At 36.1% G+C, this 72,089-nt stretch overlaps 2 protein-coding genes across 7 annotated transcripts; one reads left to right on the top strand and one right to left on the bottom strand.

The window, feature by feature from the left end:
* Positions 1–15,648: 15,648 nt before the first annotated feature.
* Positions 15,649–18,924, bottom strand: LOC132613892 (probable mediator of RNA polymerase II transcription subunit 26c). The gene is made up of 9 exons (XM_060328181.1): positions 18,240–18,924; positions 18,061–18,129; positions 17,616–17,698; positions 17,407–17,480; positions 17,228–17,289; positions 17,028–17,061; positions 16,790–16,920; positions 16,084–16,174; positions 15,649–15,930 (listed from the first exon to the last, which is right to left on the bottom strand). The coding sequence occupies exons 1-9, from the start codon at positions 18,651–18,653 to the stop codon at positions 15,821–15,823; spliced, it is 1,068 nt and encodes a 355-aa protein (XP_060184164.1). The 5' UTR covers positions 18,654–18,924; the 3' UTR covers positions 15,649–15,820.
* Positions 18,925–50,710: 31,786 nt separating this feature from the next.
* LOC132613732 (TOM1-like protein 5) lies at positions 50,711–62,242 on the top strand. 6 transcript variants are annotated; one of them, XM_060327931.1, is made up of 11 exons: positions 50,714–50,800; positions 50,906–50,957; positions 54,675–54,791; positions 55,461–55,539; positions 55,692–55,790; positions 56,043–56,156; positions 57,237–57,394; positions 58,340–58,415; positions 58,959–59,044; positions 60,898–61,059; positions 61,707–62,242. In XM_060327931.1, exons 3-11 carry the CDS (start codon positions 54,691–54,693, stop codon positions 62,032–62,034), a joined length of 1,203 nt encoding a protein of 400 aa, XP_060183914.1. In that variant the 5' UTR covers positions 50,714–50,800; positions 50,906–50,957; positions 54,675–54,690; the 3' UTR covers positions 62,035–62,242. The 6 variants fall into 6 exon arrangements, with proteins under 6 accessions (XP_060183916.1, XP_060183914.1, XP_060183913.1 ...); XM_060327933.1 differs by lacking the exon at positions 50,906–50,957 and having other exon boundaries at positions 50,711–50,800; XM_060327930.1 differs by lacking the exon at positions 50,714–50,800 and having other exon boundaries at positions 50,807–50,957.
* The last annotated feature ends 9,847 nt before the right edge of the window (positions 62,243–72,089 follow it).

Here is a 72,089-nt window from a genome sequence, read left to right as displayed (position 1 = left end):
TTAAGTTAATGTTCATGATTTGCTTTTAGAAAACTTACAAGCTACATTAAATGGGAATTGACAATAAGCTAAGGGAGAAAATTAGAAGTTTTTTAAAAATAAATATAAAAGACATGACTTTTATTATGGCATGCATGACTGCATTCTCTTGAACTTCAATTTTCATTTGCAGTATAAATAATTTAGTACATGATCAGTTGTTTTTATCTTTCTTAAAAAATATATATTATTTTTAAAATCAAGACAGGGACAAAAATTTAGAGAGACAAAAATAATGGGAGAATTCCTTCTGTCTTTCATTCATCATAATGACCTCCTTATATACAAGTAAGGTCCTCCTTGCCCTAGTCTAATAAGGTAACTCTATTCCAATAGAACTACAAATTCTATATTACCATAATTACAAATTCACTATAAATAATAACCAAACCTATTACAATTAGACTAGAATAGGGTTCCTACCGACCTAAGGTTTTACCGACTGACCAACGTTGGTCCGGTCACATTCGGTCTCAATACCCCCCCCCCCCCCCCAAGTTGGAGCATGAGGGTCTCGAATGCCCAACTTGCCAAGGAAATATTGATGCTACGATTTTTCCAAAGCCTTTGTAAACACATCGGTCAATTGCTCATTGGTAGACACATGACTGGGAAGTATGATCATTTTGGACTGCACTGCATTTATGATTCCGGACTACAGCGCGTCTCGACATAGTGACAAGCGACTTCAAGGTGTTTAGTCCATTCATGAAACACCAGATTTCATGCAATATACAACGTCGCTTGACTACCGCAGCAGGTTTTCACCGGAGATTTATGTTCAACGCCCAAATCCCATAAAGTACTTTAAAGGGCCCAAATCCTTCATGTGAAAGCATGCACGTAGGTAGTCTTTGAATCGTTCAATGACACTATAATCGTTGCTGGAGATAATCAAGTCATCCAAATAGACTAAAACATTAAGTTGCATACCTTTTCGGGTCATCGGGAATAAATATAGTCGGAGTATGACTGTGTGAACCCACATTTCATCAATGCACTTGACAATTTTGAAAACCAGCACCTTGGGGCTTGTTTCAAACCATACAAAGATTTTCGGAGTCTACATAGTTGGTCCAGACCAGGTACACAAAATCTCGGTGGCAATTTCATGTAAACTTTCTCTGTAAGATCGCCGTGCAAGAAGGCATTATGAACATCCACCTTATGCAACTCCCAACTACGCGCAGCCGCAACAGCCAGAAAGGTCCGAACGGTGACTAATCACTCCATAGTGCCTTCCTATCTGTGGTGGTATGTAATCCATAAAACCATATTGAACTCAAATGCAATTAATGAGTGTAGGATAGTTACCAGCCGATGACTAAATTGTTGGTGCTTCACCTTTGGGTTAAAATCAATCAAGTTCTGGTTCCAGAGAATTCAGATCCTTCCCCTGGTGCTTCATTGTAGTTTGCAACCCAATGCCAAGTACCAGCTACTTTAGGAATAATTTTTGAAGCACTACTCTCCTGTACTCTATTTTCTATAACAGCTATTAAAACTACATAACATTATTGGTATTGCAGAATTTCCTAAACTCCTTTTGTTTATACACCTTATTTATACCTGTAACATTCCAGGCAACAAATTTCATGATATTTTAAAAGGGGAAAACATATTGCCCTCATTATCCTTCACCTCAGTCATCCCTTTACCAACCGTAGGTTATGATGTAGACACCTGAAAGCCATTTGGATTTTCTAGCAATGCAATAAATGCGTTGGATAATAGTGTTTCTTGCTAAGGAGGCATCTTACAGTGATACTTTGCAACTTTCTTGCCATTATTTTAATCTTGTTCACCTTTTCTCAGTTCAGGAATAGTTATTAAATCTTCAGGGCAGTAATCCTCCAATGATCTACCTTGAGCATGAATGGAGTTAACAGTTGGATCTAGTTGCCTCTTGAATTTCCACACTTGTTTCTGTTTAGTAGCCTTCACCTTTTATTTCACCTCCTCTTCCACTTGTTTAGCCATTTGAGTAGCAGGACATGAATGCCCAATTTGACAGCAGACAGGGCAGTACACACGACTCCAATCATAGAAGACAGTCTGGTGCACCACTTTACCAGTTGGATCACACGTTAATACTTCCTGGTAGGGGCCTAGTTACATCTATTTCCACCAATAGTCTTGCATATGTGATTCTATCAGCTTGTGTAGTGCATTCATCAGCATACAATGGTCTTCCAAGAGCACTACCTATTCTACTCAAGGCATCCATACTCCAGCTGGTTAGACAAGTTAGGAAGCTTAACCCATAAGGGTATAGTTTTAAGTACTTCTTCATTGAAATTGAAGTCAAAAATCCAGGCTTTAGTGATAATAGGCCTGTTATTGATAGTATAAGGGCCTAATAACAACACTTTATCCCTTTCCTCAACACTATTCAATTTAACTACAAAGTTCTCATCATTATGATATAGCACCTTCAGTTTAGAAACAAAATTCGATTGACTAGCAATGTATCTTTCAATAGAACTAATGGATGGGGTGTTACCAACAACATAAAGAATTAAAGTTTTGCTATGCTTCTGAGTTTCTGCTTCAAATTCCTCCTTCAGTAGATGAATGACAATTTCGCCTCCTTCAATAACAAGGGGAACATACGTCAAGTTCATTCCCCTCCGATGGGGGTTGCTTAGCAACATCACTCGAGCTAGGGACATCAGTCGTACATACCTGAGTTGGGATCTATGCAGCATCCATAGCTGGGATTGTATTCAAATCAATAGCTTTATTGGATGCTACGGTAACACCAATTGGAATCTGACTTCGAGTACCCATTGAAGGTGGAGTCGAGTTCGCTGAAGCAGACCCACTAGCAATTGAGGATTCTCGTTGCATAATCTTCACTTGAGTTCCTCGGAGCCACTGGAGACTTAGATTTAGCACGAACAGTCGATAAATTAGGCCATTGAAGATCATCTCCTTCAGCAATCGCTGCAATGAAACCCTTTGGAATAGCTTTTCCTTTTGCCTTATTCCCACCCTTACCAGTACCTTGTGGTGGCAGCTCCCCAACCGTGTTGGCCGGAGCAAGAGATGTAAGCTTGATCTTTTCTTGGTCGTCCCCTTCCCATGGGGAAAAGCGCAGGTTAGCAGATTGCACCTAACGTGCCCCGAAAGAGAAAAATCTTACTGCTGCTTTTTTTTATATAACCGAATATTTTGGACTTATATTTTGAAATTTTCAGATTCAGGGTTGGATTTCGAATTTAATTTTTAAATTTATAATTTTTTAAAATTTTGGATCGGATTTCAGATTTGGAACTTTGGAATTTTTGATATCCGAAAATCGAATTTGTTATATCTAATGTCTAGCCTACCTAGCACTTTACCTATAATCTGAAATGTGCTAAACCCAATCCAATCCGACCGATGAAAAAGCCTAATTTTTGCAGGACATATAGAAAAGTTTGTCAAAATCTTATTATTAGATTGTTTCTATTTATTGCCAAGTTTTAAATATATTTTGCTCAAAGACCATATAAAGAGACCTTCTCGATCAGTAATGAGCTGATGTGGAACTCAACATCAGGTAAACAATGATTGGGACAAACTATCTCTGATACTAAGTTAAAGTTTGTGACCATCTCATCTAAAAGCTTAAGCCATTGGAGAAAGCACACTTATATTTATCGAATTATAATTTCAATAGATAATATTTGCTGATAAATAGTGTAAATATGTAGTAAAAGAATATTTTGTAAATCTTCTATTTTAGGTTAGTATAGTTTGTATCCTAATACGACATTGTAACTATGGTATATTTACCAACTCAATCAATGAGAATAATCACGGAATTAATCTCTTTCATGGTATCAGATACTAGGGTTTCTTTTCCTTCTCTTCCGCTGCCCTAATTCTCCGACGTCCTCTACCCACTTTTCCGACGTCTTCTTCTTCTTCTTCTTCTTCTTCTTCTTCTTCTTCTTCTTCTTCTTCTTCTTCTTCTTCGATTTCCGTCCATTTTTCTTCCCTTCCATCAATGGCAGACACCAAGTTCCATCCTGCTTTGGCTGTCTCCAACATCAAGAATCACATCCCAATCATTCTTGAGATGGAAACGGATCATTATTCGGCTTGGGCCGAATTATTCAAACTTCATGCCCGGTCTCACCGTGTCCTTTCCCAGATTCTGCCAACCGGAAAGGAGAAGGCTCCTACCACCGACGACGAAAAGGAGTCGTAGTCCACTTTGGATGCCACGGTACTTCAATGGGTATATGCAACCATCTCCACGGACTTATTGCATACAATCATCGAAGAAGACCTATCGGCAAAGGAAGCTTGGGATCGCCTCCGTAATCTTTTTCAAGACAACAAAAACTCCCGTGCCGTTGCTTTGGAACATGATTTCTCTCATGTCAAGATGCGAGATTTTCCAAATGCTTCGGCGTATTGCCAACGTCTCAAGACCTTGGCCGATCAACTTAAGAGTGTGGGGGCTCCGGTGACCGACAACCGCCTCGTTCTCCAACTGGTGGCTGGACTCCCAGAGGCATACAAGAATTTGGGTACCTACATCCGCCAAAGTAAGCCTTTTCCACCATTCTTCGAAGCTCGGTCAAGTTTGTGCCTTAAGGAAAAGGCGTTGGCTAAAATGCACGATGACTCGGCCGCGGCTATGGTGGCTAATTCCAAACGTTATTTTGATGACTCTTCTCATCTGGAAAATTCTGGTCGTTCTCACCATCATCGGGGCAAAAATAACAACAAAAATCGCGGCTCTAGCGGCGGGAATAATAACGGCGGTGGCCGTGGTTCGGGCGGCGGCAGTGGCAGCCGACGCCGTGGAGGACGCCCCTCAGGTGACCAGCAGCAGTGGCAACAGCCCTCCTCACCGTGGCAGTGGGGTTGGATGCCTCAGTGGGCTCCCTCTTGCCCGTATCCTACCACGCAGTGGGCTCGGCCACAGCAGCAGTGGCAGCCGCCATCTTCTTCGTCTGGCCCGAGGTCGCTGGCCCAGCCTGGCATTTTGGGCTCGCGACCACAGCAGCAGGCATATGCAGCCGCGGGCCCCCCGACGCAATGGACTCCGACGGATATTGAATCGGCCATGCACACGATGACGTTGAACCAACCCGATTCGAATTGGTATATGGATACCGGCGCCACGTCCCATATGATATCCACAAAAGGTACTCTCTCGTCTTATTTTAATTTGAGCAATCATAATACTGGCATTGTTGTTGTTAATGGTAATTCAATTCCAATTCGAGGTTGCGGTCATGCTAAATTGCCTCCCCCGAATCCTCCTTTATTGTTAAATAATGTCCTTCATGCGCCAAAACTCATAAAGAATTTGATATCGGTTCGTAAATTTACTACTGATAACTATGTGAGTGTTGAATTTGATCCTTATGGGTTTTCTGTGAAGGATTTCCGGACGGGGATGGCTCTCATGAGATGTAATAGTAGGGGTGCTCTCTATCCATTGTCCACCTTCAAATTTTCCACCAATTCACCGTCGAATTTTTCTGCCTTGTCTTCTACCCGTTGGCATGATCGTTTGGGCCACCCGGGAGCTTCTATTTTGGATTTTCTTAGGCGTAATAAAAGCATTGAATGTAATAGTTCTAGTTCATCTAGTATTTGTCATTCTTGCGTTCTTGGTAAACATGTTAAGTTGCCGTTTGCTAGTTATATTTCCGAAACTTTGTTTCCATTTGACATTATTCATAGTGATTTGTGGACTTCTCCAATTTTGAGTTCTATGGGGCATCGTTATTATGTTCTGTTTTTGGATGATTTTACCAACTATTTGTGGACTTTCCCTTTGGCTAGAAAATCTGATGTTTACTCAAAATTCATGGATTTTAAGACCCATATTCTTACTCAATTTGAACGTCCTATCAAGAATATCCAATGTGATAATGGGAGGGAATATACTAATAGTCAATTCGGAAAATTTTGTGCATCCAATGGGATGTCTTTCCGTCTTTTGTGTCCTCATACATCCTCTCAAAATGGGAAAGCAGAAAGAAAAATTCGTTCACTAAATAATGTCATCCGGACTCTTCTTGCTCATGCCTCCATTCCTCCGTCTTTTTGGCATCATGCATTGCAAATGGCGACGTATCTCATTAATATTTTACCAAGTAAGCTATTGGGTCACAAATCACCTTTAGAGGTCCTTTACCAACGGAAACCATCTTATTCTCATCTCCGAGTCTTTGGGTGTTTATGTTATCCCCTTTTTCGTCTACTACTATTCACAAGTTGCACCCTCGGTCAACTCCATGTGTCTTTTTGGGATATCCACCAAACCATCGTGGCTACAAATGTTTTGATTTATCCTCAAATAAAATCATTATTTGTCGTCACGTTTTATTTCATGAGACTCAATTTCCGTTTTTCAAAATCCATACTCCGGCTCCCACCTCTTATGACTTCCTTGATGATGGCCTCTCTCCTTACTTGATCCATCATATAGCCGCCAGCCCTCCACCGCTGCCCTGTCCCCCTCCGTCGCTGCCCGTGACTCAGGACCACGCCGACCCCTCCCCACCTGGGCAGCAGCCTCCATCGTCCTCTACGCAGGACCAGTCCGCCCCTCTCCCCAACCAGCTTCCCACCACCCCGCAAAACTCGACCATTTCTCCACCTGTCCAGCCCAATACCCACACACGCATGGTCACTCGTAGTCAGCGCGGGATTTTCAAACCCAAGCACCCATTTAATCTACATGCGGCGGTTACCAAGTCCCCCATACCTCGTAAACCGTTGGATGCGCTACGTGACCCGAATTGGAAATTGGCCATGGATGATGAATATGATGCTCTTATTAAAAATAAGACGTGGGAGTTGGTACCCCGTCCACCTAATGTGAATGTTATTCGGTCTATGTGGATTTTTACTCATAAAGAAAAGTCTAATGGTGATTTTGAGAGGCATAAATCCCTCTTGTAGGTGATGGCAAAACACAGCAGGTTGGCATTGATTATGGTGAGACTTTCAGTCCGGTCGTGAAGCCAGCAACGATCCACACTGTCTTAAGTCTAGCTCTATCTAAACATTGGCCCATTCATCAGTTGGATGTCAAAAATGCATTTCTTCATGGCGAGCTCAAGGAGACGGTTTATATGCATCAGCCTATGGGTTTTAGAGACCCATCTCGTCCCGATTATGTGTGTTTGTTGCGCAAGTCCTTATATGGGTTTAAACAGGCACCGAGAGCTTGGTATAAAAGATTTGCTGACTTTGTTTCTTCCATTGGTTTTGCTAATAGCAGGTCTGACCACTCCTTGTTCATCTATCGCAAAGGGCACCACTTGGCTTACATTTTACTATATGTGGATGATATTATTCTTACTGCTTCTTCAGATGCTCTCCGATGTTCTATTATGGGCCTTCTTGGCTCAGAATTTGCTATGAAGGACTTAGGTCCTTTGAACTATTTTCTTGGCATTGCGGTGACCCGTCACAAGGGTGGTATGTTTCTATCACAACGAAGTTATGCTACGGACATTATTGAACGTGCAGGAATGTCCTCGTGTAAGCCTTCTTCCACTCCGGTTGACACTAAACCGAAGGTCAGTGCCTCTTCTGGCGATCTGTGTGACGATCCCACTCATTTCCGGAGCCTTGCAGGTGCTCTTCAGTATCTTACCTTCACCAGACCGGATATTTCTTATGTCGTACAGCAGATTTGTCTTCATATGCATGCTCCACGAGATACGCATATGCTTGCTCTTAAGCGGATTATTCGGTATATTCAGGGTACTCTTGATCATGGTTTGCATCTCTACTCATCTTCAGTTACTGATTTGATTTCATACACTGATGCTGATTGGGGGGATGTCCAGACACCAGACGCTCGACGTCGGGTTATTGCGTGTTTTTGGGAGATAATTTGATATCCTGGTCATCTAAGCGCCAACCTACTCTTTCCCGCTCTAGTGCGGAAGCAGAATATAGGGGGGTTTCTAATGTTGTCTCTGAATCATGCTGGATACGTAACCTCCTCTTGGAACTACATTGTCCGATACCTAAGGCTACTTTAGTTTATTGTGATAATGTCAGTGCCATTTACCTGTCAGGAAATCCAGTCCAACATCAGCGCACCAAGCACATTGAGATGGATATACATTTTGTTCGTGAAAAGGTGGTGCGCGGCCACGTCCGTGTCCTTCATGTTCCGTCCCGATATCAGCTCGCCGATATTTTCACTAAAGGACTGCCACAGGTCTTATTTGAAGATTTTCGGGACAGTCTCAGCGTTCGTAAACCTCCCGTTTCGACTGCGGGGTGTGATAAATAGTGTAAATATGTAGTAAAAGAATATTTTGTAAATCTTCTATTTTAGGTTAGTATAGTTTGTATCCTAATAGGACATTGTAACTATGGTATATTTACCAACTCAATCAATGAGAATAATCACGGAATTAATCTCTTTCATTTGCTTCTTCATCCAATACTTTGATGACTGATTAATGAAAATAGATTGTTCTTTTTAAAATAATCTATGAACAAGTCATCTTGGTTTCAGTCCGTCTTTTGAAGAGAAAAATCACTATTCCCTTCATACATTCAGCCGAGGTAGTTACACATAAAGTCATCCAACTATGGGTAATGATCTCTCGAATTTTTTATTTTTTTATTTTTTTGTAACAACAAGGTCACCCAATTTTTCCTATATCACATCAAAAGTCACCCGATTAATATTTGCGCAACAAAATATGACATGACATTTAATTTAGTTCACATGGACTTCATATGACATGGAATTTAATTTGGTCCACGTGAACTTTTTTTTACAGTCCACATGGCAATAAAACCCGACTTAAACCCATAACCCAAATTAACCCTATTCAGTTAGACAAATACGAGGGACCAAAAAATCAGAACTTGAAAACTATTGGTGTATTGAAGTCAAAAGCTATGAAACCTCAAAGAAAGGGGTTCATCTCTTCCCCATGGGTATTATTTAATGAGAAAATGTACCACTAGAAAATGAGGGTGCTCCTATTCCGATTAATTATTAGTGCTGCCAATATATGATAGGAGTACGATTTATGGGTCAGAAGAAATAGCCAAACTTTAGGAACTACATTTCCTTAATGTCGTTAAAAAAATCCTTATGGACTTCACCTAAGAAAAGGAAAAAGAAGACAACACGATTTTAATATGATGGGCCAAATTTATTTATTTTTTCAGAGAGAGTGGAACTCTATTTTAATTAAGAGAGAAAAGGGTTAATTTGGGTTATGGGATTGGATGGTGTCGGGTCTTATTTCCATGTAGACTGAGGAAAAATAGTCCATGGGGGCTAAATTAATGTCATGTCATGTTATATTTTGTTGGTCAAATATTAATTTGATGACTTTTGAAGTGATATAGGAAAAATTGGGTTGCCTTATTGTTAAAAAAAAAAAAGACTTTGGAAGATTATTATTACCTTGTTGTTTCCTCCATTTTTGACTATGAAGTATGGCCACAGCACATTTACACACTTGATAAAATGAGTGAAATACTGATATAAAGTAAACCCAGACATAGATATGCATTTTTTATAGTCTTAAAAGTCAACTATGCTACACAAATTACACATACTTGTGTGTACGGAGGAAATAAGATCTCTTAGCCCCTTACAATTTGAATAGAAGAATATGATTTTTTCAGATCTCTTATGTGTGTCTTTTGAGATCTCTTAGGTATAAAAAAATAAGATCTCTTATAAAAAGTCATAAAATAAAAAAAATAAAAAAAAATAAAAAAAAAACATTTGTAAAGGAACAAATAACCATTTCTCTCTGTTGTGTGGTATGTCTGAGGAAGTTGTAGAAGATAAAAGACAGCTGCTATATCATTACAAATCTACTACATATCAACCTATTAGTAGATAAACTTTAGGATTTCTTCAAAACTTGAATCACAATCATACTCCCTCTGTCCCAATTTATGTGTTTTTCTTTTTAGTATGTCCCAAAAAGAATGATAAGTTTCTATTTAGAAATAATTTAACTTAAAACACTTTCTTTTTTATCCTTAATGAAATAATTTACAACCACGCAAATATCAATGGCTTGTTTTAGACCACAAGTTTCAAAAGTCTTATTTTCTTTCTTAAACTTCATGTCTAGTCAAACTATATCACATAAATTGGGATATAGGGAATACTGAGTACCAAAATATACCGAATATTGAAACTTTTGATTTCGCTTTCGATTCGATAATTCATCATGTACCAAATTATGTACATCCCTGCTTGATTGATTAAATATAGTTGATAAACATAAAACTTTTTAAAAAAAAAAAAAAATTAAGTGTCAAAATTCATTCTATAAAAAAATTGAGATAATTTGGTGTGTTTGACAAAATAGGCATCACTGCTCTATTAGGCTTTCGTCCTTTGTGGAAAAATTCACTATTATTATATTGCTGCCTCCTATAGGAATCTGGGTCTTTTCAATCTTACATAAGTTATTATCCTACACTAGGAAGAACAGGTAGAAAGAGGAATGAATATAGTGCTAATTTGATTTTTCACTACTATAATATGCTAGAGGTATTTCAGAGGTTATAGAAAATGTTAAAGAAATAATTAATAAAAAATTTAATCAATTCAAAAGGTGCAAAATATTTCTATGGTCAAATCAGCTTATAAGCTCGTCCAAACACCTTTAGGCCATATAAGATTAGCCGTATAATCGGGAACCTTCCTTCAGTGTTTGTTTCCTAAGCTAACAAATATCTTCTTCTTTTTTTTGCGCAGATTGTCCTTCATTTGCGGTGGTCTTTAATTTTTGCCCTTCAAATTGGTGGTCTTTAAGTTTTGGCCCTCAAATTAGTGGGTCTTTAATTTTTGTCCTCTGGGTTGGCAAAGGCAGAATTTGGGCCTTAAGGCAGAATTTGCATGGGCAAAATTCTGACTTGCGAAATTCTTCCTTAAGGCCGAATTTGCAAAGACAGAGAGCAAAAATTAAAGACCACCCCAGCGAAGGACAATCCTGCAAATTGCCCAACAAATATTAGTCCTTAAGGAATAAGAAAAAAAAATTGCAGCAGAAATATGATGAAAGAGCTAATTCTTCAACATCAACTTCAATTATTGAAGCTCATGAAGAGAGTAGTAATGAAAGGCTTGAGGAGTGATAGTATCTCTGCCTCAAAAAGATTGATTCTCCAACTTGGTTCTCCAAAACAACTTGTTATTTCACCAGTGGTACCCAAAACAAGTTTTATCTTATCTATTTCATCTATCTTAGCCAAACTAGTTATTTCAACTCTAGTACCCCAATAATTTAAAATATTACTACTCCAATATTACAAACTATATAACACTGGTTGACTGACCATTTCCTAACTCTCTGCCGTGTGTTAGACAACTACACTACATATCTTGCAATAGCAATGCCTATATATCAATGTATATCAATTATGGAGAATTTTGCTTAGCTGCTTGATCCAGAAGGTAAGTTCTATACAAGTGCATAAGCCCGTCTTCCAGCCCATTCTTCATGAAATCAGATCCAAAGTAAACAAGGAGGGCCCAGATCTGCTGGACAATTGAACCCCAATAAAGGAGAGGGAACAACTTTTGGGCTTCTGTATGGGGTCCGTAGACCTCTAGCTTGTTTTTTTATGGCTGAAACATCGTCTACAATATGAATTAAAAAAAATATATAAAAAATTATGTAATTTTAAAATCTTTTGTATAAAAATAAAGATCTTTTATTTTAAAAAAAAAAAAACTATCTCAATTTAAGTGATACACTTTTCTTTTTAGCCTGCCCGGAAAAAAATAATACATTCTCTTATTTGGCAATAATCTAACTTTAAACTTTACTTTTTACGCTTAACGAGATGATCTATAACCACACAAATATCATAGGTTTATTTTAGACTACAAGATTCAAAAGTCTTCCTTTATTTTTTAAACTCCTGAGTCAAATCATATCACATAAATTGAGACAGAGAAAGTATATTGCTAGAAACAATTTCATAAAAAACTACAAAATCAATTGGCCCGTTAGTGCATTTTACTACGTTATGGAAAAGCTTGGAGGTAACAAGGATTTGATGCTCCCACTGTAACGCTGGTTCACCATTGTAGGTGTTAATCAAGTCAAAATTGTATTTAGGCCTTAAGGGATACAAGCTTACAACAACAGATTTTTTCTTTCCAAATGTCTTTGACGAATATCAATACTGCCTCCAATCTAATTTCCTATTTGATGATGATTAATTTGACCGATTTTAAGAGCAAAATTAGGAATAAACTAGTCAATTTTAAAAATTAAAAAAAAAAAAAAAAAAAAAAGGCGACTCTCGTATTTAGCTTGCGAGTAAAAATCCTGTTTTCCTTTATAAACTCCTCTAATTAACAGTGGCGTATGCAGGATTTTTCATAAGCAGTGTCACCATATAAAAGAGTGAACGATTGAATAAATCACTATAATGATATCATATGTATGAAAAGACAATTCAAATCATATTAATAAAACATAGGTAAAGAAACAATAAAACATAGGTAAATTTAAATATCAACATAATGAACACTAAATAATTTCATTGTAGAAATTAGAAAGAAAGTAAATTATTGTCATAAAAAATTGCAAGCACTTAATAAAATATTGTGGTGAAGAAAGTGTTAACCTGATGTGGCAATCGGCATAAAAAACGAGAAGAACTTATATTCTAATTTGAAAGGTGGGCAGCCATCAATTATATTCTAATTGATAAAAGAATTTTTAAAGTTATGACTTATGAGTTCTTTTTAGGGTTTTAGCTTTTAAGTTACTTGACCAATTTGGTATAGAATTAGAGTAGGAAACGGCTAAGTTATTTTACTGGTTTTAGGACTATATTTATATGTTTTAGTTTAAATTATAGTATAAGCAAAAAAATGAGGCTAGGCTGGTTTGAACGAGCGACCTTGCCTTCAAAATGGAGCTCTTTACCAACAGACCAACGCACGCCTTTGTGCTGAATCAGTGTCACATTACTTTTCTTACCTTTTACTTTCGTTCCATTTATTTTTTTATATGTATATTTAGTAAAAAAAATCGACGAAGCAGTGTCACGTGACGCCCCTCGGACCGACATAAATCCGCCCCTGCTTATCAAACCATGCGAGGCAAATTGAGACTAATAAAATATTTTGTTTTATGTGAAAAAACATAAAAACGACATCTATTTAGGGCTGGGCATTCGGTATTCGATTCAGTATTTTCAAAGTTCAAGTTTGGTAATTCGGTAACCGGTAATTAAAAGTATATACCAAATACCGAACTTTCAAACTTCGATTCGATAATCGGTAAATCAAACTTTGGTTCAGTACGGTATTCGTTAATACCATATTGAAATCGAAGTCCCACTGTATCAAGTATTCTGTGCTTTCAAAGTGAAATTAGGTGATCTTTCAATGTGATTTATATGGCCTTTCTAATTTAAAGGTAAATGTTTCTAAGCATTTATGCAACAAGTGACATAAGAACAAATTGGAACACAGAAAGTAACAAAAATCTCTCATATATAAATATTAAACTGCTACAGACTTGAAAGAAAATCATATCTTAATTTCTAAAAAGGTCATAAAGATTAGACTTTCACTCCAGTATAGAAATGACTAAAAACTCTAATCAATGTTCCTAATTAAAATTGGCATACATAACCAATTTCCAGGGGCAAAAAAAAAAGAACCCCTTAACAGATCTCGCAATACTGATATACTAAAAGATGGGTAATGTGTTAGCTTGTTAGGGATTTTAGATTTACACTGTGAAGTGTGAACTAATGGGTAGGCCTAGCCTATGGGCTATGAGCTATGGCTATTGGGCTGGGCGTTCAATTTTATTAAATGGGCCTTTAGGCTTTATTAATTATTGGTTAAAATTTTAGTATTCGGTATTTATCGAATTACCGAACGGTATAATTAGGGTTGTCAGTGGGAAGGTTCAGTCGGTTATTTTAAAAAAATTATACCATCCCAATTTTTTGATTATTTTATTTTGTATAACCAAAATTAGACTTTTCGAGACCGTCCCATCATCTCGGTTTTCTTCGGTATCGGTACGGTTCGGTTAATTTTAGGTTATTTTAGTTTTAAAGTGTCACCTAAAAATACACCACCATTAAAATTTAATGACACAAACGTCCTCAAACCTATTTGTAATACACTATCAAATAAAGCTTCTATTTGTTTCTTATGAAAATTTAATGTAAAAGCTATTAAAAAAACTACACAAAGTAATTAAACTGAAATGTGTTATATCAAATAGTAAGACAACAACGATGTCATCATCGCGACGTAAATCCTCACCGATTGACCAGGGAGAAGAATAACTTGCCAAAGACAACAATGTTGAATTGAGCCAAAACAAACATTAGCTTGTAGGTCACAGAAACCACGACTTGAATTTAATACATATACATCAAGCAACATAGTAGAGGAGACCAAGATAGAGGTAAACTTCTGTTAGTGTTAACTATAACAAAAAATGCCTACTTAAATCATCTAAATCTATGACCGTATGACTATGTATATGAAGTATTCTTTTGAAACTAAATTCAATCAACTAAAGGCACAAAATTTAGTGGCCAAAATTCTTTTTTATATTTGAAACAGAACTTATAAAATATATTTATATATTAAATTTAACATATATGTAATATATAAAATATATTTCATACATGTAAGGCTATTCGGTTCGGTTCGAAATTTTTTTGATTTTTTGTATAAATAAAAAAAGACCACTCTAATTATTCGGGACGCTTATAAGCTTAAATAAAAATTCACAGTTTTATTGAAAAAACACTATAAATCAGTTCGGTATGGTTAAATTCAATCAATTCGGTCGGTTTTTCATATTTTTTTGACACCCCTAGGTATAATTGTAAATACCGTAATTGAAATATCAAATTTTATACTTTCAGTCCCAAAAACCGAACCGAAAACCAAATTACCGAATACCAAAATAACCGATTCGGTTCGTTAATTCGGTATTTTATGGCCAGCCCTACATCTATTCGATGAAAGTTGCTAAAGAAGTAGTACTCCCTATGTTTAAATTAACGTGCCATCTTTCAAGCTTCAATAGTCAAACCTCAATTTTGCCCGTAAATTCAAACAAGAAATTTAAAACTTTGAAAACTAAAATTTACATATTTAAAAATTCATAAAAAGGATAATTCAAATAATTTAGAAAAAGTTCAAATCTTGAGATTCAAAAGCTGTCACTTACTTGGGAAGGTGGGAGTTCTTATTATTAACCCTTGTATTTGAAAAGTAAGGAATGAAGGAAATTCAGGAGAGCGGGGGGGTTGTCTCTCGTAGTGCTAAAAATAGCTATTTTATCTCGGTTCTTTATGCTATTTTTCACATTTCCTTCCCAATTAAAGGGTGAGTATGCTAGAGAATATTATCTGCACTTCCCCAAAAATGGAAAATTGGAATCAAGAAAAAAGAATAATGTCCACTTTCCATTCTTCGCAATTTTCTTTGGTGCAGAGGCCGCAGACAACTCATAAATTTCAAAACCACTCGAGGAAATTTTTAAAATGCCAAGTCGAGTACGGAGTATATCTTTTTTGGGGGAAGTGCAAATAACGACCAACAAAACTTTAGATTATTTACCAAAAGTAGAAGGGAAGTACTACTAAATAGAAAAGCTTATGGTTTTTGATTGGACAGAAAACGTAGTAACAGGGATGAACCAGTTGGGTAAAATCCCGTTATCACAAAGATGCAGAGTGTTTTAAGACCAGATCAGATGCGTGCAAATAATAGAGCAAGTACTATTGTACACACACAAACAGGCTTGTGACAAAATCAACGATGATGCCTGCCTTGAAAGCCGCCTTTATTCTTGGCAAAGAAGCCGTTCTTTGGTTTTGGAATCTCATGAATATCCATCACCTGTATTGTCCTTTGCTTTTTAGCTTCACAAAGCAAAAACAATACACCAACAAACAAACCATAGTCAATAATCCAAAAAGAGCAACTAACTGTAAACAGAATACTACTAGTACTACTACTTTTGCTATTGCTATTATTAATAATACGGCAATATATTCCAAAATCCAAAACCACACCATTTTGTGCTTCTTGGTAATTCTCCTGAAGCCGCCTTCTTGCTGAATTCAACCTTTCAAGATCTATGGCTGATTCCCTTGGAGGAGGTCTCTGCAAATACCCAGTAAAACATAAATTATATTCAATTTCCAAACTAAAACTCCCAGCCCATCAGACAGCCTGCGGTACTGAAACTCTACTAATTTACAGCAAGAATATATGGTTTGTTATGCTGCTCTCAGCAGCAATAACCAATTTGGCTGCATTGCATTTCTCTATTAGGCCAGTCGGAAAAGCTCATATTTAGCCCCCTCCAGACACAACTAATTCACAGAGACCAAGTTAGAAATATTCCGATCACACAAGTGGATCATGATCATCAAGCAATAGATGCTGCAGCAATTAAAACTTAAAATACCATATCTGATATGGAAAAAGATGCATGTGAACATGAATGATGCAACAGTAGTCAACTATAGACCAAGTAGACCTGCTACCATTATTATTTATTGAGTAGTTGAGCTAAACTACACCAACTTAACTTTAGTCAATTACTGAAACAGCTTCAAGGTTAGAGAAGCGTGTGCTATATTCTAACATAGGAGCGGGGCAACCCATTCATCTCATTATTAATCAACATACTTTAACTAGCAGCAATTTAGCAAAATCTAGCAAGAGAAAACGTCGTATTAAACCATGTAAGTATAAAAGAGTTGAGCATAATACACTTGGAGCAGGAGCAGAAGTGGGTTTAGGAGCAGACTGCAGTGGTCTAGTAGGGGTTACGTTCCGCTGGGGAACAGGTTTAGGCTTGTACTCCGATTCTGAATTATTCCTGTCCGAGCTCGAACTTCCATCTAAAAGGAAAACAATTGATCAAAGTCGATCAAACGCATACCAAATTAGTTTTACGCAAAAGGATCAAATTGACTAGTTAGGAATCAGATTCCAGTCTGATACTCACTTCGAGGATTCGGTGAGTATGCGAAGTCAGGAACCTGTAAAATTCAAAAAGAAGAAAAAAAAAATTAAATACAGAATGTCAAACTCAGAATCCGCAACAAAATGCTCCTCCGACTATATACTCTTTCTTTCAATTTGCCATCCCCTTTCCTCGTACAACCCGAAAAACATACTACACATTAGTAAATTCCTTAAATTTACCTGAGAATGACCATTCTGTTGATTCTTCGGTACACTCTGTTGGGGCGAATCTCCATCAGCAGCTGCCCCGATTACCATAACAAACTAACTCATCAGTACCTTCATCATCTATCTAGTGTGTTTTGTTGAGACAAAAAACACAAAGGAGAGACTAAATTGGTTTGTGTTGATGATATTACCAATAAGATTTGAAGACCCATGTTGCTCAGGCTGGTTTAACCTAACCCAATCATCAACAGTTTCTTTCCATTTTCTGCCACAAAAAAAAAAAAAAAAAAACACACGAACTTCTTACTAAAAAAGGGGATCACATAATCTTGCAGCTGTAACTACTCTTCAACTGCTTCATTCCAAGAAAACCATAACAAAAATCATGAAAAATTCACACCTCACAAGCATCTTCACCAATCTCCTAACTTCATTAGATGGATGCTTCCTCAGTCGATTCACATGCCTTCCGATATCAGTTTCCTAACAAAAATTTCAATCCAAACAATATCTTAATTGAAAAAACAACAATAAATAAATGCAAAACAAAACAAAAAGAGATAACGGTAAAAAACACACCTAAACTATCACTTTTTCGTGAGTTACCTACCTGAAATACCAGGCGTGCGAGTTACCTACCTAAACTATCACCAATTATTTATCAAAACATAAGTTATTCACTTTTCCTGCCTATGGTAATAGTTCAGGTAGGATAAGGGAATAACTAATAGCCGGTGATAATTCAGGTAAGAAACTCGCACACCTGAGGAACTCCAGAAAAAGTAACAGTTCGGTGCGTTTTTGACCATTATTTCAATCAAATAAACAAATAGCAAAGTACTCACCTTGAGAGCTTGGAATGTAATATCCATATCAGCTAGATTTTGAAGCAAGTCAACCACATCCTCATCCGACTGAATCAACAGATAATATTGTTTCGTAAGTTAACTCAACTAAAATCACCATCAGCTCATCAATTCAAACATAAGCTCTTTGAAAAAAGAAAGTTAAAATATACACTTACTAGTTGTGGATCTTCAAGTTGTTCTTTGATAGTAAGAATTTGAGTTTGTTCATCATCAAACAATCCTCCATATGGATCTACACCTTCTTCCTCTTCTTCTTCAACATCAATATTCTTATTATCATCATTACTATGATTTGACTCTGGTGTTAATAAAGGACTCTTACTATTATTATTATTATTCATCACCATAACTCTCTCCCCGTTATTATCTAACCTATTATGCTGCTGACCATTAACCACGTCGACGCTCTGGTGGTGGCGCGTGGAATACAACTTCTCAACGATTCCGTCACGGCGATGTTTCAATTCATCGCTAAAGTCAACGGCGGCTACGGAAATCGCAGCGTCAATCATCGTCCATATAGATACTTTTGATTCCGATAAAATCAATCGAAATTCATCCAAATCCATTGAGGAAAAATTATCAATTATGAAGAAAAAGAATATGTAGTTGGAATTACAACATCAGCAGATCTATGGATGATGATGAAGGGGCACGATAGGAATGAAACGACGACGTAGTGAGAAGCATTTTTTTTTTTTTGTTTTTGTTTTGTTAGATCTGATTATTATGAGATGAGATTTTTGGATGATGAATGATGTTACGAGTCATCTTTCAGAAAACAGACAGACAATAGCAAATAAGGGGAGAAGAATTTGGAGGATATTTTTGGAATAATGTTTTTTTATTCCTCTCTCTTTGGCTTATGTTTTAGGTTTTGTTTATTTGCTAATTTTGTATGTGGGGTCCGGAGAAAGTAATTTATGAAAACAAACACAGTAACAATAGGAGAATAGTAAAAAATTGAGGCAAAAAAAAAAGTAATAAAAAACTAAGAACAAGAATACTAAGATAATAAAAATGAGGAAAATAATACTAATCTTACTACTAGTTTTCTACCTAATTATCGACTTCCATATTCTCCTATTTAAAATTATGTTTTCGGTAAGTTGAAGATTTGCTGAGTCATGCCTGATCTGCTCTCCGTAATACTTTTTTCGCCGATATTTGTTAGATTAATTAATTGTTACAGTAATTAGTAGGATTGTTTGTTTTCCAGTTAATAGGGGTGAGCTGTGACGCAGCAAATGGATTTTGATGCTTTTGTGTTCTCTCTAAAATATACTCACTCCGTTTCAATTTATATAAATTCATTTAATTGAGCATAAAATTTAAGAAAGAAAAAAAGATTTTTAAATTTATGGTTCTAAATGAGTCACATATATTTTATGTGGCCGTAAATCATTGCATAAAGATAAAATATTTCTAAATATAGAAAAAGATTAACTTTTTTTATACGAATTAATAAGAAAATAGATTCACCTAAATTGAAACAGAAAGAATATTTTTTAATTTATTTTCTCTCTCCAGAAAGTAGTGGGGTTTTGTTTGTATATGACGGAAAGGAGACCTTGTGTTTTGGCAAGTGGGGGATTGGTGGGTTTGGCTGTTCTGTTGGCGGGCTAATACTTATCTTATTCATTGATAGTTCCCTCCATTTTTGAGCTTTCAATGAGTGTTAAAAAAGGACAAAAAGGTATAAAAAAAATAAAAAAAGGTAAATTTATCGATCGTAACTGAGTTGTATTTATTGAGGGCTAGGGTAAAATTATAAGTTGATTTGACCATTTCGTTAAAAGCTTCTGACTAGAATGCGTTTGCTAAACATAAAAAATACTACTACTTGTAAGCCACATGTTTAAGTTAAAATTGACCAACTTATAACGTGACTACTAACTACCTAATTTATTTGGAACTGACATTATTATTATTATTACTACTATTATATAACTTAGTCACTTTTAATTTACAATTATTTTTAATTTATGAGCCTACTTTGTTCGAATCATTTACTAGTATTATTTTATCCTAATACATTTCGTAATTTTCAAATTAATCTTTTCAAAATTAAACCCCTAACGTTCTCTTGAATTTTTTTTTTTTATTAAATCTTTGTCATGTGAAGATACTTGTAAATTTATAAAAAAAAATTGTAAATTACTTTAATGTCATTACAGTTTAGAATCCGCGACTTAAGTAGTACAAAAAAAAAAGTTGAACCAAACTAATACAAAAAAAAAAAAAAAAACATAAGTAGTATTCACGCACGAAATTCATGCGTGAAAGGACCAAACTGCAAAAACACAGTTTTGGCCTTTCACGCACAAATTTTGTGCGTGAATGGTGTCATAAAAAAAAAAAAAAATGGGCTCATCCAAAAAAAAAAGGGCAAGCTTTCAAGCACAAATTATGTGCGTCAATGGTGTTGCCTTTTTTTTTTTTTTTTTTTTTTTTTTTGCGTTACCTTTCCAATCACGTTTTTTTCCATACTTTGGGCAAAGATTAGTCATGTTTTAAAATCCCAAAATATCAATATTTTATATAAAACTTAATATCTTTTTTTGCGTACAATAATGTCGGCTCATTACATCAAGTCCACCTAAATGTTTGGATCGTCGTTTTAGGGGTTCTAAAGTGCCCCGAAGCAAGTTTTGAAACTTGTAATATTTATAGGGTTTTGATTTAAGTGTTTTATTATATTTGAATGTACAAATTTAAATATTTGATTTAATAATAATTCATCCAATACGAGAGGTCTATACTAATTTAATATACTAATTAATATTTGTATTGCTTTGAATTAGTATTGTAATTAAATGGAATGAATTATTTTTTAATTAGTATAGACCTCTCGTATTGGATGAATTATTATTAAATCAAATATTTAAATTTGTACACTCAAATATAATAAAACACTTAAATCAAAACCCTATAAATATTACAAGTTTCAAAACTTGCTTCGGGGCACTTTAGAACCCCTAAAACGACGATCCAAACATTTAGGTGGACTTGATGTAATGAGCCGACATTATTGTACGCAAAAAAAGATATTAAGTTTTATATAAAATATTGATATTTTGGGATTTTAAAACATGACTAATCTTTGCCCAAAGTATGGAAAAAAACGTGATTGGAAAGGTAACGCAAAAAAAAAAAAAAAAAAAAAAAAAAAAAAAGGCAACACCATTGACGCACATAATTTGTGCGTGAAAGCTTGTCCTTTTTTTTTTTGGATGAGCCCATTCTTTTTTTTTTTTATGACACCATTCACGCACAAAATTTATGCGTGAAAGGCCAAAACTGTATTTTTACAGTTTGGTCCTTTCACGCACGAATTTCGTGCGTGAATACTACTTATGTTTTTTTTTTTTTTTTGTACTAGTTTGGTTCAACTTTTTTTTTTTTTGTACTACTTAAGTCGCGAATTCTTACAGTTTAAACATAGAAGTTCTTACTGGCACGTCTTTATGAAAATACACCAAGTGTTTATTACTCCCTCAGGTTAAAAAAAAAAATATCCACTTAACTATGTGCACATCTCTTAATAGAATATTAACTTCTAAGCAAAAATAGGTAATTTGACTAAAATACTCCTGATTAAATAGATATTGAAATTTGATCACTTAACACTTAATAAGGCTAATTATGAAAAAGAAAGGTTAGTTTTTTCTTGATTTGGTAAGTGGACACTATTTTTTAATCAAAAAATAATGATTAAGTGAACACTCTTTTTTATCGAGTGGGAGTATTAGTTTTTATTGTTTTCGATCAAAACATAAGTGCTTATTCTCAAAATCAAATTTAGCACTTCATCATATATATAAATTCTTTTTAATCATTTAAGCTAACTAAGCTATGCATTTCTTTAAATTGAAAACGCATGTGGCAAAAAAGTGAAAAGAATAGTTATAAACATACACTATTTAATAATTATTGAGAAAAGCTCTTGAATCGTCTTAATAAAAGTAACAACGAGAACCCTAAGCAAGTAAAATATTTTACTTCAAAATTTCAAACATAATTGTCCATGTGTTTGTTTTTTACAGTTGGTGAATTGAGTTTGTTTTATTTAATCCTTCATCTTTTCCTTCTTTTACACAATTTCACCTGAAAGAAAGTTATAATGAGTAAGAACTTTCACGCAGTTTTTTTGAAGATGGACAAAAGACAAGTAATATAATATTGGGAGTAAGAGCCTGTTTGGATGGGCTTATGCTTATAAGTTGTTAAGCTGCAAACAACTTATAAGTTAAAAAAACAATAAGTTGGGTAGTCTAACTTTTTTTTTGGGGCTTATAAGCTGTTTTCAGCTTATAAGCTGTTTTAGATAAGCTAAGTCAAATGGGCTCAATTATTTTTTTGAGCTTATTTTAAGCACAAAATGACTTTAAGCTGGTCAGCTAAACACTCAAAAAAACTGAAAATAGCTTATAAACAACTTATAAGTCAATCCAAACGGGCTCTAATACTTGTTTTGGGCCACTACATTTTCTGAGATAGGTTTGTTGGGTTTAAGTTGAGGTGTGAATTAGCATATGGAGGGAAGAGAAAATTTAAATAAATTGTTTTTACGAAGAAATTTTGTCCTTCATTAAATAGAAAAAGCAAGACTTATATATAGTAGAAATATTTTTTCTAACTTTTAAAGTTGAGAATAGAGTCTCCACTCGCCATCATCGTCGCTCGACTCGGATTTAGTTGGCTATCAGTTTCCAGATACTTTGCCTCATGTCACATTGAAAAACATATGCAGAAAATCTTGTCCTCTTCTTCACCTTTTTTGTGCATTGTTTTAAAAAAGCAAAAGTGTCAAGTGTGATTTACTGCAATTTGTTGAGTTTGTTGAAGTTCTGCAATTTCAATTGTCAATATTATAGAATAGTGTTCCATTCTCTCCTGAAAGGAATTAATTTTTTTTTTTAACAATTAAGAGGGATTAAATTCATCAAGAAAACACAGTTTTTTGTTGGGCTAAGAACTTAATTAATCTAATGTTTCTTCTATTTTCAATTGTATAATTTTGTACACAAGGATAACCCGATTAGCATCAACTTCTCACACACAAGCAAATAAAGAAAGAAAACAATAGATATTTGCAGGTTCAATGGTTGGACTGGCTAAATTAGTATGTTCTTTTTGTCACAAATGAGAAATTAATATACAAAATCTATCTACATTTCCACCATCTCAAAATATTTATCGTCCTTACTAAAAATACTTGTCGTTTTATTTAGTGAAGACAAAATTAAGTAGCTTTTTCCCATTTACCCTTCTATTAAATACCAACATTTAAGAGGTTCTCACCATTTATGGAGTAAATATTAATTGATGAGAGATTATATGAAATATATTAAGAGGGTATAATAGTCAAAATGCTACTCTTATAAATGTTTTCTTAATGAGCGTATAAATGAAAAACGCGACAAATATTTTGAGGCGGAGGGACTATCTATATAGGGTGTATCTATATATAATATAAAGATAGATATAGACAAGGTGTTGTGACACCTTTTTTTTTTTTTTTTTTTAATAATAGTCCACTAGGCTTTTGGCCTAGGGCTAATTTTATAAATTTTATCAAAAAAATGCAGAAGTTTGTACAACTCTAGCCAAAAGGCTAATGAAAATACAAAATTTAAACTAATGATCAAATTAAGACTTATAACTTGTCTTAATTTGATATTACAAATTGTTAAAAAATTACTAATAGAATGAAATTTGAAATAATTGCTCCATAAAGAACTTTTGTTTCTATATCTCACATGCTCTATATTTGGCCCTCTATATGCACCAAGGCAGTACATTTTCTAACTAATGACCAGTTCTCAGTAGGATGAGCATCCCGGGGTGCTAATACCACCAACTAAGAAACAACCACTAAATAGAAACTGTATGCCCATGTGTACTCAAGAGGTCTGTTGTGTTCCATGTGCTCAATCATTAGGAGCAATAATTCCACTTCCTGTCATTTGTCAAAAGTGCCTCCAACCAGTTGCAATTTATGCTGGTAAAACTTCTCAACATCCTGATTACACTGTGTTTCGCTGCTTGTTGGTATTCCTTCAGTGTGGTTGTTTTGTGGTACCTGTTGAATTAAAATCCTCCATTTATGTTAGTTTGTGTACCTGCAACCATTAGCAAACAGTTAGTGTAAACCACATCCTTCACATTCTCCTCCCAAAGGATTTGAGTGTGAGGACCTCCTTTTCTCCCACCTTCCCCCTATATTCAGTCTCCTTAACATGATTTAATTCTTAGACAGGGCAGCTGTAATTTGTCACTGTTCACAATTCTTTTACAGTGGCTCTCCATGTCATGAAAGGAATTGAATTGTATGTCCCCTGTGTCCAAAGCTAAATTAGCCAAGTGATCTGCTAATTTGTTTCCTTCCCTATAAATATGCTCTATCACCACCACTTTTTCCTCACTTATTCTCCAAATTTCTTCCACCATAGTAATGATTTGCCAAGGAATTTCCCATGTCCTTTGAATAGAGTTCTTCAGCAAAAGTGAATCTGTCTCTATCCTTATTTGATCCCATTGACTGTCTTTTAAATACCTGAGAGCCTGTAAAATGGCTAGGGCTTCTGCCTCGGTGTTGGTGCTTTGAAGATCCTCTATTTCTCTGGCCTGTGCTTGTATCACATCTCCCCTTTCATCCCTTACATAAAAGGCCCATGAACTCCTACCCGGGTTTCCTCTTGAGGCTCCATCAGTATTGACTTTTATCCATCCAATATCTGGAGTTCTCCAAGTCACTGGTGTTACTCTTATCTTTGGAGAATATCTCTGTAATGCCTCAACGATCACACTCCAATTATATGGTGCATACCTAAAATTTTTCCTTCTCACCTTCATGAATTGAATCAAAGTATGCATCACCTGGTAAATGAGTTTTGTGATTGACACCTTCCCTTCATGTCTCATAGTGTTTCTCCTCTTCCAGAGTTCCCAAATAATAATAGCAGGGACAGCTTGGTTGATACATTTGGCATGTAGTCTACTAGGCATATCCCACCATCTGTTAATTATTTGGGTAACTTGCAAATTCTCAGTATTTATCCCCACTGGTCCACAAAAATACTTCCAGATGGCTTGAGCTGTTGGTGAGTGTAAAAAGACATGGGAGGTATCTTCCACTTTTGGATGTTGACAACAATAGCATCTGGAAGGGAATTGGTGTCCCCATTTCTTCAACTTATCATCCAGTGGTAGCTTGAACTTCCAAAATCTCCACATAAAAAAAGATATCTTTATTGGTAGTCCTTTGATCCACATCTGCTTATACAAATTACTTGGGTCTTTTCTTTGTCTGAGCAATTGAAATGCAGACCCAACTGTGAATTTCCCCCTCGAATCTAATTTCCAGAAAGCCTTATCTGCTTGGCCATTTTCATTTGGTGGATTAATGTGCTGCACAATATGGTCTGCTAGATCCTCAGGAAGGATTCTTCTTAGCAACTGTTCATCCCATTGCCCCACTTCTGCAGTTTCTTTTACAAGGATGATTGTGGGATCACACTCAAAATCTGGTGGAGTAATATGGTATAGGGCTCCCAGTCCTGTCCAATTATCAAACCAAAAATAAGAATTACCTTGTTGAAGCTTCCACCATATCTCATGTTCCATCTCATCTCGGTATTTAATCATCTTCTTCCACACATAAGTACCTGATCCGCTAGGGGCTATCACAGCATGAAACTTCTTTAAGTACTTATTACTCATGAAAGTTCTCCATAAGGATTGTTTGGTTCTCATGTTCCACCACAGTTTAGCAAAGAGGGCTTTAGATATATCTTGTAGGCTTCTAAACCCCATGCCACCTTCTTCTTGTGGGTGACATAAGGTTGTCCAAGTTGCCCAGTGCTTACTTGAATTTCCCACAGAGTTGCTCCAAAAGAACTTAGCAAACAATCTATGAATCTGAGCAAGTATAGCACTAGGAGGGTCACAAGCGGATAGTAGGTGTATAGGCATGCTATGTAAAACATGTTTAATCAGTGTTGTCCTTCCTCCAATAGATAACAGCTTACCAGTCCATGAGCTCAGTCTATTCTGAATCTTTTCTATTATCTCCTTGTAGTGAATGTTCCTTCTTCTCCCATAGTAGATTGGTACACCCAAATATGTGAATGGAAAATCCTTTTTAGGAATCTGGGTGACAGAAAATACCAGCTCCTTAATGTTATGAGATGTCAAATGATGCATATAAACAGCACTTTTCTGCTTGTTGATCTTCTGACCACTCACCTTCTCATAATTACTCAAAGTCTTCATCACTAATCTCATAGATTGTTCATTAGCAGAGGTGAAAATGATAGTATCATCTGCATATGCCAAATGATTGACATATGGACTCCATTTTGGCATCCCATATTCCTTGTACTCATCCTCAGTATGCAGTGTATTGAGAGCCCTAGACAAACATTCTGCAGCCAAAATGAATAAAGTAGGGGACAGTGGATCTCCTTGCTTTACTCCTCTAGATGATTTGAAGAATCCATGAGGATTCACCGAACCCCATTCTCCTCATGACTTTAGTTAGAAATAACCATGATACTCTGTCATAAGCCTTTTCCATGTCAAGCTTAATGACAACATTTGCAGGCTTTCCTCTAATCCTAATATCATGTACAATTTCCTGAGCCAACAGAATGTTTTCTACAATACTCCTGCCTTTAACAAATCCTGATTGCTGAGGTGAAATGATCTCAGGCAGCAGATATATCAGTCTTTCATGAATGATTCTTGAAATAACTTTGCTAGTGATGTTACTCAAGCTGATTGGCCTCATATCAGAAAATGTATTAATTTCTTTCTTCTTTGGTATCAAAACCAAATTGGTACAAGTTACATACCTTGGGAGTTCATGCCCACAGAAGAATGATCTCACCATGGTCACCAAGTCATTTGCAATAATTTCCCAACAAGCTTGGAAAAATCTTCCTGTGAAACCATCAGGACCCCCTGCACTGTCTCCATTTAAACCAAAAACTGCTCTTTTCACCTCTGTTTCATCTGGCATTTCATAGAGTTGTTGATTTTGTTCTTCTGTAACCATTTTAGGAATCTTATCAAGCATAGAGAAATCTGTAGGGATATTTTCCTCTTTGAATTGGTCTGAGAAAAATCTGATTGCTTCCTGCGCAATCTCCTCTTCAGTGTCCAGCCATGTACCTGTATGATCTTGAATTCTCTGTAATTGTAGCTTTCTTCTCTTTCCATTGACATGAGAATGAAAGAATTTTGTGTTCCTATCTCCATCCTGAAACCACTGCATCCCTGCTTTTTGTCTCCAAAATTTTTCTTCAATAGCATAAAACCTGATCAGATCAGCTTGTACCCTTTGTAGCCTTTCCCTGTTAAGCCCTGTAGGATTCTGTTCAAATTCTTGCTCATGCACCTGCACCACTTCCTCCAGAGTTGCAATTTGCTTGAAGATATCACCATAATTGTCCCTACTCCACTTAGAGAGAGCTCTTCCCACCTTTTTTAACTTATTATGAAAGTTAAAGAAGGGGTCTGAGCCATAAGATTCCACCCAATTTTCTTTGATTACATCTAGAAAAGATTCATGCTCCACCCAAAAATTAAGAAACCTGAAAGATTTCCTAATTGGTCTACTATCTGCTCTCATATTTACCAGCAAGGGGGAGTGGTCAGAACCTTGTTTAATGAGATGCTCTACCTCCAAATTAGGAAAACAATTCTGCAGAGCCTGATTTCCCAAACATCTGTCCAGTCTTTTAAATATACAAGCCTCATCCGATCTCCCATTCCACCATGTGAACATACTTCCAGTAAAACCAAGATCCATCAGTTGGCAAATGTCTATACATTGTCTAAAATCCTCTGTTTCTGCAAACTGTACAGGAAGACCCCCAAATTTCTCAATGTCATCTGTAATGACATTAAAATCCCCACCCACAAGCCAGGGGACGGTGATGTGTGAAGACATGTCATATAGCTCCTCCCATAGAGCTATTCTCCCACTTTTATCAGTACTCGCATAAACAACTGTAAGCACCAACTCTTGCCCATCACCCAAATGAGTGAATCTACAGGATAACAGTTGTTCTGTATCTCTCATTATTTCTACTTGAATTTCTGCATCCACAAATATCCAAATCTTCCCATTCACATTATGCCATGATGTCCCCATATTTAACCACAATTTGTACATGTCAATATGTCTAACATGCTGGAAAGGCTCTAGTAAGGCAACATAATTAAAATGTTTCTGTCTATGCAATAGTACTACCCTCTCAAAGGCCTGTTGAGTGTTTACAGACCTTATATTCCATATTAATGAGCTATTCATTGAGAAACTCCTTTAGAACATGCCATCCTTGTTTGTACTCCTCCCACTGTCTTGGGAGGAACACTTTTATCTCTTGGCTTGTGACCCTTTTTAGTTTTTGTCAAGTGTTTAGGGGAAATATCTCCTTTATTGTTGCCCTCCATTAAATCAGAACTAATAGTTTCACCTGCTTCCTCCTCTCCAATATCTATTTCATTCTGATTCACTTCTTCTTGTGTTGTGTTTTCATGATCTTTGGCTACCAGTTGATACTTATGATTTCCTGAAATTCCCTGCATTTCTATGGCTGTATCTTTGTTGTTTTGATATCTCTGATCCCTTGCTTGTGTTTCCCTTTCATTATTTTGTTCCTTATTTGCAGATGATGCTGTATCTCCTTCACCCCTATTGTTTGTATCAGGAGGCTCTTCCGGTAAGTCCTTCATTTGATCCACTTGTTGTCTAGCTGATTCCACTTGCTGATATGAGCTTGAATTGACACTGTCATGTACTTCTATGGGTTGAAGTACGTCTTGGCCATCAGTAATCTGTTTGTTATCATCTTCTTTTTTGTTATCATTTTCCACGATATCTGTAATTGTTCTTTCTGAATCTTGTATGGCTATCTCCTCTGACTGATTATCCCCTACCCCTTTCTCCTTCTTATTATCTTGCTCTTGTCTGCTATCTATCTTTCCCTGCTCTTTCATAACTTTGTTATTTTCTGTTTGTTTCCCAAAGGCAGCATCCACCCATGGCCTAGCTGTCTCTTTAACAGGATTATTACTATGTGTGCTTCCTTCTTGTGTTTCATTTTGTTTTTCTTGTTCCTCCTCCAAGTCCACCAAAGTGTTAAATTTGTTGCATGTAGCAGTGACTGTTGTCTCTTTCTGTTTGCTATGATTTGCACTTCCTTTCTCAACATTGAAGTTTCTGTTGTCTTTGGTGGGATTCCAATTTCCCGAATTTCCTAACACTCTTCCACCTGCCAACACTTTAGCAGAATAATTGTACAAATTATTGTATCCTCTATAATTGTATTTTCCATAATTCTTTTTCCCTTCATATCCTTGTTGGTTTCCATCCTCTTGCTTTTGTTTGCCTTTGTCATTAGTCTGCTTTTTATTATGTTGTTCCTCTGCTTGTAATCTCTTGGCCTTTTTTGCTTTAATTTCTTTATCCTCTTGGAGATCTTTATTGCTTTCCTTACTATTGTGCACTTTATCAGAGTTTTTATGAGGTTTTGTCTTGCCATTCTCCTTTGGCATTTCCTCCCTTTCATTGTCATACTGAACACGCTCTGGATTTATAATTCTACAATCATATTCATCATGTCCCTGTAATTTACATTCCTTGCAATACTTAGGAAGGTAATCATAATGAATCTGAACATTAACAGTCCTTATTGCTCCTGTTTTTTCATTTTCAATATCCATCCTCACCGTTTTGGGTAAATCCGCTACCAGATCTACTAAAACCTTGACCCTAGCACAACTAGGTCTAGTCTTGTTAATCGTAGCCATATCCAATTGTATAGGAATACCCACTGCAGATGCAATTGAAAAAAGAGTTTCCTTCACAAAGTATGTGGGCAATAACTTTGGGAAGGAAATCCATGCCATTGTCTTTGATGTTTCTTCATCAACCTTGAAATTCGAATCATAGATCAGTGTTCTCATTTGGTACGAGTATCCCTCTCTATCTTGAATGTAGTATACAGGCTTTGATGTGAAATTCACAAAGTCTTCAAAAAGACTTAATCTGATAAGCACATGGCGGTTTCTTAGAAAACCTGTTCTACACTCACCTTTTATTCCACATTGTGTAGGGATTATGAGACGAAGTTGTTCAATATCTGGTTGACCATATGAGAACTTTCCTACCACAGCATACTGAAGATTTTCAATGATATTCATCTGATCAACTTCTACTTCAGTATATTTAATATATGGCACCCCATGTAGGTAAGTTACTGGTTTCATTGGAATTTGGGGCAGTGATTGGATCTGATTATGTAATGTATCATTCAAGGTTTTTGGTTTGAACAGATCTGAATATTGTAATGGATTAGGATTGGTTTTTGGAATAGTCGTAGTTAGTGAGGGTTGGCCAGCCTCCATTGTGGACTGGCCACCGGCCATCACTTATTCCACAATTGAAGACGGAAAAGTGATGCAAAGTACCAATCTTTAAGGGTAAAATTGATTCAGATCTTGAGTAAATCTAAAAATAAAAATTGATTGCACAAGAGAAGTAGCTAAAGAATTGCACCACTAAACAGAGAAAGAGTCAGATCTGATAAATTTGCAAATAATCTAAAAGAAAGAACAGGTGTACCTTCAGATCTGCTTTTTCAGACAGTTTGAATTTTTAGTAATCCATTTTGCTTTGAATTTTCAACTTCATGAACAGACTTCTTTTCCAAGACCTTAAGGATCTGAATTCGCCCCTTAATAATTAAATGCTTAAATGGAACTTTGAACCGGAACCCGACGAAAAACCCGACGGAAACACTCAAAGCCCAAGCTAACCTAGATCTACAGTGAATCCGATGTCCACAATCCCAAACAACAGTCCTCAAAAAGTTTTTAAAATGAAAATCGAACTCACACCAAAAAAAAAGAACGAAGGGGCGGACTGCTAATTTTTTGGACTGTTTTTTTTTTTTTTTGAGTATTTAACAGTGGTTCGTTTGGATGATTGGTGTTTAGGTGAGAAATAGAAGAAAGGGTCTGTGTGGTGATTCTTTTTGGTGGGTTTTCCGGTGAGTAAAATGAAAAAGCTGAAGATCAAAACTTTATCAAAAACCCAGATCCAAGAAGACTAAATCCAGATCTCCACTTCCATAAACATTCTCAATCAACAAAAAGATACATACATAAACTTTGTCAAATCAATTGTTAACAACCAAAAGATGTGTGTATGTTTGTGTTTGTGTGTGTGTGTGATGTAATTAAATGAAATGGAGAAAGAGAGATCTTACAGTGATGAACAACTAGTACTTGTGTGTTGTCAAAAAGAGGTGGAACCCGTAAGGATCGGGGGATTCGATTCTTGAAAAGAGCGTCAAGGAGCTCCTTAATTCACGGAAATATATCTTTCATTTCGGTGTTGTGACACCTCTCTATGGTCAGCATTGTTATTTATCTTTTTGTAGTTTTTTTGCATTTTTCTCCATTTTCTACTAACTAATGAATTAAAAAAAAAAACCTACTAGGAAAATATAGCAATAAATCCATGTTGCAGCAGTAAATGATAGATCTTTATGATAAATCTTTGCAGCAATTCCCAAGTAACGGTTTTGGCTGAATCAACCCAAACACTTTTTATCATTACCATCGTATTCAAATCTTTTCACTTGCTAAAACCTTTACCTTTTCATTTCTCCTATTAAATAAATGAGGGAGAAAAATTGATTTTGCAAACTTTAATCAGAACCTTGAACTTCCCCATCCCGTACACAGTCCACAAATCTTCTAAAATTAATATTAATTCTCCTCTCTTAAGTCAAGAAACATATTTATCTCTTTATTCTCCTCTCATAAATCATATCTCTTTATCTTCATAACCTATATTTGTGATAGTCTCCATAACTCGTATTCCTTTTATGTCCATAACGCCCAAACTTAAACGTGTAAGTTTATGATAATTTATTGCGTTCCTCCATGAATACTTATATAATTGTAGATTGTAAGGCAAGTTTGTTTGAACAAAATGTTGGTGGTAATGTAATTCACATTTGTTTTACTCGAGAGGAAAAAATTACTTATAAGTTATGCATATTGGCTTTTTCTTGGCCTTTTAGTTACTCATGTTAAAGGTACTCCTGATCAAAGAAAATTAGGCTCTACCTTATATCATTTTGTTGCAACAGTAAAAGCTAGCAAAAGCTATTGCAGGGACTACTATCAAATTTGCTTTCTTACTTTATGAATTATACTTTATTTTTCACATTTTCTATAATGCAAAAAAAATTACTTTTTGTCTCATTTTCCTTATATGACTAATCTGTTTCATGTTGACTGTTTTTCTATGCTATAAATTGTAAAGGCCACTATGTTGGTTTCTTCATATTGAAGTGCATAATCTACGAAGAGGTTAGTAATCTTTTTTCCTTGAAGATGTATGTGTTGACATTGAGATTAATTCAACAGTGAAGCAAAGACTCCATTAATGGAGCTTAGAGAAATGATCAGTGGAGAGAGAGGATGCGTGATGAAGAAGAAGCAATTATCAACACTAAATTCGGGAAAAGAAAAAATTGTTCATTTCACTTTGTATTCAACTATATATACAACAAATGAAAAATATTTATTCTACTCTAACTAACTTGTACAGCTAAGCAAACTAACTTGTACAGCTGGCAACTCAACTAACTAAGTACATCTAATTTACTTAATACATAATTAATCTCAACACCACTACCCCCCCCCCCCCCTCTCAAGTTGGAGGGAATATACTCCCAGACAACTTGCTTAAAATTGCTAAGTGCTTGGGTCCTATTAATGCCTTTGTCAAGATGTCAGCCAGCTGCTCAAATGTGGAAATGTGGTGTAGGACAACCAGCCCTTCTTGAATCTTGTCTCGAACAAAATGACAATCCACCTCGATGTGTTTTGTACGTTCATGAAACACAGGGTTTTTAGCAATCTGAACATCTACTTGACTATCACAAAAAACATATATGGGCAAGGATGGTGCTTCATTCAATTCATGCAACAATCTTTCCACCCAAACAAGCTCTCCAACCACTTTTCTGATGGCTCTGTACTCTGCTTCAGCTGAGGATAGTGACACTGTGGTCTGCTTTTTGGACTTCCAGCTGATGGGGCAATCACCCATGAGCACAATGTATCCACTGAACGACCTTCTGGAATCAGGGCAAGCTGCCCAATCTGAGTCACAATAGGCAGTAATGGAATAGTTTGGGTCCTTTGACAGGTAAATTCCTAGAGTGGGGTCATTCTTCAAATATCTTAATACATGGAAGGCAGCCTTGAGGTGGGGTTCCCTTGGTGCTTGTAAGAACTGGCTAAGGTGTTGAACACTGTATGCAATGTCCAGCCTGGTGTTGGTCAAAAAATTCAGCTTTCCCACTAATTTCCTATAATATGTAGGATCAGCTAGTAGCTTGCCCTCACTGGCTTGTAATTTCCTAGATGGATCAAGAGGTGATGATGTTGCAGTGCAGCCAGAACACTCAAATTCTTGTATCAAGTCTATAGTAAACTTCTTCTGAGAGATCAGCACACCATCTATTTTATAGAGAATTTCTATTCCTACGAAGTAATGCAGTTTGCCCAGGTCCTTGATTTTGAATTGATTATGCAGAAAGGACTTGAGAGAGGTGATTTCTACAGATCAGTCCCAGTTAAGATAACATCATCAATATATATGGCCACAAACACTGTATTCAAGCCATCTTTTTTGTAGAATAATGAGTAGTCACTAGTGGAATGAGAATACCCTCTTGAATACAAGGCTTGTGCCAGTTTCTCATACCATTGCCTGCTGGCCTGCTTCAAGCCATATAATGACTTGTTAAGTTTGCAAACTAGGCCCTTTTCATCGACCTGGAATCCTTGTGGAACATCCATCTAAACTTCTTCATACAAATCTCTATGCAAGAAAGCATTGTTGACATCCAGTTGGAATAAATCCCAACCTTTCTTGACTGCTAAGCTTATTAAGGTCCTAACAGTAGTCATCTTAACTATTGGTGAAAAGGTTTCAGTGTAGTCAATTCCTGCCTGCTAAGTATAGCCTTTTACCACAAGTCTGGCCTTAAACCTTTCTATAGTCCCATCATCTTTATGCTTGATTTTGTATACCTACTTACACCCTATTGTTCTCTTTCCTGCAGGTAGTGGTACTAGATCCCAAGTATTGTTAGCATAGAGTGCCTCAAATTCTATGGCCATTGCTGATTGCCATGCAGGACTCATGTCTGCCATTTTATATGAGGATGGTTCACTCTCATGAGTGATGTTTTTGACTAACTGTTGACTCTCAGGATTGAAACTGGTTAGTGAGAATTGATGTGTTTGTGTTGAGCTGGTGGGATCTTGAGGTTGTAGGTTTGGTAAGGTGAAGTTGTACTTATGCAGATGTCATATGTGTTCTACTAGTCCTTCTAAGGTCTTGTTGAACATTTGGAGATGATTGAGTGACATGAGGAGGAGTATGGGATGTCTCAAACTCAGATGCCTGATGTGTGGGTGAAGGTGCAAGAGGTTCTGGAATTCCTATTAGTGAAGTATTTAGTGTAAAAGAGATAGGTGGGATGGCACTAGGTGAAGTGGTATCTGTTGGAGGAGTGGTAGCATAGGTCATATTATCATTCAGCACATGATCATTATCCAAAGTACCATTTGCAGAGTTCAACAAATCATAGGAAACATTCAATTTCTTAAGCACAGAAGTAAAACTAGAATCAGAAAAAGAAATGACAACGGGGAAAATGTTTTCATAAAACTGCACATCTCTAGAAAGATGTACTCTCTTGGCGCATAAATCCAGTACTTTGTACCCTTTTATGTTGAAAGGGTATCCATGAAAATGTGTAGAGTAGACCTTGGTTCAAATTTGTCCTTGTTGGTTTTGAGGGTGGCAGGGAAGCATAAATATCCAAAGGATCTAAGGTGTGAGTATGTGGGTTGTTTATGATATAATAGTTTAAAAGAGGTCTTATTTTGGATGACAAATGAGGGGAGTCTGTTTATAAGGTATGTTGCAGCCAGAATGCATTCTCCCCAATATCTCAAAGGTAATCTTGATTGATACAGCAGTGCTTTGGCAGTTTCAAGTAGGTACTTATGCTTTCTCTCTACAATTTCATTTTGTTATGGAGAATATGGGCACGTCTTTTGGTGGATGATCCTTTTTTCTTGGAGGAAAGCAGTGGTTTCTTGGTTCACAAACTCCAACTCATTATCAGTTCTTATGGTCTTTATGGTGATCTTAAATTGGTTTTCTACAAGTGATGTAAAAGATTTAATGGTTTGTAGGGCATTGCTCTTACAACTCAGCAGTTGTGTCCATGTGGACCTGCTGAAATCATCAACAATAGTCGTGAAATATTTGTAATTATCATAGGTTTGAATGTGATATGGCCCCCACATGTCTATGTGGAGAAGTTCAAATATATTTGTGGATGATGGTGTTGATTTTGAAGGGAAAAGGGACTTTTATTTGTCTGGCCATAGGGCAGACAGTGCAAAGGAAAGGTTGTTTTGAGGAGAACTCAATGGGAATGGCAGAAATACCCCTCATTTTCACAAAAGGGCCATGGCCTAGCCTATTATGCCACAAGTGATCTATAGAATTTCCATGAGATGTGTATGATGTAAAAGAATTAGCATGATTAGTATGAATGGACTGCAAACAAGAATGGACATCACAACAAGCCTCATTATTATCACAATTTACAGATGTAAATTTTACAGGTGGGTGTGGATGAGAGTGCTGATGGTGTTGAGGTAAGGCTTGCTTATGCAGACTAGACAATGAGCATGAGTTTACAGAAGTAGCATGACACTTAGATGAAGTAGACAATGAAGGGTAAACAAAAAGGGATGAATTTACAGAGGTGGATGATGCAGTACTGTGACACTTTGAACAGAAGTAATACAACCCATTTTTTGCTCTATCAATCACCAGAGGGCTCTTCATTGAAGGACCTTGCATCAGACAAGAAATTTCATTGAAACTTACTGCTCATTTGAGCTGTGAAACCAGACAATGCACAGAAATCAAGTTGAACTTAAAACTTGGTACAAACAATACTCTACATAGAGTCAGTGCTTAATTCAAATATGCATCACCAACTTCTGTCACTTTTACTTTATAGCCATTGGGTAGTGTAAGTATGAAGGGTAGGGTAAGGTCCTAACATTTGTGAGCAAGGCTTTATTGAAGGTCATATGGTTTGAGGCTCCTGAATCTATAATCCAGGAGGCAACAAACAGTTTTAAACATGCACATGATAATTCACCAATCTCAGTGATAGAGGAATGATAAGCCAACCTACAAAGTTCACAGCCCCATTCATGATATTGGCAGCAATCTTCTTGGTATCTTCTATTGTTCCTTGTAGTTGAGCATTTTCCAATAGCCTAACCAAGTTGTCATATTGTTCTTTTGTCAAACTGTGATTCTGCAAGTTGCTATCATGACTCCTATTCATCATTTCTTCACAACCACCATGTACATTTGCTGCTGAACCAGAGTTTTTGCCCTTAGTGAACTTGAAATATTGGGGAAAGCCATGTAATCTGTAGCACCTGTCTTCTGTATGACCAGGCTTCTTACAATGGTCACAAAACAGGTTTGCTCTATTGATATTTGGGGGAGGATAGGTTATGGTACTACCATTATACCTGTTCATGCTTGTACCACTATTATTCCTATTTAGACCTGTACTATTTTTGTAAACATTGTTATTGTTCTTTCCAGGATATATGTGCTGTTGTTAGTAGTTTGTTCTGAAACTTCCACCTGCTGTACTTGCACTAACGGATGTGGATGCCAAATTCAACCGATTATAAGTCTTGACTTCTCTTTGCTTTTCTTCTTGTACTAATATTGAGAAGGCTTGAGCCATTGTTGGTAATGGGTTCATCATTAAGATACTTCCCCTGACTACTGTGTATACCTCATTTAATCCCATTAGAAATTGGATTAGCCTTCGATCCTGCTCGACTTTGTTCATCTTAACTTTTCCTCCACAAGTACAAACACATGTGTACTGAGTGCTTATATCTAATGTACTTGTCACGCCCTGAACCTGGGCCTGGACGTAACACGGCACCCGGTGCCTGACTGCATGTGACCGAGCGAACCAACTGGCTGGCTGAATCAACATGTGATACCAAAACATAACTAATTTATAAAATAAAACTAACACATGTTGATTAACTAAAAGTCTGACTGAAATATCATAATGCGGAAATACTTAGACAATCTGAACATATCTGAAAGAAGACAACATGGCTACATCAAAACAACTGGACGACTGAGTATAACTGTCTACAAGGCTAACATAACAAATATCTGACTGTCTGAACTGTGTCTATGAAGCCTTTAAGAGTACTGAATAATAAAGCTGTCTATAAACTGAAATAACTGGACAGCTGACATCGCCCCGAAGAAATTTGGGGCTCACCAGTAGCTGATACGTGCACTCCTAAATAGCTGAGTCGTCAACCTGTATATCGTTGCCTGCATCGCGAGATGCAGGCCCCCAAGCAATAAAAAGGGACATCAGCACATTTGAATTGTACTGGTATGTAAAGCAACTGAAGCAATAAAATACTGAAACTGATAATTGTAACTGTAATAGCAAGGAAGTAGAGATATGAATACTCCCTGCTCTGTATTTGAATCATCTGTATTATCTGTGTTTGTATATGTGGGGCCTCGGCCCAATAATAAATGCACGCTATGGCCTCGGCCTAGTAGTGCGTCAGTCAATGGCCTCAGCCATGTATACGTATACACAAGACTGTGCTGTGCCCTCGGGCAAAATCACATATGTATAATTATGGTTAATTAATAAGGACTGAGACCATAACAACAATGAACAATGTTGAACTGAAATAGACATGCTGGACTGAATTGAAAACACTGACTGTTTCTGAGCATACTGAATTTCTAGACTGAGACTCATGTGGTAACAATACATAAGTCTATAAAGATTACGTGCTGAGTTCATGATATTCAAATTGATAACCATGAACGAATTCTGTAACTGCAACCCTATAAGATAACAGTTCTACAACATATCATAAAACTAGGGCTAAACTGTATTCTGAGTCAAATTACTGACAAGTATGAAGAATAAGGCGTAGGGAGAATCATGAACATTCCCTAACGTAGATAGTTAGCCTCACATACCTTAATTCCAGCCTTTGAGCATAATACAATGTTCGTCAACCCTTTCAACTTTGATCTATATCAATACAAGTCAAAGGGATTCTATATTAGCAATAATATTCATGCTTTGGTCATCTAAGCATTTTATCAAACACTTAGTGGGCATGAAGCTCCACAGTCTCCATTAATGGTGATTTCTTCACCCAATTCTCATTCTATTACTTCTAGGTGATTCTACAATCTTAATTAGGTGTAATTAACATTATTCCCCATCACCCATATCATTATAACAATCTCAAGTCAACAATCCAAAACCCTACTATAGTTCGTGTAATTCTCTTTACTAAACCCATTTACTATTCTCCCAAGAACTCATCAATTCACTATTATGAAGGATTAGAGTGTAGAAGCATTACCTTTTTGACGTCCAATCCTCTTGAATACAAGGTCTAGGGTTTCCACGCCCAACAATAATGTTCCACTCACAAATCTATTGATTAGAAGGGTTTACTCAAGTTAGAAAGAGATTAGGGACTTGAATTAAACCTAGAATCATGATAACACTTACCTTGTATGGTTCTTGAGGCTTGAGACTTGTTCTTATTGACTTTAGGGTAATTTTTCGTGAATGGGGTGCTGGGGAAATAAACCCCAAACCTTAGATATAACTAAAAACGCGTAACCCGACTTTTTGACCCGAATCTGACCCGATTCGCGATGGGTCCGTGATGCGGGACCATCGCGCAATGTTCTGCAGCTCAATACTCAGACTTGCGCGATCGGCCCGCGATGCGGGGCCATCGCACGCGCCCCCACACTCCTGAAAGAGCGACGGGTGTCGGTTCTGCACAGTGTTCGGTAAAATGGACATAACTTCTTGTAATGAGATCTGTTTGGGCTCCAAAATATACCGTTGGAAATATATTTCAAAGGGCTACAACTTTCATGTTTTAAGTTTCCTCCAATTCCCAACGGATTTTCACCAAATTTGACTGGAAGACAGACGTATCGAAAATTTAGCCGATTCTATCGAATTTTAAGTGCCTTACTATTAGCCATATTGATACGATCATATCTCCTTGCTCCGATCTCTGATTGGCTTGGTCCTTATATCGTTAGAAAGGTATTTCTACATACTACAACTTTCATTAAGGGTACTTTCCCAAATTCCCAACTAATCAAGGAGTTATCGCTGCCCGAAGTAGGCCTATTAACCATTTTCGCAAAACATTCAAACCTTAAGTTTTTCCACTAAAACTCTAATGATATGAGTCTAAACTTAGTTCCAAGATACGGGGTGTTACAGTACTGAGTTCCTCCCACAGCTTCTTGCTCTTAATGTAATAACTAGTAACATCTATATCACCTTGTGTGAGTTCATTAATTTCTTGCTGAAGCTGATACAACTTACAACCATGGTTTGGTCATACCTATCCTCAAGTTCCTCCCAAAGTTCTCTTGCATTATTGACATATTGTAAGCTATCTCCTAGATTTTTTGACAAAGAGCTAAGAATCCAAAAAGTTACCATATCGTCGCACCTCTCCCATTGCGCATATGTTGCTGAATTAGTATCTGGTCTTTGAATCTTCCCGTTGATGAAGCCTATCTTGTTCTTCACAGAAAGTGCTCTAATAATACCTCGCCTCCAAGATCGATATCCCGTTCCGTCAAAAGTTGCTGGGATTATTGAGGATCCGGCAATTTCTGAAAGGTGCATATACAGAGGACTGGTTGAATCAATATTCTCTTGAGTTTGTGGTTGATTATTGTTGTTTGTAGCTGTGTTTGGAGCCATGATTCTCAGCGAATTGGTAATTTGATCTTAGATTGAACAATTTTGAGATGAAAACGAAGAACGAAGCGATTCTAGGTTCCTTTTCAAATTTTAGGGTTTCAATTGTAATTTGACCCAACTGATTTGAAGAACAAGGAATTGAGCAGAATTGAGCAGAATTTTGAGAGGGAAAGTGAATCGATTGAACTGAGGTGATTAAACTGGAGAATTTGAGAGTATTTTGACGAGAAAATGAAGAGAATGAAAGAATCGCAACCGTAAATTTGTTGACTTGAACCAATCAATGAGTGCGGAATAATGAGGAAATTCGATCCTACGACTCTGATACCATGTTGAGATTGAGATTAATTCAACAGTGAAGCAAAGACTCCATTAATGGAGCTTGGAGAAATGATTAGTGGAGAGAGAGGATGCGTGATGAAGAAGAAGCAGTTATCAACACTGAATTGGGGAAAAGAAAAAACTGCTCATTTCACTTTGTATTCAACTATATACACAACAAATGAAAAATATCTATTCTACTCTAACTAACTTGTATAGCTAATCAAACTAACTTGTACAGCCGACAACTCAACTAACTAAGTACATCTAATTGACTGAATTCATAATTAATCTCAACAGTATGTTTGGTTAGTAATAAACTTACATGGAGGATCATGAATTGAGATGGAGATTGTCTTTTTAAAAAACAGTCTGTGCACATAGATGGAAATTAAAGAATAGAAAATAAAAGAAAAAGAAAAATAACGAAACAAAATTTTGAAAGAATTTGATTAAAGAAAATGCAAAACAGATATCATAACTCCTCAACCTGTACTGCAATTTATTCCTTAAAATGAAATAAAAAAAGTTACAAAAGAAAATTTTGAAAAAGAAAGTGTAATTTAATGAACCGATATCACAACTTGTGTTGCTACTTTTTTTTGCTTTTTTCGTCCTGCTTTTAGTTATTTATTTTTCATGATTTCACGTTTTCTTTTGTTTATATAAATAGAAAGAAGTTACAGAAGAACAAATTTTAATGACTGAAATAATTAAATACCCTATATACATAAATTTAATAGATATACATAAATAAAATCATGTATTAAAAGTTAGTATTACCCAAACAAACACGCGAATTTGAAGGTGAAAATTTTCTTTTTAAATTCTGTTTCTTTTATTTCATTTCAATTGAAATTTGATAATGAAAGATGTCGTTCATTAAGCATTAATTATAACAAAAAATCATATATCTTGATAATTTTTCAATACATTCATTTAATTTTTGTATGTATATATATGAATAGTTTTTTAATGTTTTCTATTTTAACTAAATTGTTTCTTTTATAACCGCGCGAAGCGCGGACTAATTCGCGCGGACTAATTCACTGGTATTTATATAAAGATGACCGTTAAGAAACCGATGTCACACCTAGTTACGGCCAAGAAATTCAATTACTAGATTTTTTGCCCTTTTCTGCCCGTCCTTTATTCTAATCATGATCATTCAATCACTTATTATTTTATATCTTAATAGGCCATAAAGTCTCATTACTAAAGAAATAATGCAGCCCGTATGCATTGCTGGTGTCCCTTCCCCGAAAAAGCTCAAATTATAAGCTGAATATGTTCTTTTCAGTTACAATATTTCTTCATGCATGTATGAGTTTTGAAAACTTAAAGATTTATTATTAATCCTGGAATACCACGATACATATACACACACACACCCCTACTGACCACACTAAATATCCATTTCATGGTACATTTCACGTATTCTTTTGTGGACAATTATACAATGGGGTGTTTTTTCAAGAAATTGTTAAAGTCTTTAGTGCTCATTCAATCATCTCTTCAGTAGTAAAATGAAATAAAAAGGTTCGGGGCTTGTGATTTGAGTGGACTAATAGTCAAAGGCCTGCCGTTAATTTCCTGCCTCCAAGCATGTGCATATGCTATATGCATACTGTCTTTCCTCAAGCCAACAAACTGCATTTTTGCTGTCAATTAAGTAAAGATTTCAAAAGCACATCTATCAATGCATTTATTGATTGGTAGATGCTTGAAGCTAAAAAATAATATGATGTGGCTCGAAATTTTGGGAACAACAACACAGGAAACGGAATGCCTGAAAACTCACTACAATAGAGTATAGAAATGACAACAAAAAATTTAATATTTAGCAACAACTTAGTTTTATTGTTGGCAAATGAATTTTTTCATTGTCAAAGAATTTAATTTTGTTGTCATAGTATTGATTATTGTTGCAAAAAGTACTTTTGGCAACAAAAAAAAGTTGTTGCAATAACAGCCGTTGAGAAAAGTCTAAACAATTTTTTTTTGTTTTGTTGCCAAAAGTACTTTTTCCAATAATAATCAATGTATGACAGTAAAAAAAAAATTGTTGTCAATTTTTTTTTTTTTTTATAGTGACTAAGAGATATCTCACCTCGCAAGATTGACTTTTTTATACGAGAAACCACCTTTGCGTTGAGGAACTTAAAGCGATGAGACCTAATGTAGCCTTAATTAGTCTGAGGTCTTGTTTATTTGTGAAAAAAGTCTAGAATTCCACAATAGCATTTTAACTTGTTTTGTAAATCAAATGTGAGCTCTTCTAAGAAGTTAGATTTTAGCATTATTAAAGTGAAAAATTCAGGCTAGTCATCTAAAAGTGTTTAGACTAAGATCTATACGATATATATTGTTGTAAATAATATGAATCACGCTCCAATGTAAGGTGAAAACTCCGTAGACATGTTCATTACATGTGCACGACCAATTGGATAATGAAAGAATGACTCCAAGCTTCTTCATTGTAGGAGACCCTCACTACTAAAAAAACAGTGAAATTCGACCAAAATTTTCGACCACACGCGGTGGAAAAAGGCCAAATTTCGACCAAAATTTTGACCGCAAGGCATGGTCGCTAACAGCTAGGGTGAAATTTTTTTCGACCTCACGTGGTCGAAAATTTTCGACCACACGCGGTCGAAATAAGTTTTCTACCTAAATTAAAAAAAAAAAAATCGACCACATGAGGTCGAAAAAGTTATTTTTATTTAAATATTAATAAAAAATTTCGACCGCACGCGGTCGAAAATATTAATTTTACGCAAATATTATTTAAATTTTTCGACATCCTGTGGTCGAAATATGACAGAAAATAAAAATAAAATAAAAAATTCATAATTTCGACCGCATGAGGTCGAAATTTAGCAATATTGTTGCCAGATTTCGACCTCATGAGGTCGAAATTCAAAATTGTGCCCAGATTTTCGACCTCGTGCGGTAAAAAATATGATTTCTGAGTACAAATTGTGCCCATATTTTCGACCTCATGAGGTCGAAAATTATCAATATCTGAGTTACTATTCGACCTTATGAGGTCAAAAATTTGGAAAATTTTTTTCCAGAATTCAGCTGCTTTTACAGGCCTGCCAATCACACTCATCAACCAAATCAACAATGCAATTCATCAACACGTCCAATTCGTCAAAGTACTTCTACAATCATAAACTTTACATTCTAAAATCAAATTCAACCTCAAGTATCAATTTAAAGTACTTCTAAATATCCTTAAAACTACATTCAAACACTTAAACATTGTAAAGTTAAACAACCATAAACTACTTCCTACAATCTAATTCACATTCAAAAGTACATCTAATTCGAATTAAAACTATCATAAAAAAAATATACATATCCAAGAAAACATAGCAATATTACAATCCAAAAGTATATACGAATCAATAAAGTCAACGTTGGGTGTTAGAGATATGATCCGATTCCTCCCCACTATCCTCATCAACAAGAGCATGAACTACGTTGTCTTGTGACCTACGTCGTCTACTGGGTTGTGACCTACGAGCATCCCCGGGACACGGGGGAATATGAGAAGGCCCCGAGTTGAGTAAGCTGTCAATTTGGGCCTGCATATGCAACATCCTTGCCCCGAGTTGAGTAAGCTGTTAATCATGGTGTCACTTTGGAATTGTTGGAATCTTTTAAAGCTTCAGAAAAACAGCAACCCAAAAAAAAAAAAGCACTGTTTGAAAAACAGCAGAAAAAAACAACAGCAAAAAACAGCAGAAAACAGCAGCAAAAATGAGCAGAAAAGCAGCAAAAAACAGCTGAAAAACAGCAGCAAAAAAGAGCTGAAAAACATCAGAAAAACAGCAAAAAACAGCAGAAAAACAGCAGAAAAAATGAGCAGAAAAACAGCAGAAAAACATTGACCCTAGCCAAATCCAAATTATCATGAGATTTCAGCAATAAAGAGCAATCTCAATTGAGAGATACATGGAAAGCATATGACAATTATACTATATATGCGCATTATGCATGGATGGTATTATATTATACATAGCTCATAAAAAGTCTAAATAGTTACTTTCTGCACATTCCATTGGGGCTGTTCCCACAGTACACATTTTCTTTTTCCAAATGGCATCTTTCAATAGTGTGTAAAATGTCTATATACATCTATAAATGAAAATAGAAAATTAACTACTGGTACCTGCAGTACTTGAGGATCTAAAGCTAGAGAAAGTTTTGAAGAACCAAAGATATGGAAGTTGCAAGCATCAAAGAACCAAAAAGTGAGCTGTTCCCATGTATACATTTCTAATGTTGTCCAAATGACATCTTTAAATGGCGTGTACAGTGACAGTGTATATATATACATCAGGAAAAGCTTCTGGTACTTGTAGTACTTGGGGATCTAATTAAATTCTAAAGCTAAAGGAAATGAGAAGAAGCAAAGATATGGAAGTTACAAGTTTCAAAGAACCAAAAAGTGGTACGATTGGGAAACTGAAGCTTCTTGCAGCATTGTTTGTCATGGTGTTTTTGAGAGTCCGAGCAACATATATATCAGTAGCAGAATCATGATTTAACCACGCAGCACAAAGAATATCTCTTCTACTTACCAAAACTTTTTAGTTTAATATTTATGACTTTCAATTTGCTCGACCTAGTGACAAGCTTTTGTTTGCTGCTTCACAGGATCACAACAAACCAAGGACTTTATATCATAGGGTTGTACTATACATCACCTACCTATGCATCAGCTATGCAAAGCTCAATTCCTGTTATTTGATATATATGACAACCAAATAATAATAGAGTAAATCATGGTTGCTCCCTTTTCGATTATTACCTTTCAAAAACAAAAAGATAACCATTTCATTTGAAAGCAAATAAAAAAAAAATTCTGTCAGAAAGTTCCAACAACATTTGCAAAAATACCACGATTGACCTACGGCCTACCAAACAGCAGCACACCAGGCACTCAGAGCCTTCATGCAATAACACAAACATTTTACACATCTTGAATCTTTTGATACTTTTTCAATCTTTTACTTGTATTTACTATCATAACAGTTGAGATACTACTTCAAAGTAAATAATCAGGTTATTGAAGCTGGTAAACCAGCAGAAAAACAATAGCAAACTGTTTGAAACCAGCAACCCAAAAAAAAAAAAAACAGCAAAGCAGCCAAGAAAAACAACAAAAAAAAAAAATTATCAATATCTTCACCTCATGAGGACAGATAGGAAAAGAAACTCATCAAATAGTCCTTAATCACACAAGTTGGCCATAAAATTCTATTTTTTTGCCATGGTTGATTAGGTCATCATTATAAGAGAGCATATTCTAAACTAAAAAAATAAGAAGAATCACAAGAACAGAAAAAGCTGCTAAACCCACATATAAAAACCAAAATCCTGGTTATCTAGGCATCAAACTTTAAGCAATGAGGGACAAACTAAGAAACCCAGATGGATATTCTGGGGAAAAGAGAAAATAACTAAATAAAAACAAAAAAAAACTTACAGTGGGGATGGGGCGTCAGTGGCGGGGAGGGGTGTGGTGGGTAGGGGTGTGGTGGGGGTGGTGTCAGCGGCGGCGTAGGGGGATCTGGTGGGGGTGGGAGTTTTAATTTAATTAGCTTTTGGTTGCAGGTGGAAATGGATTGCAATCGATTGAAGTTTGGGGGAGTATATTAACTGTTAGGTGTTTATTATTTCGACCGCGTGCGGTCGAAATATGCTTTTTTTTTTTTTTTTTTTAATTAGTTATTTTATTTATATAATTTAATTTTTAAAAAAAAGTTTCTCATTTATTATTTGTAAAAAATAATTTTCGACCTCATGAGGTCGAAATTCAAAAAAAGATAACAAAAAATAAAAATTCTGAAAATTTCGACCTCATGTGGTCGATTTTTTTTCCACCAAAAAGTGAGGTCGAAAATATGCGGTCGAAAAAACCCGTTTTTTTAGTAGTGCCTCAAAAGTCACATTAATTATTGGAATACATTTGACCTTTTATTGTCTCTTGAAACACTAATCAATATTGTTACTTTAAGATGCTACTGGTAGTCATGAGGATAGCTTAATGTAGTACACGTATAGATAGCAAATAATTTGGAATGAGTAAATCAAGTAGACAAAGAAAGCAACTGAAATTAGTAGTTTAACTTGTATTCACAGGTCGACTATTATGTACACTCAGAGGCGGCTCAATATAACGAGGGGCCTAAAGCTAAAATTTAAAAATAGGCCTTAGATTTTTTCGATAAAGTTTTAATATAATTGTATTTGATATGTACTCTTATAACTTCTTAAAATGTGAAGTAGTTCATTATATTCTTAAATTTATTTTAATTTTTAATTGACAACATATAACACATTAATTTAATCTTTGTAGAGACATTATCAGATAAGATCTTGTTGATTCAAGTTTCGAAATACTTTTGTCAATTAATGCAACTAATATAAAAATTATTTAAACTATTCTATGAGCGATCTAATCATTCTTAAAAATTAACACTTAGCTTGTTATCAATTGAGTGTGCATATAGAAGTATATTTACACTTTTAATTCTAAAAATATTTATGTTTCAAAAAAATTTCATGATTAAGCCAACGAATCTAATTGTTACGTAATAATCTAATTATCTTGAAAAAAAAAAAAAAACTACAAAGGCACTAAAAGTTTTTTTTTTTTTTTTGTACAAAGCTAACATAGTAAAGAAGGTTGATTTAGAATGAATTAGGCAAAATAAGTAGAAAATAATAGCAACTTAAATTGGGTACAACATTCAACAATAAGTACTTCAATCAATAATCTAAATTGCTACAATTTCAATTGCATGTATTTTGATTAAAAAATAGACAGCAAATAATTGAAAAGAACTATTTTTCCCACTAGTAATAGGTATATAATTATTTAAAAATTATAGATAATGTAGATAATTATTGAGGCCTTAATATATTGGGAGCCTAAGACCATAGATTTACTTGCTTTATGGTAAAGCCGACCCTAATTTCGCTTATCATAAAGGTATCAAGTATAGTTGTAGATATATAGTTACACATGAACTAAAGTTCACCTCTTTGGAAGAAGAGATAACTAGCTATTAGAGTAACGAATCATATATGGGGTATTACGAATACCAATAAGATCCTCACATTAGTGGTGAATCTTTGATTAGATTCCTATGTTAGAGACATTATACAACCTTAATAGATTTTGGAATATTATAACTCTTGATGCTAAGGTTATATGATCTACTTGTCAATACAATTACACGTGTTATTGACATGATACTAATTTGGGTTTAACTCACCATAAATGAAATGGGAAATGTTGAAAAGTATAGCATAGGTAGCTCCATAGAAACTGAACCTGACTTGGTTAGACAACATAAGAATGAAAGAAGTCACTGCCTGCAGAATGCTAAGTTACCACAACAGATAAAGTTAAAAGAGGGATCAACAGATTTTTTCATGTATAATTTTCTTCTCCAAAATAGTTCGCTTTTATTTTCTTCTTAAAAACCTAATCGCTCCCCTCTTGTTAAAGAGAGAGAGTTTGGAACTTTGTAGTACACACAAAAACGTGACGGGACATTTAATTTGTGACAATATTTTTCTTTGTTTCCAGTAGATTTAAAATAAACTCATGAGCAATTTTCTGGGTCATGTAATATACAAAGCTTATTGGTTTGGCTAATCAATATTCATACAAGTTAGGCTTGTTAAAGAGAGTAAAACGTTTTTTACTAATAAATCTTTCATTTTCCGAATTCAAATTTGACATCTCTAGTTAAGTTAGGATCGATAATTTCAACAATACCACTAAACTCCTTGGCTACTTTTTTTTTATTTTTTATCTAAACTCCTTGGCTACATTTATTATATAAAATGATTTTTTCATTGATACATAACAATAAATTTAACTATACAATACCATAAATTTAAAGTTACAATCAAAATATCAATTTTTTAAAATTATACAGGACATTCATCTGGTTTACATTCATTTTATAATTGAATAAGATCAATTCCTTATTATAAATTTAAGTTACAATCAAAATAAAGATTACTTTTTTTGGTTATATCGGACATTTATCTGATCGACATTCATATTATAAATGAATAAGATCAATTGCATATTATAAATGAAAGTCCTGACATGGTGTTTATCCTAACAAATATTGTTAAGTGTTTTGGTTATACAAGACATTCATCAGATCGGTATAAATATTTCCAGACATGTTATTTATTTCATGTGGAGTTACTATCTTACCATACTGTTCTGCATGACAGTCAAATCATAGAAAGATGACAACAATTTATAAAGAAACCACAAATGTAATTGACTGTGATTCCAACAATATTATATGACGACGATGCAACTCTGTTAAAAGAATAGAGATACCATGACCAACTAGCTCGTCATATGGTAATTTGCCAGATCTAATGTAACACCAACCTCAACATATGATAAACTGGTATACAATATTATGACAATTACTGGTATACAATATTGTGGCAATTATTGGTATACAATGCTGAAGTACATCATATTCAGGATTACACAATGCTTTAATCAGCGAAAGTAATATACGCGCTATACTTTTTTCTTAACCTAAAGTTTGTCCCATTAAATTTTCTAGTAAGGTTTAATAATGTAGCTAGAAATGCGTATTATCAAATATATTTACTCTTTTTTTAGTAGGATGTATTTCATTAAATGTTTTCCTACCAAGGTTTTAACGAGACACATTATCTATTGATGAACATCCAAGATAGAGTGTTATAAATACACTATCATGTGTAAATCTATTTAAGTACTCTTACAATTTTCTAGAATAGTTTGCAATCAAGCAATCAGGTCATGGAGACAGCTTCCCGAGGCTTGCAAGCAACTTTCTAAAAAGTCTTGTAATAACTTTCTGAAAGCCTCACAATAGTTTCCTTTCTTCTATAAATAGGAAGTTAAATCAGTTCATTTCGTACATCAATATCAAACGATATATATCTCTTTCCCTCCAACTTCTTTGGCTATTGTGGTATTTATTATTATTATAATTACTACATAATACAAGGAAAATAATATTTTCTGTAAACATTTTCTCTAAAATATATATAAATATATACTCCCACTGTTTCAAAATAATTAAATATTTGGAGTCTCGAACACCCATTAATAAATCTAATTAATGACACTAATCAAATGATACCCTATGTTTTTCTCAAACTCTTCTTAAAGGTTGAAACAGTGAATGTGGGGCTTTGAAAAAACCATTAAATAGAAGGGTAACTTTGAAAAAAATTACTGAATTTATAACCTCTTGTACTTTGAAAGATTCACTTATTTTGGGCAAGAAAAAACCTCAAAAATTTATTTATTATTGAAACTCTTAAATTTTAGTCTTTTATTAATAGCAACATTCTTGATTTGTGATATAAAATCATATATACGCTATATTTATAAAGTATATATTATAGATTATGTAATATACTTAATAGTTGTACATTATGAAATATGTTGCTCATTTGCTCGTATTTACGTAACTCCTCCTTTTTTCTACTAACAAATTTGGTCACCGAGGCGTCAATTTAGCATTCAACTTATTAAAGTGGATGGGCGTGAGGTGAGTGCTCGGTCGGTGCCTGCCACAAAACTCTCACTCTCACAAATGCCTAAATTCGATAATCACACACATTTTTTTTTTCCTTTTCAGTTTTCATATTAAAATAGCATTTAAAGATTCTGAAAACTTATCCTACCATAATACTTCATTCCTCGAAAGCATTGTACATAAAGCTTGGCAACTTGTACAGTGATCCAGCCGGCAGAGTTTTATAGTACTCTCTCGGTCCATATTAGTTGTCCACATTAGTATAAAAACTCCCAAAATATTTGTTTACTTAAAAAATCAAGATAGATTTCTACTTTTCCTTTAACATTAATTATTTTTTAAAGTAACCAATATTGATTAAAGTGTAATTAATTGAAGAGATAAAGGTAATGTAGTAAAAATACACTTTTATTTATGAGTTTCTAAAGGGCGTGTAAAAAAAAAGTGAACAAGTAATATCATACGGAGGGAGTAACACTTTTGTCCTAATTCAAGTGCCTTATTTTTTTTATCGGTTTAAAAAAATTATCTATTTTTATATTTAATAAGTTAACAATTTAAATATCATACATGAAAAATTTAAAATTAAAATTGTATAACTCAAATGATATTTTAATACATTACACATATTTTTAATTTTTAATTTAAAATCATAAATGAAAGATTTTCTTCCTATATTTTTTAAACTCTCGTTTTAATAATAAAGACATTAAATAAAGGAAAAGTGAAGGCTTGTACCTTAATTAATCAGAGATTCTTTCAGCCCAAAAAAGAAATTAAAAAAATAATAATCAGAGATTCTCGTCTACACAGCCAGCATATATACAGGTGTGTGTGTAATGATTATATACATACAGAATACATAGATGTTGTGTTCAGTGTTAAGACAGTTGCTTAGCTGTACTATTTGCTTATTTGCTCTTTCTTGTGTAGCTTCTCATAGCAACTAAGCTCTTGTTTCCCTTCAACTAAAGTACCAATATTGGTGAGTTAATTCATCTTATTCCCAAATAACTTTCTTCTAATTCTTTTAACTTGAACTATTAACATGTAATTGCAACTTAGAGTTTTTTTTTTTTTTTTTTTGTTGCTAAATTCTTTTTGTTAGCCATTCTTGAATTTACACAGTGATATCTCAACCTTTCTTCAAGTTGAAGTTTTAATTTATATACTATTTAAGCTTGCTTGCTGATGGGAAATTCAAGATCTTTTATTTTTGCTTGAAATTTAAGAGAGATTGAAGTTTCAGTGTATTGTTATTGAGAGGAGAAGCATGTGAATTGTTTGGTAGACATTGATATTTGTAGATTTATGGCTTGTCTATAATAATTCTCATTTGTTTAGGAGTAGAACTGGCAGAAAATTTGGGCCAAAACTGGAAACTTGAACCAATTAATCTGATTTTGGTGTTTTTGGGTTGGTATAACTGGTGGTTTTGTAGGGACTGTGAAGGAGCGCAATTTTTGTAGTGTTGGTTCAGGTTAAAAATATGTGATTTAAAAAAAAAAAATGACTTTGGTATCGGTCGTGCGTAGTTGAAGTGAGAACACTTTTTTTGCCTTTGTCAAGATTTGGTGTTTAGTAGATACACTTTGAATCGTGTTGGAGTGTTTAATAGGGATCAGCCTTAGCTGAGGTGTCAAAATTAAATCTGGTGCCACCCCTTATGTATTTGGCCTTTCTTTTTGATAAGTTATTCAATGACTATATATTTATTGTTTCAAGGATGGAGAATGTCCAAAGTTGGTGTATTTTAATCAATTGTTTTAAGCTTTGATGTTGACTGCTAAGTTGATAAGCAACTAGTTTTTGGATTGCTTGCTGAATTAGTCAAATGATTCTGGCCCTGTTTCGATGGCGTTAAATGATTTGGAAAATAGTTCTAAATCTAGGATGCTTGGTTGGACATAAAGTTGGTAGTGTGTTGTTTGGAGACAATTGTTCGTATCAGAAAGGGAAATAATGTTCATATGTTGTAGGAGAGGAGCGAAAAATAACTTACCCTTATATCGGGACACTAATTTTATATAGGTTTCTTGGTAAACAGTTTAGGTCATACAAGATTTTGATTTTCATCTAGCTTACGTGTCTACCTACCACACTGGTTCTACACTTCTACTTCTCGAAGGATGGAGTGTTAATCTTTTGATCGGAATAGAGTGAGTTCTACATGAAATAGTCGAAACTTGTCATTGAATAAGTCATTCTAGATTGCACACTCAAATTTTCATGCGCCAATGGACGAGGATTCTTCCAAAATTAGTTCACTTTGGCAACTTTTCGTTTGTTCAAATGCTCCCATATACAAGTTAAACTTCAACAGGTTACATGTGCATTTCAAAGACAAGTTCGAACCTGCGAAGTGTATATGTGTTGGAACTACAGTGAGCTTCTGGATGCTTATATGAATGCAATTGAGAAAATAAGCAGAGTGGATAATTGTCACTTATTTGGCATGAAACTGAAACGGACCATATTAGGAGATTGGCTAGGTTATTGGAGACAGTTTTTGTTTGCCGAGGTTATTTTTTAAATCTAAATTATTCCTTTTTGTTTTTTAAACTTACACTTTTTTTTGGGGGTTGGGGGTGGGGAGGGGAGGGGAAGGGTTGTGCTTAGCAGCTTGGTTAATGGTGATGGCACAACTACTTAGTGTTAATGGCTACTAAGGAGCTGATTCAGGAGCTCTTTGCTGCAGAAGATTGCTATGCAGTCATCTAGTGTCACTTAGGGCTTTCATAATCAATGGCATCGTATTAACTGGATCACCACTGTTTGTCTAGGAAGGTGAAACAAATTAGATCAGGGTTCTTGATTGAGGTGGTGAAATGTAAGTGGCAACCACAACAACTCTGTAAGCAAAGGTCATTAGCATTTGTTTAAACTTGCCACCCTTTATTAATTAAGTTCTTACTTCTTTTAATTGGCACGCACAATTGTTTGAAGGTTTGGTCCTTCTACTAGGTGCATTGCTACTTCTGCAATGGATTCCTTTTTGTATTTCTTGTGGTTGCGGAACAACCTCGTCTAATACAGCCATACCTTCCCCCTCCCTCTCTCCTCCAACAAACAAGACTGAGTATCTTCCATTAGATTAATTTCCTGTATTTTCTCGCACTTGGCTGTAGATTTCAGCGCACATCCCTTTGTTTTATGCCCATGTTGCCAAAACAGTGTCTTTTGATATGTGAGTTGTATGTTCTTATCTGGCCTTTGTGTCCGCTGAGAGTTTTGGTATCTGAATTTCTTGGCGTTATCCGTATTAGATATTTCTGGATTAATTTCCTGTTGAGCTACTTGCAGATGCAGTGTCATCTATTGCAGGGAAGTTCTTGTAGAAACGATCTCTGAGCTTCTATGACATAAGTGGAAAATAAAGCTTAAGTTCCCTAATATTTTTAAAAAGTTCAATGCAGTCCCTGTATAATAGTTCGCATCAGTCCCTAACCTTCTATTTTGCCTTATCTGGTTGTCCTTACTCCCATCAGTTTCAAACTTGGCAACCAAGATGATCCATTTGCTCTCCAGATAATATTTTAAGGCAGTTTTTTCTAGTTCTCTCCTCATTAACCAAAAAAAAACAAAAACAAAACAGAAAAAAGTTAAAAAACTTTCAGCCCCTAATACATGCATGATCTCTGTCACAATTCTCGCATTGGTAGTGGATGTGTGATTAGTCTTTATATGGTCATGGCCAATCCTAACTTCATGAGCTAAACGTCCAAGGTCCATCACTTATAAAAGTATCACGCCAGGCCAATCCTAATTCTTGGTTTATCTGATGTTGGACCCCCATATTATGTTGTCCACGTGCCAATCGCTGGCCTGAGCTTGGCGGACGAGGTGGTGTTAGAATTCCCATATGGATGCGTGATTTGGTCGCTTTATATAGTCTTTGGGAAATCCTCACCTCATGAGCTAGTTTTTGGGGTTGACTAAGACCCAAGGTCCATTTCTTATGAACCTCTATGGAGCTTTTACCTCTTTATCTAGTTTGTTGTGCCAGAATTGGACAGATCACATGGAAGGGCCCAGATTTTGATGAATGAATTTGGGATCCATGGAAGTAAACCACCAGTCAAATAAAAGTTGGATAACTTGCTGGAACTCAATGTTCAGAGACTACATTGCATTTCTTTTAAAAATATTACCGACTTCCCTTGGGGTGCGGCCCCTTCCCTTGACCCTACTAATGCTGGATGCTATGTGCACCCGGCTGCCCTTTTTTCAAGGACTTCTCTCTGTGAAAAAATAAAAACAGAATAGAAAAAAGGACTTTGTGCCATTCGTGTTGAAGAAGTCCCAACTTTTGGTTGTTTATCTAGTTAACATTTAGTTGTAAGATGTGATGCATGGCGAAATATTTTTCAGTTTGTGGTGGAAAAATGTGTTAGCAGCTAAGCGGTTACTTGTTATAATCGGACCTACGCCTATAGATTGTATATAAACTGTCATAACATGATATTAAGTTTGATCCAAGAAGTTTTCGGTTTTTTAGCAGTACATGGGACCTTTAGGTAAGTCCGTAGACAGTGCTAACACACAAAGGAAGCTTTGAGCTTGCCTTTTCATCTTTCCCCTTTAAACTGAGCCTGTACTTGTGTTCCTAGGCATGGACTTCAGAAGATGAGCCTATTTACTTCTATTTTACTTGTTTTCTGAAAGATTTATGAAGGTTCTGACAAAATTCTTATTTCTCCAGCTGGAAAATCAGTGGGATGGCGGTAGAGCTTGTTAACTCTGCAACAAGTGACAAACTCACTGAAATAGATTGGACGAAAAATATTGAAATATGTGAATTGGTTGCACGTGATCACAGGTATGGCAGTTTCTTTCAACTCTCTCAAATTATCATTCTAAGTGTTGCTTTACCAAAATTGAAGTTTTAAATCTGTTTGATAAAGTCTTTATCTGGCATACTTAGGATTTTCTTTTAACTTTGATTGTTACAGGATCTGTAAACATGCTACTCCCTCTGTCTCATTTTATGTGACACACTTTCTTTTTTAGCCCGTCCAAAAAAGAATGGCACCTTTCTATATTTAGAAACAGTTCTTAAAATTTCCCAATTTATCCTTAATGTTATGATTTCTAGCTACACAAATGTCTTTGACTTGTTTTGGACCACAAATTTCAATAGTCTGTCTTTCTTTCTCAAATACCGTGCTTACATCATCATAGAAAATGGGTTGAAGGTAGTAGTATCTAGTGTCAAAAGTTAAAAGAGAAAAAGGAGAAGAAAAGCTCCCTAAGCTCATATATTTGCTACAGTAACTGAAACTATTTTTCCCCCTAATATTTAAAAGGTAACAGCTTTGCAAATTTCTTTTCTATTGCCGCATTTTAATTCTGAGGGGTAATTTGCTAATTTTTGTGCTGAATAAGTTTTCCAACGGAACTATGACTAAGCATTTTTAGCTACTTTCCAGCCTAGCATTCAAGTTGCATCTTATTGATTACTCAAGATGATATTGCTTTATTTGAACAGGCAAGCTAGAGATGTTGTTAAAGCTATAAAGAAACGGTTGGGAAGTAAAAGCCCGAACTCACAACTCTTCTCAGTAAATGTCAGTGCTTTTAGATTCTCCAACATTTTCCATCTTATTGGAAATAATGTTGTCCCATTGGTTGTATAGCTATTGTCTTGCTGGTTTGGCAGCCTTTGTAAAGGTATTTCATTTGTTGGTTATACTTATTCGGTTGTCACGTAATACTGCAGTTGCTGGAAATGTTGATAAACAATATCGGAGAACCTGTTCATAAGCAGGTTGTTGATACAGGAATCCTTCCAATACTTGTAAAGATAGTAAAGAAAAAGGTTTGCAATTTTTCACTTTTTATTTTTGATTGTTCCTCTTTGTGTTCTTAGAATTTTCATGTTCCTGTCTTGCTATTTCTCCTGTTCTCTAAGGAAGTATTAATTTGTAAAGTTAGTAAAGGAAAAGGTCTGCAATTTTTTCAGCTTTAATTTTGATTTCCCCCCTTTGTGTTCTTAAAGTTTTCATCTTAAGGTCTTTCTATTTCTCCTATTATCTAAGGAGGTATTAATTTTTCCTTCCTCTTTATATAGTCAGATCTACCCGTACGAGAGAAGATATTTCTTCTTCTAGATGCTGCACAGACTTCTCTTGGCGGAGCTTCTGGGAGGTTCCCTCAGTATTATACTGCATATTATGAGTTAGTGGTAGGTAAACTCACCTTAACCTTACATATAACTGTATCGTACTGCGAAACATTGACTTGTCCTATTGGAAAAGAAAAAGAGTTGACAAGACTAGATGCTGCGTGTAATCCTTAAAGAATATCTCCCTAATTTTGACGATTGTCATTTCTGTTTCATAACTACTTCATTCTACGTTCAGTGTTTTAGCTTACCCAATAATAGCACATCTATTTTTATGTAAACTCACAGTATTAAAAAATGGGAAATTTGACCAAATAATGGATGAAGAAAATTTTGGTAACTGGTAAAAGATTCTATTATGATTAGGGTAATGCAATGTATTTGGGAGACTTTCTCCTATCATTACTCAAAGAGTAAAACGTTTTGGATACACGTGCAGAATAGGCTAATTACGGTAACTAGATATCTAAATCCCTCAAATCATCTACTACCTCTAACCGGGGTTGGGGTGGGGTTGGTAAGGAGAGAGTGGAAGTCATATAATTGACTCCATAAAATTTGCATGGTGATCTCTTTTGTTGAGCAGTGCCTCCTCTCTCAAAGCTTGGATATTCCCGTCGAAAAATGTCTTGAACATTTTTTCTGTTGACTGTTACCTTTTTTATGAACATCATTATTTGTCTGCTTACGGGGTTTGATTGGATATTCCATTTTTTATTTGAAAGGGTGAAGAGAATGGTTCTCGTATTATTGCTATAGAAATTGGACCAAAAATCTCATGGTTATTGTCTGAAGGGATTTTAACCTTTACTCTCAAAGAATTATTCAACTTTGTATTTTCAATGGCATGTGGGGGGAAGCGAGGTCATCTAACAGGTGTCAGTAGAGATTTAATAAAATATACCTTTTGAATGCCGAGGGTCTATTCGGAAACAACCTCTCTACCCCGCAAAGGTAGAGGTAAGGTCTGCGTACATCCTACCCTCCCCAGACCCCACTTGTGGGATTACACTGGGTATGAATGTGTAACGTGAGTTACTTGTAAATTCTTTACAGATAAGTATTGTCTGCACCATTGCTATTTTTCTGATGGTGTCAAACTCTGAATACCCTGGTAATGCTTGAGATTTGACTTTTCAGAGTGCAGGCGTGGAGTTTCCTCAAAGATCTCTTGTCTCCTCTGAACCGCATGCTCCGTCAAATGAGAATGAAAATAATCAACGAGACAACAATCATGTCTCTTCTAGATGTGAAGTAAAATACCCACAAGCAGAGCCTCAAAAAGTTCCCGCCAACAGGTAAATGTCATAGCATGTCATATTTTTATTAGGAGAACAAGAAACACTTCATTACTACAGTTCTCTCTCTTAGTTTGGTATATTAGTGGTTAAAGACATTGATGAATTGAAAATTAGCTCTCCTCAGTTGAGTAGTAACTGCATGGAGGAGAAGAAATGCTCAGTTTGTCCTTTTTCTGCTTTCTATGTCCTCACTCTTAGTGCAAGCTGCGAGCACCAGAGCCTGGAGGAATAGGAATTATTCTGAGAGAAAACTTCTATTACATATTAAGGCTCCTATGGAACTTTTATAACATGTTTTTCAGCTCCTTTCGGTATAACTACATGTTTTGAAGGTTTTGTTAGAAGTTTATGTAAGTTGCAAACTTAAAAATGATAATACAGAATGTTGTGTCCAAAATATTACAGTTGTTCCAACCGGCTATTGTTTCATAGAAATACCCTGATCAATGAGTAACATTTTTTTTTTTAAACACACCTATTATTGAAAATGTGTTTGAGTCATAAAATAAAAATTAGAGAATAAAAAGACATAACATTTATTTACTCATTTATTATTTTTTGTAGGAAAGGGAGAATGAATTGGAAGTATATACAAATACATTCAGTTTCGAAATGGCATTATTCGAGTAGGATTAGTATTAAAACAATTCTAGTATAAGTTAATTTCAATATCCGAAATATTAGGAAAATAATCAAATGACAATTTGACTTCAAATTCCTAAATCTAAGGAAAATAATAAAATGACAATTTTGTCCAATGTGAAATCTATTTTTGAAGTGTAAAAAAGTTGATCAATGCCTTATTTTATTTTCAAAGCCTTCCTTCCTTTATTTTGTTTCCCTCTTTTCTAACATTTTATGAGCTGCTGTTTAGGCTTTATCTATTTTATTTAATCTTTAGAAGGCAAAAATTATTTTAGTAAGAGCTTCTATATTGTGCAGTATCCTACAGAAGGCTGCCGCTGCTCTAGAGGTTCTAAGAGAAGTTCTTGATGCTGTCGACACTCAGCATCCTGAGGTATGTTTGTGTAATCTATTCTTTAACAGGGTTATGTGCAGTGATTGGTATAAAATGGAATCATTTTCTCTTCTTAAGTTACCGTTAGCAAATCTGCTACCTAAGCTTTAATTTTTAGTGAAAACTTGCTATTTACTTGGATGAAGTAAGCTGGTGTCCAGGCAATTCTGTTTGATTTGCTCTTCATGTAAGGTAAATCTATGTGTCCGAAATCTATTTTTTTAGTTGAATTTCTCGGCATGAAAAATTATTTTTTGAGTTATTATAGTTGCTTATATCAAAGCCAACCGTCAATATCTTATGTGTATACACTAATTCCTATACAAACGTGCCATTTTTCGTCTGGGTTAGATATGGTCTTAGTTATATAACTTGTGCACATCGGCAGTATCGTTTCCAGCTTTCAGTCATTCTCGTCTGATAAGCAGTTTTGGCTGTAATTTCTTTTCCTTTTTTCCTTTTGAGGAGGTAATATAATTTTATTGAAGTTTGGAAGGAGGTGCTGAGTTACGGACTCTAATTTCTCTTTTTATTTTCCCAAAGGCAGCAAAGGATGAGTTCACACTTGATCTTGTGGAGCAATGTTCATTTCAAAAGCAACGAGTGATGCATCTTGCTATAAGTTCTCGGTAATACTTCCTGAGTCCTGACTTCAATTGCTATATTCTGGTCAATTTAGAAGCAAGGGAAACCACTTTCTTCATACCAAATGACTTCTTGATAGACCCTTTTAGTTTCACTAAACACGCTGAGTTAGTGATAGACAAACAGAGTGACATATTATGATGCATCTTTATAAGGGGGCATATGCAAAATTAGGCATCAGTTTGGCTCTACACCCTCTTCTATAGGATTACCTAAGAGTTTGCTTTGTTTCTTTCCCGTTCCATACGGTATATCAGAGAGTTTGACGCTTAGGTTCGTTTGAGATGGGAAGAGAAGGTTACATATGTTCAACAACAACATACCCAGTGAAATCCCACAAAGTGGGGCTTGGGGAGGGTAGAGTGTACGCAGACCTTACCCCTACCTTGGGAGGGAGAGAGGGTGTTTCCGGTAGACCTTGGGAGGTAGAAGGTTACATTTGTTCACTTAGTAAATCCAAAGTGAAAAATTAGACAAGTAGAATAAACAGAGAAATGAACAAGCAACTGTTCAGCTCTGGATTTTTTTTATTTTTTACTATTATGATACTCTAGGATTTAAATTGATTGTCGAAGATAAGAAATAAAACTATGATAAAAAGCACAACTGAGATGCAATGTTTCATCTCCTCTCAATTGGATAAAAGATCGAAAGTTCCAAGATATTGAATCCCTTCCCCCCTACTCACAAATATGGGCAAAATATGCGCAAGTTCATGAAATAGGTGCATCACCATCTGAAGATCCTAATTCAATCTAATAGAAACAGCACAATCACCTATCACAAGATCGGTAGGAAGTAAGTTGAGTAAGATAAGAGGGACTTGAACATTTTGCAGACTTTTCCTAGACTTAAGCCATCTTAAACTTAAGACACTGTTCCTAAAATAGCTTCAGTCTTATACCAACCTCTGCTACATTTATGCTTTTCACCAGTTTTTCTTCCTGATTCTGTATATGCATATGTATCCTCTAAATCAATAAGAGGTATCCTATAAATCAGTTTTAGTGATTTCCTCGTGTAATTTTTTTAATCCCCACGCCACACCGTCAGGATGATCAATAGTGTTCCCACTTACCCTCCAGTGTGACTCGAACTTTCAAACTACCGGTGATGGTGGTGATGCTCAACCACTAGAGCTAGCCACACTTGTCTTTCCTCCTCTAATTAGGTTATCAGAGAAGGGAAAAAAATAGGTCATTACAGATTTTTTCCCTTTTCAGGATATGAATTGTATTGTACTTAAAACAACCATTATATTGAAGGTCAAGAATCAAGTTTTCTTCAATTCTCCTCTATTTATTTGATATGTCACAGTGATGTTTGTCTGGGAGGGTGATGTCTTTGGTGAAATTGGATGTCATGAAGCACTAGATTTATAAAACATTCTGAAGGAACCGTACGAGCTTCTCTATTGCAGTCTAAGATCGGCTTTTGATGATAGTGTGGTCAAGCATGGTACTTATGATCCTTGAATCTCCAAATAGGAGTACTACAAGTACTAAGCTTTTAAAACATTCTACAGAAGACTTTGTAGATTCCGTGCAGGAAAATGTGAAGAAACTATAAAACAGATGTGGAAGCAAGAAACCTTTGAAGAGACAGTTTATATTTTCAAATATTTATAGGTCAGAGAACGTGAAATGGGACACGTCAACTTGCCACCAGCGAAATAAGATTATGAACTCTGCTGATTACTGTTGCTCGGATTTTTAAACCATGGACATTTTTGTGTCCTTCCGTTTTGTTTCTTTTCCTAAGCTCAGATTTACATCTCCACTCCTATGTTTAGTCCCGCGTATCATGTTGAAGATTAATCCATGCTCGAATATTCCAGGGATGAAAAAGTGGTCTCCCAAGCTGCGGAGCTGAACGAGCAGCTTGATAGAGTTCTTAAAAGACATGATGCACTTCTTTCTGTTGGGCCAACCTCCACGTCAAATCCACATGATCACGGGCAATCAGAAGAAGAGGAGGAGCCTGATCAGCTTTTCCGAAGGTATGCCTTCTTAGAATGCCGGACTTCACATGGAACTGCGACAAATACACCTGTAGTTTCGTTTTTATAAAAAAAACATTTTTATACATGACTGTTTTCCTGATTAGAGGTGGTATATACTTTTCTGCGTATTATTACGGATGCATGGTCGTCCTTCGGTCAAATCTAGTTTGATCCATCAAGTTTATCTTGATATTAGGGCCAAGGTGTGCTTGGATTATGCGGTGAACACTAGTGTTATGTACTTAGGGGTTGTTTGGTTGCTGGTTAGAGTTATTAGTAATGCGAGATTAGTTATATTGGGTTTAGTTATTCCATATTCCCCCGTGCATAAAATAATACATAAATTGACTCATAACTTGTACATGTTTTAGTTATGTGGAATTGTAAACTGGTAACCAAACACCGTACTTGGTGTGCTGAATTTTATACATAGCAACTAAAATGCTACCAAACATGGCTCTAGTTATGTTGGTTTTAATGCATGAATAATTCACTTCCTAACCAGCAACCAAACAACCCCTTATGTTACTGTCGTAGTATTGTGAAGTAACCAAAACTGTTGCTAGAATTCTCCCTCTTAACAACCAGCCTCTTGTACTTGGACGGCTATTGTTTGGCTTTTAACAATAAGCTCAACTTGATAGAATAAGAAAAGGAAAAGCTCGGCTACAGCCGGAAGATGAAGGCAGCCAAGTAGAACGTCCTTTTGGGTTGCTAGGATCTGCAGTTCCAGAGGGTATGCTACATCGTCCACTTATAAGGCCAGTGGTTACGGAGCAGAAGCAAGAAAACGACATTGGAAAAACAGGTGTTGCAATTCCTCCACCACCTGCAAAACATGCTGAGAGAGAAAAGTTCTTCCAGGAAAACAAGTCTGATGGTTCTACAGTGTCTGGTCATATGAGGGGCCTCTCCTTACATAGTCGCAACGCCAGCAGCTCTCGCAGCGGCAGCATTGATTTCAGTGAATAATATGCTTTCTTATGTTTATCCCTTTTCTTACTTGAAGTTTCTTTCACCTGTATCAAGCTTTTCTTCTTGAGTGCTTTTTATGTTATGTGGATATTGTGGGGAGAGGGTTGGAGTTTGTCATCATTCGTATATGCTAGTTTAAAGTTCCCTGGATAGTCTGTCAAGACTTGAGAATTAAATATTTTTGATATACATGGATTTTGTTAAATATGACACTCATTTGAAGATCAGTAATTTATTGATTTATTGTGGAGTGAGAGCGAAGGAACATTATTGACTTTCCTGATGGAGCTGTAATTTTTTGTTTGGACATTTTGTTGAGTCACAAGTTCAATCGACTTGCATGAACTTTATTTTTTTCAACGACCAGGTTTTTTGATTTTACTTAATTAGCAATTCGATATTACTAAAAATTAAAATCACTCAGAATCCTATTAATAAATGGAGGAAAAAAAGATTCCTAATCAGATGATGTAGAAGCAAGCAAATTAAGGTTTATATGAATGGTGTTTTCATGTATGTGGCAAAATAAATGGGGAAGGAGGACCTTCAGTTATTTTAAGGGCGGAGTTTATGCACAGCATTCTTGCATGGAATCTCGTTGGGAGGGAATCAAAATTTTCGTAGTAAAAATCTCACAAGCTAAAACTGAATATCTCATAAGTAATAAAAGTGTCGTATCTGAAGTAGCACCACAAAAAATGAAATTAATATATGTTACGACAGCGTTCTAAACACAATAATATAATATGAATAAATATGATGCAACGGAAAAAAAGAAAACAAAATCATGAATAATTATTCAAGAACCTGCAATTATTAGACAAAGAAAATGAATGCCTTCAGTGGGCAATATATCGATTTTGAATTAATAGTGTATATCAAATAGACAGTTCAATTTTAAAATAGGGAAATGACTTTGAAAATGTACCTGTTCGTACGTGATGTCATCCTTTTTTCATGAAACTTGCTGATTTCGTTGTAAGTTTGACAGTTTGACTAGACTGTTTTTCTTTAAAAAATTTAAAAACAAAATTTTAAAAAATCCGAATTGAGAGTCATCCGCTCAGAAACCACAGACATAGTCACACATAAAAGCACGCTACGAACGCACTCGTGGCCTCGGAATTCCCAACGGAGGACTCGTTGACCGAGTCGATCCCCAATACCTCAATTCCAACTTCTTAACCCACATCCCAAAATGCACCTGAGTGCATTGGGAACCGAACCAGATATGCACACAAGTTCTAAATGACCATTCGGACCTCTCGGAATTGACGAATTTCTGAAAAAAGATCCGTTTACCCAAAAGTCAACTTTGAGTCAACTTTTTTTTTTTCGCTTAAAGCCCAAATTTCACAAAAAGTCGCTCGAATCAAATCTAAACACCTCGGGAAGCATGTCAACGGCCCCCTCGGTTCAAAAAGTGCTGAAAAGACTATAACGACCAGCTTGGTTGTTACATTAGATACCAACTAAATCATCGCTCGTCCTCGAGCGAAGAGGGGAAAAGAACGGAGAAGTACCTGAATCAGCGAATAACTGAGGATATCGGCTACACGTATCGGACTCAGTCTCCCAGATAGCCTTCTCAACAAGACGATGCTTCCATTGCTCCTTCACAGAAGCAATCTTCTTGGACCTCAACTTTCAAACCAGCTTCTCTAAAAATCGCAATAGGCTTCTCCTCATAGGTCAAATTCTCATCAAGCAATATTGAATCCCAACGAACAATATAAGTACCATCGGCATGGTACTTCTTCAGCATAGACACATGAAAAATCGGATGAACTCCCGCCAAGCCTGGCAGCAAGGCCAGTTATAAGCAATACTGCCCACACGGTCAAGAATCTCATATGGACCAATATACCTCGGGCTCAACTTGCCTCTCTTCCCAAACCTCATGACACCCTTCATGGGTGAAATCTTCAATAGAACCTGGTCATCAATGGCAAACTCTAGATCTCGGACCTTCTGGTGCGCATACATCTTCGGTCGACTCTGAGCTGCCAAAAGCTTGGCCTGAATAACCCTCACGCTCTCAAGAGACTCTTTCAACAGATCCGTACCCCAAGGTCGAACCTCAAATGCATCAAACCAGCCAACCGGAGACCTACATCTCCTAACATACAAAGCCTCAAAAGGCGCCATGTCGATACTCAAGTGATAACTGTTATTGTATGCAAACTCTGCCAATGGCAAGTGCTGATCCCAATGACCACCAAAATCAATAATGCAAGCTCTCAACATATCCTCGAGCACCTGAATGGTCCGCTTAGACTGCCTATCGGTCTGGGGGTGGAAAGCTGTACTATGATCCAATTGGGTATCTAACTCCTCATGAAAAACCTTCTAGAAATGGGAAGTGAAGATAGTATCCCAATCAGATATGATGGAAATAGGAACCCCATGCAATCTCATAATATCACGAATGTACAACTTGGCTAACTTCTCCGCGGTATAGGAAATCTGAACTGGAATGAAATGAGCGGACTTACTCAACCGATCAACTATCACCCAAATTGAGTCAAACTTACCCAGGGTCTTTGGAAGGTCCACAACGAAATCCATGGCAATCCTCTCCCATTTTCACTCAGGAATGGGCATCCTCTAAAGTAAACCACCAGGTCACTGGTGCTTATACTTAACTTGCTGACAATTACCACACTTAGCCACGAAATCGGCTATATCCCTCTTCATCCGACGGCACCCATAGTGCTGCCTCAAATCACGATACATGTTAGTCGCCCCCGGATGAATAGAATATCGAAAGAAATGGGCCTCAGTCAAAATCAAATGAATCAAGTCACCAACACGAGGAACGCACACGCCCCCCTTAATCCTCAAAGTGCCCTCAGATCAATCATGGCCTCCTTAGCCTCGCCTCTCAGAACCCTATCTCGAATCTTGCTCAACTGAGCATCCTCAAACTGATGAGTCCTGATCTGATCTAGTAAAGATGACCTCACCTCCACATAAGCCAAAACTCTGCCTGGGGTGGAAATATCAAGACGAATGAAACTTTTGGCCAGAGTCTGAACCTCCATGGCCAATGGATGCTTGGAAACAATCAATCGAGCTAAACTCCCCATACTTACGACCTTGCGACTCAAGGCATCAATAACAACATTTGCTTTCCCCTGGATGATAAAGAATACCGATGTCATAGTCCTTCAGGAGATCCATCCATCAACGCTACTTGGAATTAAGATATCTCTGGGTAAACACATGCTGAAGGCTACGATTATCGGTGAAAATCTCACAATAGACACCATACAAGTAATGCCTCCAAATCTTCAAAGCAAAGACCACGACCGACAACTCCAAATCATGGGTAGGGTAATTCTTCTCATGTATCTTCAACTGCCGGGAAGCATAGGCTATGACTCTACCCTCCTACATCAACACAACACCCAAACAGACAAAACTATGGATCTCGGTCACAGTAGTGGGCATCCTAATCTATCACAACCTCAATCTTCTAAGGATCCATCATAATCCCATCCTTAGACACAACGTATCCCAAGAACGCTACAGACTCCAATCAAAACTCGCACTTCGAAAAGTTAGCAAACAAGCTATTCTTCCTCAATAACCCAAGTACAGTATGAAGATGGCTTTTATGCTCCTCTTCACTCTTAGAATACGCAAAGATACCATCAATAAACACATTCACAAAAAGTCAAGAAATGGCCTAAAGATGCCATTCGTCAAAGTCATGAATGTAGCTGGGGCATTAGTAAGCCCAAATGACATCACTAGAAACTTATAATGTCCATATCTCATCCGAAAAGCTATCTTTGGAATATCCTCAGCCCTGATCCTCAACTGGTGATAGCCTGAACGCAAGTCAATTTTCGAAAACACTGTAGCACCCTGAAACTGGTCAAATACGAGGCATAGGACACTTGTTCGGAATAGTAACTTTGTTTAGCTGGCGATAATCGTTGCACATCCTCATGGATCCATCTTTCTTCTTCACAAACAATACACGAGCACATCAAGGGGAGACACTCGGTCTAATGAATCCCTTTCTCAATAAATCCTGTAACTGCTCCTTAAGCTCTCTCAGCTCGGCTGGTACCATCTGATATGGCGGAATAGAAATAGGGCGAGTGTCCGGATCCAAGTACACGTCATCACCTATGTTTAGTATCTAAACCCAATCGTGTCAAGTCACAATTATTCAGTCCGAACCCGTATATCACAAATATGTCACAAGAATATCACAATAAAAGCCATAACAGAACACTATCCTCGTATCAAACGTCAACAAGTAAGATACTACAATATCGTGATCCAGATATATCAATAGACTTCAATATCCATTATCTCCACGTGGCATCAAGCCAACAACAAGGAACAAAATAAGTCACAACACAACGGGGTGGCTAACCCCAATCACACAATAAGTCCCAACCTATAGTATGACAGGCAGACACATATGAATAGATAGACCCCGGATCAAACAATACAGACGCAATCAGACAGAAATAGTACCTGAGATCATTATATTTGAGGCTTCTACCTCGGGTCTACCTGAAAATGCATAAAGGCTGCCCCGACCAAACTGCGGTGTCTGAGATCTACCTTGAGAACCCTAAGACCCACCTGTAGCAGCCTGCGAACCACTGCGGTCTGAATGAGCACCGCCTCTAGATGAAGCACCACTACAGCCACTAAACGGTGCCGGAGTCCTCGGAGACTGAATATCCTACCTGGGTTGAGTACACTCTCTAACAAAGTGGCCAGGCTCCTTACATGCATAACAAATCCTCGAAGGTTGAACCTGACAAACAGAAGTTGAAGACCTAGACAGAACCACACTACCAGCAGGTCGGAGATGAGATCTCTCAGAAACACTTTGCCTGGAAGGCCCACTAGATGAAGCCTGTAAAGCTTACTGCACGGGACAGCCAGAATATGGATGATACAGCCTAGAAGACTGACCGGCGCCCCTCGAGCTAGAACCACCATAACTCCCAATCTGTCGCTGCCTCTTCTCACTACTCTCTCCAAATGCACAGGACTTAGCGGCCTCGACTAAAGAAGCATGCTCAACGATGTACTGGAAGGAAGCCCCCATAGCCTCCATCTAAAGGCAAGGAATCTAAAGAGAACCAACGAGCCCACTAACAAAGCGCCTAATCTTGTTAGGCTCAGTAGGAATTAAAGGAGCCGCATAATGGGCCATATTCAAATAGCGAGTCACATAGGCCTTCACAGATAATCCCCTCTGCTGGAGATGTAGAAAATCATCCCTATGCGCCTCTCTCAAAGCCAGGGCACATACTTCTCAAAAAAGGCCCAGTAGAACTGAATCCAAGTTAGGGGAGAAAAACCCTCAGGTCTGCAAGCAACATAATACCTCCACCAAGTCTTCGCGTCTCCGCGAAATTGATAGGACACATAGTAAAATCCATGGGACTCTACGATCCCCATCCTATGTAACAACTCATCATATCCAAGATGAACTCATACGCGTCCTCTCCAGAAGTACCCGAGAACCTCGGCGGCTCAAACCTCCTAAAACTCCCAATAAGATCCTGATCAGTCAAGGTTATAACAGGGCCCGTCACGGGTCTAAGATCACCCCCTAAGGCTGACACTACATCAATCCGGGGAGCCATGTGTGCTACTCGAGTAGTTCTCTGCTCAGGGGTCTGCGCCCCAACTCAAGAATGCGAACCTCCGACCGGAGTAGTAATACCAGCGACAGCCTGCTGGGCATCTAGATAGAGTAGAACACAGGCCATAATATCCTGCATAGTTTGCTCTGAAGTTCTCTCAGGCTGTGTCCATGCTGGGGCCACATCATTCTCGGCGGCCTGGTCTCGAACCTATTGATTCTCAGGTCTGGAGACGGAGATCTCTCACGCCGCTTCCCTACCGTAGGAGCCCTACCCCTAGCTGGGGCAGCCCCGTGGCCTCTAGCCCTACCGCGTCCTCTAGCTGTCGCTCTCCCTCTGGTGCCAAACGTAGCTGCGGGCTTTGTCACCTGGTCTCGGGCTATCGTAGCTCGAGTCCTCACCATCTGTGAGGGAGAAGGGATAAGAGTCAGATACCAATTCGATTGTTCCAGATACCAATTAGAACAAAGTAGCACGATAGAATGAAAGAAAGTGAAGTTTCCTGAATTTCCTATAGCCTCTCTGATACCAACTTGTCACGACCCAATTTAGCTAAGTCACCCAGGCACCTACCCTTTCCACCTCGGTAGGTGAATCCTCAACCTAACAATAGTAAAAACATGAATAAATAAGTAAAAAAGTGGAAGAGAAAAAATCACATAAGTGTGACTGTTGACACCCAATTTTGTCCCGCCTTTCTTCCGAAACGTTTGTTTGCGTTCTTAATATTTTTTGACAACTTAAGAATAGCTGCTTATATTTTAATTAGATTTTTATTAACACCGTTTTTTTTCTTTTATCCAACTGTAGTCATTGCCTATCATTATTATTATTATTATTATTATTATTATTATTATTATTATTATTATTATTATTATTATTATTATTATTATTATTATTAGCATTATGATTTTCATTATATCGCCTAATATTATAATCATCATGATCTCTTTTAACATTTCCATTTACCGTCTTATGCAAACACGCATCGCACAACTATTACGATATCATATAAATTTATTTTTATTTGAGTACTAATGAATATATGTTTTTTATATTAAATAATATTTTAGCACGCGTTAATATATAGTCAGTCAAAAATAGGTCCTTCATTTAAATTTAAAAGCCCAAAGGAATATAAGAAGAAGGTATTTTTTTAGTCCAAGAAGACTTCATATTAGCCCAATGGAGAGCCCAAATCTGAGCCCATTCGCTCCAATGACCCAACCCAATAATTATTTTAACCTAATGACCGTCCCAAATGTTCAAAAAAAAAAAAAACGTCTCCTTCATCTTTTTCCCTTTGAAGAAAAGCTCAGTACCCTGTCATCAATGGCAGAAGTTTTCCCCTTCCATTTTTGCGAAAATCTTCATATCTTGGCAGAAGGACGGTTCCCCCCCTTTCATCTTTGACCTAGACTATTCAAAATATAGAGGTATATGTCATCTTCACCCGATTTTCACTCTGCCTTCTTCACTTTCGGAACAATCTGACCATGTCCGTCCAAAATCCCTACGTTCAGGTTCAAACGACTCCATTTGACTCGTTTGAAACTAGAAAATAATTCAAATCCCGCCCAAAAAATGTTAGACTAAAAACCCTAGTTCATCACTATAAATACTAGCTTTGCTGCTCATTTTAAGGGACCTTTTTTTTAGAGCAGCCATTTTCTTACCCTAATACTCATAGTTCTACCCTCCGAAAGATTTCCCTTAAGGAAATCGAGTTGCTTCTGGCTTCTGTTGGTTGCTAAATCAAAACAGAGGCATTCTACCTTCGCTCGAGTCAAGGTCGAAGACGGTGACCCGAGATATACGCCCCTGTTCGGTGCACTAAAAAAAGGTTAGTAATTCTCATGCCTTAGTAATTTCAGTTCTTGAATTCTGTTTTTGTTTAGCTTCTATGGTTCATGTGTTTATGCTTAGTTTACTGTCAAATCCTGCTTTAGCTTTTGAAGTTTCGTGATTAGTTCAGTGATCAATTGTCAGTTTGTCGTGATTGGCTAGTTTTTACTGCAGTTTGTTGTTAGTCTATTGTTGGGTTGATTGGATGTTTGATCTAGTTAGGAGTATAAGGAAGAGGATATACTTGTTTAAATATGTTTCCCTTGCTCCCAAATACCCAAAACATTTCCTATCTCTTTTCCTTGTTAGATTCAGTTAGGTTCAATAAGAAAGTGGGTAATCAGATTAATCTGGTCTCCATTTTTAAGCTTGGAACAAAGTATATGACTTGTTCGAGCTAAGACACTTAATAATTAGTCTTTTTTTTCTTGGTTTAAAGTAATTAGCTTCCTGCCTTGTTCCTTAAAGTAGTGCATTCCCACATTGCTATTTGATTCACTGGGCCTATGTTTTGTCCAGAGTCTGGTTTCATTAGTTTAATCCAATTTGTGGTTGGATGTTCCTTATAGTTCGGGTAGAATATAAGTTTTGCATTCCTCTTGTCATTTCTTGCGTATTTGTTATGTGAACAAAGTCATGAGTACCAGCCTGTTTTTTCTCTTTTGTGGATACAAGAATGTTTGGATATTATATGAACTTATGATCAAGGTTTGTCAAGGGGATGAGCATGTCTTTTTTCTTAAAAAAAAAAAATGTCTCAAGTCCCCAGGTTAACTTGCTTAGCTAGAATGTTCTACCTAAATAGTCAAAAATGCTGAGATGTACTATGAAACTGGCTGTTATGTTGATCTAAAGGTCTTGTTTGAGAAGATCATGATTATAGGAAAATCACCTCTGAGTTTGAACATTAAAACTGATTTTTTTTAAGTAACTACTTCAAACCAGTTTGCTTTTCATGTAGAAATGAATTCACTACAAAAGAAATGTTCAGTTTGATGTTGTTTCTAAATACTAATTTAAGAACTGTAGCATACAACAGTAGGTTTCATAGTTTAGTCCAAATCCGTCGTGGTTGGGTTACAGAATAAGAGCTCCCTCCCCTAAAACTCTGCTTATAAAATCAAGTTCTTGAGGTTTAAAGGACAAAGCACACATTTTGTTTCAAAATCTTATTTTAAAAGCTATTTTCATTTATGACTCAGTTGAGAGTACTTCTCAGTTTAACCTTTCTTGTCCAAATTCCTTCTCGAACCAAGGTCTTGTGTGTCCTTAAACTTGATGGTCCTGGACACTTTGTGGTGATATGAAACTGTGGTGTATTTATTTGCTCCAAGGACCTGTATCTTGAAGCTTGCTTGGTAGGTTAAACTTAACTAATGTTACCATGATTTCCCCACTAAAAATGGAGATACTTGACCGCCTATGTTTGTTTTAAATCAGTGATAAGTTGCCTGCTTTGATTCTCTCTCAGGATGTTTCTCTTCTCTCTTTTCTTTCAAAGGTAGGCATGAGAAAACTTGGTTACACTTTCAGTTTGTCCTTCTGTTAACAAACAAGTAGAAACCTGTGTATATCATGCACGTTGTCTGGTTTTCCGTTGTATATTATCCTTCCTCTTTGATTCTGTTCGACTGAGTCCAAATAGAAGTCCAAAGGTTAAAGGTCTTGATGTGTTTTCTTATCATTTTCCATTATGTGTGACTGATCTTTGATCCTAAAACTTCTTGCCTAAAAAGTAAGTGGCTGCCTGGATATATTTGCGAGACAATTCAAACTGTTTCTGTTTGGTTGAAGTACATAGCTTAAGGTTTATAAATTGAAATCTATTTCACTCCATTAACATGCTGTAGGAAATTTCATGAATGTTGTGTTGCGGTTCCGTGCCTGTTTAAATTCTTATATGTTTGTGCATTGCAATTATACTGTGTTTTGATTATGTTTATGTGTGTATATCTAGAGTATGCTTTAGTTAGTACATTTATGGGGTAATTAGTTGGTCATTATGGATTAAGCTTGAACCCTCCCCGGTGTTAGCCATGCCTGAGATTCATGGAAATTCCTTGGAACTTGTGCAACATCGGGAAGACGGGGGCAAAAGCTTTCCAATATTAACCTTCTAAACATCCTTATGAATGTGTATACACGAAGTATACTCAAATATACATAATGTACACATAAGTCATCAATTAAAGTTCTTTTCTTCTTTCTTGGCTGGCACTTTGATTTGCCACTTTGCTTCTTTCCATTATAATGCTGTAAAATAGAGACCATTAAATTGAGTAGGACATAAATAAATGATACTGAAAATGAACAACAAAGAGTATTTTACCTTGTCACATCCTCTAGCATTATGTCCAGGTTCTCCACAAGTAGTACAAGTCATAACCCTCCTTTTTCTTGTTTGAGACCAAAATCATTGCCTACTAGCAGCTTTATTCTTTTCTCTTGTCCTCTTAATCTTTGGCCTTCCAGGCATTCTTACTATATTTGGTGGCTCCATGTACTGTGAGGGGTGTATCCTCCAAAATTTCTCTTCTCTGACTGGCTGTAACTTATGAGAATAAGTTAATACATATGCTT

Source organism: Lycium barbarum, chromosome 10 (assembly GCF_019175385.1).
Source record: "Lycium barbarum isolate Lr01 chromosome 10, ASM1917538v2, whole genome shotgun sequence".
NCBI classification, from domain to species: domain Eukaryota; kingdom Viridiplantae; phylum Streptophyta; class Magnoliopsida; order Solanales; family Solanaceae; genus Lycium; species Lycium barbarum.
This window is presented reverse-complemented; position numbering and strand designations above follow the sequence as displayed.

Excerpts from the sequence above, each read along its gene's own strand:
- LOC132613892 (XM_060328181.1), bottom strand. The coding sequence starts at position 18,653 with ATGGATTTGGATGAATTTCGATTGATTTTATCGGAATCAAAAGTATCT. Across the intron at positions 17,290-17,406 it reads TGGGTCTTCAAATCTTATTG|CTGCTGATGGAGATTCGCCC; the intron begins GTAATATCATCA and ends TAATCGGGGCAG. Across the intron at positions 15,931-16,083 it reads TTACCAAGAAGCACAAAATG|CTAAAAAGCAAAGGACAATA; the intron begins GTGTGGTTTTGG and ends TGCTTTGTGAAG.
- LOC132613732 (XM_060327933.1), top strand. The coding sequence starts at position 54,691 with ATGGCGGTAGAGCTTGTTAACTCTGCAACAAGTGACAAACTCACTGAA. Across the intron at positions 55,540-55,691 it reads CACAACTCTTCTCAGTAAAT|TTGCTGGAAATGTTGATAAA; the intron begins GTCAGTGCTTTT and ends GTAATACTGCAG. Across the intron at positions 57,395-58,339 it reads CAAAAAGTTCCCGCCAACAG|TATCCTACAGAAGGCTGCCG; the intron begins GTAAATGTCATA and ends TATATTGTGCAG.